Source organism: Solanum tuberosum, unplaced genomic scaffold (assembly GCF_000226075.1).
Source record: "Solanum tuberosum cultivar DM 1-3 516 R44 unplaced genomic scaffold, SolTub_3.0 scf00409, whole genome shotgun sequence".
NCBI lineage: Eukaryota > Viridiplantae > Streptophyta > Magnoliopsida > Solanales > Solanaceae > Solanum > Solanum tuberosum.
Genome location: NW_006239346.1, coordinates 189750 through 253669, shown reverse-complemented (window position 1 = coordinate 253669; position 63920 = coordinate 189750). Strand labels below are relative to the sequence as shown.

Genomic DNA, 63920 nt, shown 5'->3' with positions numbered 1-63920 from the left:
AAATGACAAAACTTTGCGTTTTCATATAACCACATTATGAATGTAATGTTGTGCACTATCTTTTTGCTTAGAGTGTGATTATATCTTTGGTATAACATTTTAGAAGGCAAAAAGGCAACCACCTTCTCAACAAGAATTTTCTGTACTTCTTCTTTATTCTCTACTTTTTAGGCATTTCTTCTTCTCTGCAATTCTTCCAATTACTTGTTTCAGTTCAATTTACATTAAATACTTCCTCCTTACTCCGACGAGTCGTTGAACGCCGATGAAGCCATGTGCAGGTTTTTACATTATTTGTTTTTGTTGTTTCTCAACTATTTTAATGGTTGACTGTTTACAAAATCAGATGATTCTTGTTAAAGGTTAATTCAAATTAATAAATCGTGTATCTCAACTTTAAAAATTGTTGGATACATGTATCTCGCCATTAATGATTCAAGCCGATGAAGAAGATGAAGAGTACAATAACAGAATTAATTAGGTTTATGATTTCGTTATTTTAGGAATATTTGTTAGAGATGATACTCAAGATCCTGTAAATTTGTTGAGTTGTTAATTAGTCAGCAATTAATCCATTAATTAAGGAAATAAGTTATAACCCCTTTAATTTAAATTAATAAATTGTGTATCTCAGCTTTTAAAACGGTTGGATACATGTATCTCGCCATCAGTGATACATGTATCTCGGGGCCAAAATATGGTATAAAAAATAATATTACAAACTATCGGAAATCCTAGTAATTGGGATCTAAAGTAGTGAGATTTATGTAAGATACCGTTTTATTAATCATATTGAACTTGACATCATAGTTTAATCATAATATGCACTATTTTGTATATGAGTTTTCTTTTGGTGATATAAAAAGGCTTAACTATTTATTTCAGATATGACTGTTAAAACTTTTGTTTGATATGTTTTTTAATTTGTATGTTTTTTGGTATAATTTTTTTATATGTTGGTGTTGCTTTGTAAAACAACACCATAAATACAATACTTTGTAATTTAATTTTTTTACCAATGAAATGTTTATCAACATTAATGATTTTTTCATCTATATTGGTCTGGTTATTCATTAATTTGATGATAATAATTGGTAGATAGTTGATGGAATTATGGTGTAAGATAGATTATAGTTGGAACATATAACAAAATCAATTTTACAACGTGTGAATTTTAGTTGGTGTGAAATTTGATTTTTTTTTTAGTGTAAGTTATTCATTGTGGTTAAAAATAATTGTACACCAAACTTAACCCACATTGGACACCACTTAATATACTCAACTTTTAAATATAAAACGATAAAACAATGTTTTAAGTGTAATAGTTTAAAATATGTATGAAATTTGATTACATTTTGGGGTAAGTTATTCGTTATGATTAAAAAAATAGACACCATTATTAATTTTTTTTTAACTAAAATATATAAAGTTGAAGAGAGAAGTAAAAAGAGATTTGTCCAAAAGAATTGAAACGGAATTGAAGAGAGAGAAATCTTTTTTCCAAAAAAATAAGCGAATAAAAAAAGGACGGAATTGAAGAGAGAAAGAGAGAAAAATGGTTATGGTTACATAGTTGGTATATATGTTTGTATGTTAAATGGTTGCAAATTTGTTAAAAATATCATATGATCCTTTAATGTTACTATAAGGTATTTAATGATATAAAAATATAAAATTACCTAATAACATTAAAATATGTTATATTTAAATTAAAACAATATCTAATTATATACCAAATTTAAATATGTTAGTGGACTACTTAATCACACAAGGTCAAGGAAGGTCTTTTAATTTTCAGAGAAAAAAACTTTCTATAAATACCAAATCAAATAGGTTTATCACATTATCCTCGAAAAAATTAAAGTGCTCAGGTTTTCTTTCTTTAACAACAACAACAGACCACATCAAATTGTACGTTTTCTTATATTACAATTCTATGCACCATTTAATTATTTGCTAAGTATTAATTTATATATTAGTAAGAGTTTTGTTTTCTGTGCGATTAAAACTTTTATGATCTAATTTTTATCAGTGTTTAAGTCTTATAGTTATAGCGTTGATGCATCTAAATTAAATAACCTGGTAATCATCGGGTTAATTTCTCTTATAGTTATTATCTCAGAAATCCTACTTCTTAATTATTATTATTTTACAAAAGTGATTTTTTGAGATAAGAATTATTAATTGAATAACATATGAGTAATCAACGGTATAATATTCATCTCATTCGGGAAGGTGGAAGGGATAGAATAAAATATTGTGATATGTTCTTTCGATAGCTATAATTATAAATAAGGTATAGCTTGATACTTTATGAAACGTTACATTATTATGACATCTTACTTGTTTGGATAGTTGTTTAATTTACGCATAGTTTCATAACGTGTATCATATTGGGGAGAGGTGATTAGATCGGATATGTGGCAAATCCAGATTATTGAGGACATGATTTTAGATAGGAGGGTGTAGAGATCGTGTAATAGGGTAGAAGGTTAGTAGACATGGGTTCGAGGGTTTAGCCGTTTTCTTATAGTGTCATAGTTTTGATTCCACCATCACCTGTTGTTGATTGTGTTTTGATTATCACATTATTTTGTGGTTGTTACTGTTTCCTTATTAGTTGTTGTGTTTCTCAATTGTTGTTTTTCCTTTATGTTATACTTGAGTCGAGTTTCCTCGAGAAACAGTCTTCTTACCTCCACGAGGTAGAGGTATTTCACTGGTTATGTTTGTTGTTGTTATTGTTGGGTTTTGATGATTACAATGTTTGATTTTTCTTCAGAAACATATAAAGAGCTCGATTTTTCTACAATGGGGGATGAAATTGATGACATTGAATTTGCGCGACATATGCTGAGATTAAAGAGAGATAACAAGAAAGTCGAAGAGAAAAACAGAGGAATGAAACAAGTAAAGAACAATCAAACATGTAGTAATATGTCAATTTTTCCAGAAAGTATTGTATTTCAATTCCTAATAAGGATTCCAGCGCGATACATTTACAAGAATTTCATGCCTGTTTGCAAATCGTGGAAAGAAATGTTCTCACAGAGATCCTTCGCTGAGCTAAATTTTGCGGAATCAAAAACAGAGTTTCTACTGATACAGGCAGCATCATCAGCAAGGCATATGAAAACAAAGCTGTTAGAGATTGGAAAAGATCTTGAATGTGAATCGTGTGATCTTGGAATCAATCGATTAGGTCAGGTTCAATCTAGTTGTGATGGATTTCTACTGATAAACAACCCCGGGGACTATATGGAGCTACAAGTAATAAATCCAACGACAAAGATTTGCATTAATATTCCAAAATGCCCTTCAGGTTGCCATCATAAAGATTATGGTTGTAGTTCCGCAATTGGATTTGACTCAAGGACGAAGAAGTTTAAAGTGGTGCATGTTGTTACAGATTCCTATGGTTTCGAAACATTCAATTTGAATGGTGCTAATGATGAATCACATTGGAAACGAATTCCTGGTCCGTGGGCAGATGCAGATGATGTATCTGAGAGGCCATTTAATCCACTCAATTTTCGTTGGAAGAATCCAGTGTCAATCAATGGGCGTATTCTGCATTGGTATGTTGATTCAAGTGAGTATATCATTTCAATGCAAGTAAACGAGACGAAATTCAGTAGAACTTATTTACCTAAAGAATTGATTCAAAGGGGAAGATATGAATTGGTGGAGTTGGGTGGATTTCTTTCTATTGTCTATTATGATTCCGATACAAGAATGGATGTCTGGAATTTGGAAGGGGAATGTTGGTCTAAGAAACATAGTATCATGGCAAAGTTGATAAACTACATATCTCCAAAGAATGTGAAATCATCGAGTAAAGACAAGACATCAATGCCAGATATTGGGAGACTTGTTCTAGTTGATGGATTATGTCCAAAGAATGTGAAATCATCAAGTAAATACGAGATATCAATGCCAGATTTTGGGAAATTTGTTCCAGTTGCTGGAGTTAGAAATGGTGAAATGTTGATTCTTAAGCATAAGAACTCGAATTTATATGTGTATGACACGAACACGAGGGTGATGAAGAAAGTTAGCATCAACATGAAGAACATAGGAAATTTTATAGCATATAAAGATAGCCTTTTTACTATTTAGTATGAAGTTTTGCTTATAGACTCATGTTTCTGTTTGAGTTGTTATTTTCCACTGTGGAGTACTTGTTATGTATGGAAAACATATTGAATACATTATAGATAGATAGATAGTTCTATGGAACATGATTCCTAAACAAGCATGTTGGATGCTACCGAAAGTATGCAAACAACATATTCAGTGTAAGGTAAATAAGATATAAGGTAGAATGAATGTACGTAGATCTTATTGCTATTTTTGTGAGATTGAGAGATTATGCTCAAACTACCTAAAGTATGCCATTCCCAATAAGAAGATGTATTTTGAAAGTTGCGGCAACTAATGTTGCCACTAAAAGGTATTATTAGTGGCGACTATAATTTGTATTCGCGGCGACTAATGCTGCCACTAAAAGGTACTATTAGAGGTGACTTTTATAAGTAGTCGCGGCGACTAATGTTGCCACTAAAAGGTATTATTAGTGGCGACTATAATATGTATAGTGGCGACTTTTATATGTTTTCGTGGTGACTAATGTTGCCACTAAAAGGTACTATTAGTGGCGACTATAATGTGTATTCGCGGCGACTAATATTGCCACTAAAAGGAACCATTAGTGGCGACTTAAATAAGTATTCGCGGCGACTAATGTTGCCACGAAAAGGTACTATTAGTGGCGACTTTTATAAGTATTCGCGGCGACGAATGTTGCCACTAAAAGGTACTATTAGTGGCGACTATAATTTGTATTCGCGGCGACTATCGTTGCCACTAAAAGGAACTATTAGTGGCGACTTATATAAGTATTCGCGGCGACGAATGTTGCTACAAAAAGGTACTATTAGTGTCGACTTTTATAAGTATTCGCGGCGACGAATGTTGCCACTAAAAGGTACTATTAGTGGCGACTTAAATAAGTATTCGCGGCGACTAATGTTGCCACTAAAAGATACTATTAGTGGCGACTATAATATGTATTAGTGGCGACTAATGTTGCCACTAAAAGGTACTATTAGTGGCGACTATAATGTGTATTCACGGCGACTACTTTTGCCACTAAAAGGTACTATTAGTGGCGACTATAATGTGTATTCACGGCGACTACTTTTGCCACTAAAAGGTACTATTAGTGGCGACTATAATGTGTATTCACGGCGACTACTTTTGCCACTAAAAGGTACTATTAGTGGCGACTTTTTTATGTATTCGCAGCAACTAATGTTGCTACTAAAAGGTATTAGTGGTGGCGACTATAATGTGTATTCGTGGCGACTAATGTTGCCACTAAAAAGTACTATTAGTGGCGATTTTTATAAGTATTTTTGGCGACTAATGTTGCCACTAAACTATAATGTGTATTCGCGGTGATAAATGTTGCTTTTTAAAGGTACTACTAGTGGCAACTTTTAAAAGTATTCGTGGCAATTAATGTTGCCATTAAAACATACTTATATTGGTGACTTTTATAAGTATTCGCGGCAACTAATGTTGCCACTAGGAGGTACTATTAGTGGCAACTAATAATAAAAAAATGTTTAAATTAATTGAGTTACTTTGTAAGTGAAATATTAATTACTAAATCTATGTTTTGGGTATAAAACAAAGGCATAATATATAAACGTAATTTTTAACTTGATCTCAATCATATCTTTGCCCTCTAACTTTGGATGTGTTTAATTACACACTTAAATTTATATAAAATTAAACAAGTAGACACATATATATATAAAAATTACAATGTCGAATTTGGTAAAAATATTTGGTATATTTCATATTTCTTTAATTTAATATCATAAAGATTCAAAAATTCATTACTTTTTACAATTTCTGATAAAAATTCATTACTTTCTTAAATTATGAACAAACAAATTAAAACGGATGAATAGAAAATCTTCTTTACCCCGTCTCAATAAAGCACTATTTTGGACTAAGAAATGGCAAATAAATCCAAATTCGAAATTCGCAGATCGCATTCACCATGTTCTCAGATCAAAGTCTGTATCACTACAGCCTCCTCTCTCTCTTCCTCATCGGACCACCCACCTTCCTCGCCTGTCAATTCCTCACCGCCCCTTATGGGAAACACCGCCGCTCCGGTTGGGGACCCACCATTTCACCACCTTTAGCTTGGTTTCTAATGGAAAGCCCTACTTTATGGCTCACACTTATCCTCTTCCCCTTCGGCAAAAATTACAACAATCCATTATCACTTATCCTCATTTCTCCTTACCTTTTCCACTACACAAATCGGACAATAATTTACCCCTTAAAACTCTACTTCAACTCAAAGGGTGGGTCGCCGGCGAGTGGCTTTCCGGTGAGTATTGCGTTTATGGCTTTTGTGTTTAATCTGTTGAATGCTTATGTACAAGCTAGATGGGTTTCTCACTATGCTGAGTATGATTCTGATGAGTGGTTTTGGGTCCGATTTGCCGGCGGTATGGTGGTTTTTGCCGGTGGGATGGCGGTGAATGTTTGGGCCGATAAGGTGTTAGTGGGCCTGAAGAGTGAAGGAGGTGGATATAAGATACCGAAAGGTGGGCTTTTTGAATATGTGAGCTGTCCAAATTATTTGGGGGAGATAGTGGAGTGGCTGGGCTGGGCTTTGATGACTGGGTCTTGGGCCGGGTTTGGTTTTTTTCTGTATACTTTTGCTAATTTGGTTCCTAGAGCCAGGTTTAATCATGAATGGTATTTGCAGAAATTTGGAGAAGATTATCCTAGGAAAAGAAAAGCTGTTATTCCATTTTTGTATTGAGTTTTGATTTTGATTATGCAATGTAATGGTTTCTATTAATGGTGGTTACTTATTATTTATGGACTATATGTGATTTCCCTTTAATTAGAGTTAGAGTTCTAAATTTTTATTAAGTCTAATTATTTCGGATAACGCTTGCATTCTAAACCCTCGGTATTAGTGCGGCTGCTTACACAAAGTTAGCTTGATGTAGAATCGTCAGGTCGATTTGAGCAAATCTCACTCACTCTGAGTATAGCTATTGTATAGGGGCTTGCTACTTTGAGTATAGGGGCTTGCTACTAGAGCTATGCTACTTTGAGTCTAGCATAGCTAACGCTATCATGACGCTATGTTGTGCCTACACCAACGTGACATGCAACTACACCGAGGTTATATAGTCATATAGAGGCTCAGGACCACCGCCTTTGCTTCAGAATCTTAGGCGCTTCTCTTTTTAGTAAGAGAAGAATCTAGTGCACTCCTATGTTGCTTCGATCATGAGTGATTCTTCTATCCCCGTGACCCGTACTTTGTAGTAAAGGGAAAACCACTTCCTTGAGCTTATTTCCCAGATACTTCATTGCTTCAAGCATGGATGTGATGAATTGAACAATTGGTGATTTTGGCTCTACTTAAAAAAATAAAATTAACAGATGAATAATGGGACAAATTATACTTGTGGGTTTTAGTTTCCCACACATTAAACATAACCAATGTTTAGGAAAAAGACTAATCTCTTCACATTCATTCGATATTAATCGACGTCTAAGTAAACCTTATAAAATTCATACAAGCTTTTGCATTTTGTGTACTACGAAAAGTACACTGAAGTAGATGAACCATAGAAAAACATTGTTATGGGAGTTTAACATGTACATATTAACTCCAGGACAGTATTTTGCCCATAGTCAATGTTTTTCTCCTTTGATATGTTAAAATATTTGGAAAAAAGAAATGTAGTATATCAAAGATAACATTTATGAGAACTCAAGCAGTAGGTATGTTGCAGCATGTTCTAAACCTTCTCTTCAGACACATAATTTATACAGTATTTCGCTGCTAAACAATGTTTCATTAAAGTAACAGTTCACTCTAACTTAAAACTCTTAAAACAAATGTTAATTATTCTAAAGAAACACAAAACAAAACCCAGAAAAATTGTAGCAGAGCCTAGTCTGAGAAAGGAATTGCAAATTGAGTGCACCGCGAAGAAAAAGGCTCCATCGTCTGCGTGCTGGAGTAGTTTCACAGATTTATCATTTGCAAAAGCTAGTAGCTAACCTGCATCATGGTTGAACTGCAAAGATTCTTAAGAGTTATCCAATCATGTAAAAATAGCGAAACAAATCAAGAAATGAGGAGAAATTGTACAAACTCACATCAGGCAAAGCTACGGTTTGCATCTACATTTACTCCTACTCCTGAATTGGCACCACCGTTATCTGCTAGCAAACTTCCATTGGATCCTTCAAGGGATTCAACGGTTTCCACAACCTCTTCCTTCAGCTTCTCGTGTTTCTGCTTTAACTCTGGAAAACTCATAGCCTGTGCAAGACTTTGCTTTATTTGCTGTTCTAAGGCCTGAATTTTTGCCTTTGACTCAGCATCTGCTGTCTTTCCAGCCTTCGCTACCTCCATCTTTAACAATTCAATCTTGTTTTTCAAATCTGTGGAGTTCACGAGGTCTTCCATAACCGTTGTAATTTCATTGTTAAATTCATCAATTCTTCTCTTGGCATCAGGAAGTAATGCTGGGTTGACGTTCAAGCCTAGAGATTCGAAAACACCAGAAAATTCCGTATCCATTTCATCCTTCAGTTGCACAAGTTTCTCCTTTATCCCCTGGTCTAGATCCATAACTCTCGATACACCGGTACTCTTGATTTCAGCCTTCAATGCATCCATCTTCTCCTTCAAATCTGGGCGGTTCATGACTTCTTTTAACCTCTTATTGATCTCCTCCTTCAATTTGTTTACCTTGCTATTTTTCTCTGAGAGTTTCTGGGCTTTAGACATTTCTTGCAACATCTCAAGCTTATTCGTTAGGCTAGCATGATTTGGAGCAGCAGAAATGTTTCTGTTGAATTCGTCCTTAATCTGGTCAAGCTTTTCCTTCAGAACAGGATGCATTGCCTGGTCATTTGAGTTCCTTGTTTTTGCAAATTCTTCTCGTGCCATGACAAGTTTTTCCTCCAAACCTAAAGCTTTAGCAGCCTCAGAAAATTCAAAATCAATTTCTCTTCTTAATTTTTCTATCATCTCATTCAGGCCTGTGTCTGGAATCTTCCCAGTTGATTCCTTTGCTTTCTGGATCTCTTGCTTCAATTTTTCAACCTCATCCAATAACTCCACATCCGGAATTCCAGGTGGAAGAAGAGGTTCTTCTTTCTTTTTCATGTTGACCTTCCTTTTTGGGTCAATGGGAACTCCCTCCTGGAAGCCACCAAGTTTTCGGAACTTAAGCATCCTGTGCCTTAACAACTCTTGGGTGTCCATTTTCGTAAGTTCCTACAAGGATGGATTGTGTTTTTAGCAACTTAGCTGAAGTACAAGTTCAGGAAATAGAGATTTTGATATACTTACATCCATTGATTCTTCAATTGCAATTTTTATCTGCTGTGAAGTCCAATACGGATCAGCATGTGCACCACCAAGAGGCTCCTGCAACACGAGATAAAGCATTATTTACCACAGACAAAAGTGAATCACTCTCTGTCCCAGATGACATATATTTGCCCAAAATTACCAACTGTCAGGGAATGGGATTCCAAGGCACATAATAAGCAATATGGTAATTCAAAAGAAAAAAAAAGGATTATGACTTTCCCAGGAGATTGCAAGGGTTAGAAATTGAAAGCAACTCGCAGATGACTTTTTCTCTTTGACTTTTAAATTTGATAATTAAATGGAAAAATATATAAATAATGAAGAAGAATGAGAATGATCAAATAGGCAGATACAGCAATGAAGTAATATTACAGGGATGGAACCATCGGCAATTTGAAGTCTGGACAGCTCTTGAGCAGTTATCTTGAGTTTCTCAGCTGCCTGAAATGAAATGAAGCATATACTCAGCAATAATTTTCACAGCTTTTCTTGATTAACACTTCTAATGTTTAACTATAGCAACCTTGGGAGAAGCTTTTGCGGTCTTCCATAAAATTGCTGCACATGCTTCTGGGCTGTGAATTACAAGTGAGATTTGAAATCGGTAAGCATACATTACTATTTACTATGACAGTCAAGAACTGTATACAGAAAAGTGGATCTGACCAGGTAAATCAAAAATAACAAATTTAAAGTACCAAAACAATCTGATTTAAGAATCAAGGGTGGATTACAACAAGCTAAGTTGCGCGAACTCTTCACTTTCGATGCCGCACCCGTGTCGGATTCTCCAAAAATACACTACTTTTAGCGAATTCTACACGCACCCCTTGACATTTTTGAAGAGTCTGAGCAACATAGACAACAAGATATTCACCAACTATATTGCCTTTTTAATAGTCATATTGCCAGAAAGAAGATTGCCCTCCCAGGTTAGTTTTTCCACGGAGCTTATTGATTTTGAAATAGGGTTGTGTCGTCCACCAAAATTAAGAACATGAGGAATACAGATTCAATGGTTCAGCATTACCAGAAACCAACAGAGATTATGTTTTTTAAGTATTGGTTATCTGGTGTTTTATAGATACTAGTTTCACAACGATGGTGTCTAAGCCAACTTTTGCACACCTCGACTATTCCTCTGGGTACCTGCTACTTCCCACCTACCTCACACCAACTTGGGCAGCTGAGAAGCCGAAACTATAAAACTGATAGGATAGTTTCTTGAGAGTTTATGATTATAAAGGACAGGATGATGGCCATTCACCACGTATTTAGTCTACAAGCAGTATACACATCATATAACACTAATTTGTTCATAGTAAAAATCAACAGTTTTAGAGGCACCTGGCAACATAGAAGACGGCATTTTCAAGCATCAACAATTTATTAGCACAACCAATAGCCAGAGCTCCACCAGAACCCCCTTCTCCCATAACAATAGAAATAATTGGTACTTTCAAACCAAACATAGTCCTCAAGTTATGAGCTATGGCTTCTCCCTGCATGCAAGCAATATAAACTATTCAGTTAGCACTAATCGATGAGGAAAAAGCACGCTACAGCACAGTTGTGTACATACTTGGCCTAGTTCCTCTGATTTGAGATCAGCATATGCCCCTGGTGTGTCAATGAAAGTGATGATCGGGAATCCGTGATGATCAGCATAGTACATCATCCGCAGAGCCTTCCTATAACTGTTTAACAAGTATTTTTTTCTTACTATTGTAGGCTCACATACTTAAAAGGGGTGGATCTAACTCCATACAAAAATATTCCAAGCTTAAACATAATGGAACCACACATACCCATGGGGAGTAGGCATCCCAAAGTTACGTTGTATGTTCTCCTTTGTGTTTCGTCCTTTTTGATGACCCATGAACATATAGCTTCTACCATTTATTGTGCCAATTCCAGTGACAATGGCAGGATCGTCATACCCCGCTCTGTCACCATGAAGCTCCACAAACTGCAAGTTTGGGAATTACGATTTTAAATTGTTAGAAATTTCCAACAGTATATTACCTATGGAAAGGAGAACAGACAGAGAGTGCAGTTTTTAAGTTTATTGGTAAGAAATAAAGACAATGAATTTACTTGACCTTCTCAGTAATATTAAAGATATGATCAAGGAAAGTTGGCCTGTTAGGATGCCTTGCAATATTCACTCTTTGTATAGGAGTCAGATGTGTGTATAGATCTTTTAGAGCCTGAAAAGGACAGTAAAATGTCATCATTATCAGCAACATTAATATTGTTAGCTAAGAAAATTTGACCTTCGAGATTACTGCTATAAAACGGTCTCAAATTCATAGCTTTGTACAAAGATCAAAAAGAACAAAAAGGCAAGAGCCCCAAACAGGAATATTTTCTACCCTTTATCCCACCTTCCAACACAAAATCAAACAGTAGGCAGTTTTATCACAAAAACTTGAAATTAAAATTCTTTATTAGAGATCGGAATCTTATTATTTCCCCGTGACCTTCCCAAATTGCTCTTGTTTTCTTCTTAAGCCCCCCTAGCATGCGTTAGAGAAATATGCATCCTTTACAAAGCATTATATTATGATGATACACTTGGAAAGGAATTCATTAAAGGATCAACATTAGTTTCTCCACAAATGGTAATATGTACATGGATTAAGACACTTTTCTGAGCAGTAATGCAACAAAAATTTCTCATTTAAAAAAAAGGAGCAAGGGGCTGTCCAAATGTTGCTATTTCTTTTTCTATGATAATGATTTATTAAAATACTTTTATTCATGTGTAATATTTTTCACAAAATAGCACAGTTCTGCCCAAATTTTCTTAATGTGAGAATGAGATTACTAATACTTTCTTGTGGTATCAATACTGAAATTCAAAAGAATCTGAAAAAGAAGTCCAACAAGAAGATTGCAGAAACCCCTAGAACACACTTAACACTAGTAATATTTTCTTAATTAAAGAAGTACACTAAGCAACCAAAAACCAATTATTTGTTCTTTAATAAGTGGAAGGTCATTTTAGTCATCCAAACCTGTTGGTATTTGTTCTCAAGTGAGATAATTTGATCACTGAAATCCAACCCAGTTTCATTTGCCATCTTTTGAACCTGCATTCGAAAACAGTAACAATTGACAAAATGCTCATTTTTCTATTTTGATATACGAAATAATCTCAAGACAAGAATCATGGCATTAGGTCACAAAACCTACATCAATGATTTTTTTCTGCAGATCCATAAGAGGTTTCTCAAAATCCAATGTCACCGGCTTTTGTCTTTCTTTCAATGGCTTGAAAGGTGATAAGTGACTGAGGACTCCACCCTTGACATTAAGGTCAGGATCCTCTGGCCAGGGGTACTCATGCTTCTTTACCTTTCTAACCTTTGCAGAGATTGTAAAATCTCTCTTCTTAGAACCCAATCGTGCTCTCCCTAAGGCTTTCAATGGCACACCACAAACACCATTTCTTGAGCTACGAAGAAGGTCTGAAGCTGAAGTTTTAGAAGCCAAACTTCCACTGAATGCCACGGGAGGATGTGAAGTTGAAGCCATTCTCCAGTTACTGCAAATAGGTTAACCTAATCAATCTCATTTAAAGAGGGGAAAATTCACAGATTTTTAAATCCATCAATGACATGGTGAAATCAACTAGCTTCAAATCAATGTCCACATTTCAATTAGATACTATTAAGCATACACGAAACTAGCAAACAAAAGCTTCATTTAACATAGTTAGACCTATCACCTAGCTATGAAGAGAAGCATATTCAGAGGCTATGATGCTTGGATTCTCCAAAAATGCACTAATTTTGAAGGATCTGAGACACACCCATCGATATTTTTGAAGAGTCCGAGCACATAGTCTAGAGACTAATCAAAGATTTAATTTTTATGCACCCTTCAACAGTAAACTCTATACAGTTATTAAATCAATCACAAATAGTTACCCCATAGAAGCTAAGAGATTGCAGGAAAAAAAAAAACTAATTATTAACATACACAAATAAACACCAAATTAACAGATACATCAAGGATTAGCATTTTCAAGGTAACTAGTACAGTTCCATAACAGAAAGTTCACTAACATCAACACAAGAATCAACCAATCAACCAGTCAACCGATCAATCAACTATACCTCAATCTAAAACTAGTCGAGGATCCACTTTATGAATCCTCTATATTCATCCTGCTCTATTCAAACACATCTCATCCAATACTGTCATAATAACAACATGACATTCATTGAATATAAGAAATCGCCATAATTTCACCTTTTTCACACCAGAGCACCAGCTACGCTAAGCTCACCTGAGTGATAAAAGAAATTAGGGAAATTCCAATGCATGAACCTTCCGAAGTAGACGCACCAAGCTAACAAGATTAGTGAATTAATTAAATAAAATCGCAGCTAAAATCAATCAACTATACCTCAATCTAAAACTAATCAAGGATCCACTTCACAAATCATCTACCTCCATCCTTACTCCATTCACACGCATTCCATCCAATACTATTAATATCCATTAACACAACGATTCATCACAATTAGTCTAATTTTACACTGAAACCGACTATACTAACCTCACATAGATTCACAAACATTAACAAACCAAAAAATAACAAGTAATTCCATGAACATTACGAAATAAAACACAACGCTAACAATATTAGTAAATTAATTAAACGAAATCACAGGTTTAGAGCTGAAAATCAATCAAACTAAACCAAAAATTAACGATCAAATCCGAGAAAAAAAAACAACAAACCGAGAATGAGAGCTCCAGATTCAAGCAGAAGAGATCTGAGGAATCGATGAGAAGAGAAGATTTAGTAGTATTTTTTAAGGAGAAAAGAGCATCGAGAAGATCGAAAAGAGGCCTTGGGTTTATTCAACAAAAAAATGAGAATAGATAAAAGCTATGTAGAAGAAGCTGTTTATTATGAGTGTTTTGATTTTGAGCTTTCGATACTTCTTATGCGGGAGGACTAAAAATGAGAAAAAAGAAAAAGGGAAAGGGTAAAATGGGTAGAGTGGAGAATAAATAAATAAAAACCTACCAGTGTGCTTGTATGACAGCTTTTCTCAGTTTGGCCGTTATATGTGTTGAACTCAAAGGCTTCTCTGTTGTGTCATAAAGGTTTGTATTTTTGTGCACTTGTATAATATCCAAAAAAAAATCATTCAAAAAAATAAAATATTGGTTACTGAGGACATGACTATAGATAAGTATGGATCGTTTGGTTGAGAGTAAGTTATGTGAAGATTAGTTATCCTGGGATAACTTATCACACCATGTATATGGGATAACTTATTTCATCACTATGGTATAAATGGTGTCATAAGTTATCCCAAACATGGCTACCAAACAAGATATTTCATCACTATTTTGTTATCCCATGACTATTTATTTTTATCACTCACATCAAACGACCCCTTAAAGTATAAAGATTGGGAATTAGGATAGAAAGGTTAGAAGTAGATAGTCGAGTATTATTGCATCTTATGTGGGAGAGGGATAGCCTCCTCACTCAGCTTCTCAGTATTAATAGTCGTGTATTCTCTTATATTCTTTGATGTATATAATTATTATATGTTGTTGTCTTGCTTCATCTCTTGCAGTCATGTTTTTCTTGCAAACCTGCTTCAAAAAAAAATTATTTTGAGTTGAGGGTCTATTGGTATCAATCTATCTTCCCGAAAGGTAGGGATAGATTTGCATACATCACACTTCCTCATATCCTACTTGTGAAATCATAATGAGTATGTGTTGTTGTTTGTTGCTTTTGAGAAACCGATACAAATTGTGACCCCCGATCTCGCAGATATTTCAATTCCAGCGAATGATGACGCCATACATCAATCTAATTAATTCTTAATAAATTAGTATTCGCAATTTGGACCTCTCAGTAGGATTCGAACCCAGATGAAGTTCTGACCATCTATTAGAGAAAAAAGAACGAACGAATCTTCAAGAAACTGCTCGAGTTTTAGCAAAAGTGGCTCTCCGGGATCATATCGATAATTTTGTCAGCAGCCAATTGTTCTCGAATGGAACCATTCAAAGATGTAGAACATAGATGGTTAAAGTTTCTTAGATAAAGTATCTAAAAGAATTGGATTCTATCTCCTCTTTTTTTCTCCTCTTGTTCACCAACAAATAACTATGAAAGTTCAGGTGATTAACCAAGTAAGCTACTAAGATTCTCAACAAGAAACCAACTTATTTTCTTAAAAAACATTTTTCCTCCTACCAAACACACTCAGAATTAATATGTTTAGTCAACAAGTGAGAACTATAATTACACTAATTAAGTACTCTCTTTGTCCCAATTTATGCAACACATTTTGTTTTTTTGAGTCAAACAATTTAAGTTTGACCGAGAATTCGCGCATTAAATCTTCAAATTTGTTTAAATGAAATTTATATATTTGTAAACTACGTAAAAAGTATTATAAGTCACAATAATGGACAATCCAAAATGTTTAGAAGATATATGAAAAATTTACGATCAAAGATATACTTGTTTAATATCAAAATCTGAAATGTCTCACATAAATTGAGACCGAAAGAGGAGTAATTACTTCATGATGGCAGTAAAGTGCAAACAATATAGTAAGTTATATATTCTCTTAAACGTTTTAATCATATATTCATGTCATGATAAAGGCATCAAATTCATATACACGTTCTAACAACAAATTATATTTATCCCTAATTTTTCTCCTATTTGAATTGAACTGATTGATTTTTTAATACTTTATTCCCTCGAGATAATTAAAGCTTAAAATATTGAGAATCACATGTATTTGATCAATTTAGATATGTGCAACCTTTTGAATAACAATTTAAACAAGCTTGCATATTGATATAATCATGCAACAATCTTTTAAACAAATTAATTAAGAAGTACTTTAACCATTAATGCGAACATTTTGTCAAGTAATTTTTACCATCGATGGTTTATCATAATTGAGACAATTGTCATATATATTTTTTTTTGTTGTTGCAATTTGTTTAAATAAACTCTTGAGTTATAGGGACGATGAATTTTTTTCTTTTTCTAACTTTTACACCCTACTTAATTAATGTTCTATTGCAAAGACTTATGACATGTAATATGAAAGTGGAAGTAATAAAATAGCAACAAATTATAAAATTAATTCGAAAATGATCAAATGAAGGCCGTAACTTACCTTTAATGACAATTTAAATTTGCTACTAGTCAAATATGTTTGTTAAGTTTAGGTCCCTGTTAGGTAGGTTTTATTGTTTCTTTATTTATATATACTGTTTGAAAGGCATACAAAATTTTATGAAATAAAGAAGCATGAACTTATAGATATCTCCGGCATGAAGCCATAAAAAATATATATATTTTTAGAAAATGAGTAAATTATTTATTTATTTTTAGTAATCAAAAAGTAAGCAGGAAAATTTATACATAATTTAACAAAATACTATAAAGGTGGAAAGTGCGATGTGAGAGTAGGTTGGACTCGGGAGGGTGGGATAGTCAAAAAATGAGGGTCGAAGATATTGAGTGGATTAACCAACCAAATATTTTAAAAAATTAAAAATTCAATACTCTTATGAGTCTCAACACACCCATAATCTTTTAATTGAAGTTATCATTTCTGATCATTAATATTTGATATTACACATTATTTTTTTTCTGAAATATTTGACATTTTAAAAATAAAATTATCAATTACTTTTCTCCAAATTTACCCTGCTCCAATAATGAAGTGGTAATTGACGGAGACATTAAGAGAGGAATAAAAAATATAATTTAGACAAATATTTTATGATTAAAGCAATTAAATATCTTTTTAATGAATGACGGAGACATGTTTTCTTTCAAGGGGCTCAAATATACCATCAAACTTTGAGAAAATATTCATTTATGTCATATGTTAAAAGTTTGTTCATTTATGTCATTTTCGTTTGAGAAAAGACTCATTCATGTCATTATTTGTTAACTAAAAGGGCATAGATGAGTAAAACTTTTAACGGATAGCATTAATGAGTCTTTTCTCAAACGACAAATTAAGAGAGGAATAAAAAAAAATTAGACAAATATTTTATGATTAAAGCAATTAAATATCTTTTTAATGAATGACATGTTTGTTTTTGGGGAGGTCTCAAATATAACATCGAACTAGAGAAAATGTTCATCTATGTTTCGTTTGAGAAAAGGCTTATTCATGTCATTATTTGTTATAACATAAATGACATAGACGAGCCTAATTTTCAATTTATGATATAAATAAGTCTTTTCTCAGAGTTCGATGATATATTTAATTTTTTTTCATTTCAAAAATTAATTTAATTAATGACGTGGCTGAATCATAATTGATCACGAGTACAAAATGATTTTGCAAAATTGAAAATATTTTTATATTATAAATAATGACATGAATGAGCCTTTTCTCATACGGAAATGACATGAAATACCCATTTTTTTTACGGATGACATAAATAAACTCTTTTTCAAAGTTTTGATTACATATTTGAGGTTTTTTTTTAAAAAAAAAAAGCACCTTTTTAGATTAAACAAATAAAGTGATTTTATAAAATTATTTTTCTTTTCCTTTTTTTTTTTTACAAAAATAATAATTACAGAGATAGGATAAATCATTAGCCTTGAAGTTACACGGCCGTTTTTGGAGTAAGCACTGAACTGCTTTCATGGCGGCCATGCTCTCTAATGGTACTGAGCTGCTACACTTACAGTATTAACCCTAAATTGAACCGTTGATTTGAATTTGAGGTGTAATTTGATTGATTGATAATGATTTTTTTTTAACTTTTTTGGTATAGAAATGGTGCTTGATGAGCTGAGACATGGATTCGCCCAGTTTGAGCTGGTTACTTCTCCAGTTGCTTCAGTTTCTGCTTCCAGTAATAGACCTTATCAAAGAGGAAAACCATTTGCCGTTTTTGCTGGCGCCACCGGTCATCAGTTTTTTGCCAGAATAGGACCTTCACTGTAAATTCCTCCTCCTTTTATTTTTGTTATTTAATAGCTTGAATTCTGTTGGTATTTTTTTTGTTTGTTATTGCTTAGAAAGCTTAATCTTTTAACTGCACTTGTGTGACTAAGTGTTCAGTGAAGTGAGTTGAGAATCGTGAGGTTGCTTAAATTTCTTCATTGTTGCGTTTGCTTGTGAATTTGAGGTCCCAAAGTTAAATCTGATTATGTAGAGTAAACTTTTTCATGCTGTATATAATTGGTTGTGGCCTATACCTTGTGACATAAATGGCTTCAACCTATGTTACATGGACTGTCATACCAATACACTTATTATATATGTGTCTGTATGAGTATCTGCAGTTTTTGCTAATTTTTAGTGTATCTTGAAGAATCCCCATCAAGTATCCGCACTCACATCACACCTGTTGGGCACAGGTACTCAGAGCAAATGAAAGATCTATATATCTTAACCTTTAACAATAAACAGTTGAAGGGCTTGAGGATTACCTAAATTCAGTGCCAATTAAATTCTAAATTTGTTAGAATTTAGTGCTTAGTTTGATCTCACAATTGTGTGCGTTACTTCTCTAATTTTTTATTGTAGAGGTGGAGCTTCGCCAGCCTTGAAGAAAGTAGAACGTTATTCAGTGCAGAAAATAACAGGTGATGGGCGCTGCATGTTTCGTGCTCTGGTATGAAGCATTTTCCTCCCTGTCTAATTTGATGTACTGTTGACTGCATAACTTTATTGCTATAAGTTTATGGTCTTAGAGAGAACACTTTACTTTATTGATTGAAAGGGAGAGGAATGCAAATTCGAGGAAAGATGCAACACTAACAAGAGCAAATATAAAACTAACTGAAGCAGACTAACAACACATGTTACTGACAGTACCTTCTTACTCTGCAGAAGGTCTTTGTGTGCCACACCTTAAAGGACCATTTTTTCGTAGACCATAAAGAAGCAAACTAACCATCTTTTTCCTGGTTTTTGGAACAATAGTCATAATCTAGCATCTCTGTTGAACCAAATACACATAATTAGTGCTAATCAGGAAGAATGCCACAAATTCTTGGTTGCATTCTTCTAGCAGAATCCCCAGAAAACCTGATTTGATTTCTTCAGCGGTGCTGGCATGCAGGAATAAGGAGTTGTCAATGACCCTGAACAGCTTCCACCAGAGTACCGTTGACAAATAAAAATGCTGAAGCATACAGATATGGCTCACTTCTTTTTAAAAGTAATATGTTACATATATTAGTGGTTCTCACTATTTACTTTGTAGTAGTCAGGAGGTATAATCTTTTTTGGTACAGTATGTCATCCGCGTTCGTACTTTTAAAATAAAAACCTATGCAATCTTAACCTTCCATGGGGTCTTTGTTCCTGAAAGTGAGAGAGATAAGGATTTGTGTTGTCAGCTTAACTCATAAACAATAGAAGATTTCCATATGAAAACCATAAATATCTGAACTCAATATCACTTTATCAGGATGACTTGAAAATTAAGAATCCCATCAATCATGAGGGAACTCTGAGAATCTATTTATCTCTTTATCATCAGATTATGGAACGTTCTCTAAATTCTCTCCACATATGGTAAGAAATCTGAAACTAGAAGCACCATGAAGAAAAAATTGGATAAATGTGTGATCTATTTCCATTTTGTACTTCATGCTATTTGTACCTAAAATGTTTATAGCCTTGGAACTTTGAAGCAATAATTTGTTTGTCTGAGGAATTGGTGTTATTTTTAAATCAGGTAAAAGGGATGGCTTTCAACAAAGGTGTGAAACTTCACCCTCGAGATGAAAGAGATGATGCAGGTAATATTGTCCACAAGGTTGTCATCGATCATTTCTGTACTACTCATTAATTATACCGACAAAGGTTAAACCTCATAGTATCTCTCTAACTAGTCAAATTTATGAACTTCCATTTCATTTATGATTTCTTTTTCACTACGAAACTATGGCTTCCACATATTAAATGATCTCAAAAAAAAATCTCCTGATACACTGGGGCAAGTTATCAGTTCTCTTTTGCCTCATTTTGTGTGATTATTTCCCTGAAGTTGATGAAAAATCTGCTTTCCCTTATGTAAAAGACGAATTAAGGATGGCTGTAAAGGAGGCTATTTGTGATGATGAGAAAGAACGTCTTAAATATGAAGAGGCCTTGGTTGCCATTACAGTTGAGGAGTCTTTGAGACGGTGAGACTTTATAAGCATTGAAGAACCTGAAACTTCGTCTCCCAATTTTAGGTACTTTATGATAATACTACTAGTTGGATATGAATACTTTCTCAGTACTTTGATTCATTTTATTAGATATTGCCAACGTATCGGACGGTCTGATTTCTGGGGAGGAGAGTCAGAGCTATTGGTAAGAAAAATTTTAACCTTAATTCTTCTAATCTTGAATATTCAATTGTTTTTTATCTTCATCCTCTATTGCCATGTAACCATCAGTAATCCATGTTTAGTTGCTACATAGGGAAGTTTAATGAGATTCTCAATCATTCTTTCAGGACTATTAGTTGTTTTGGTCTACTCATTCTTTTCATTTCTTCAATTGTATACTGCTTGGCATGTCCACACTAATTTCTTTCTAGTTAATGAGGGAAAAAAGATGGTTTCTGGTAGTGTTTCTATAGGAAGTGCATCGATAATACTCTGTGTCACACATCACAAGTGGGACACTTACATTTAGCTACATTTCCTCACTTATGCTGATAGATCATCTTTCTTTCTTCATCAGGTATTATCGAAGTTGTGTTGCCAGCCAATTATGGTATACATACCAGAACAGGAGGTACTTCCCTTTGCTTCAAAAGATTTACTTCTGAATTAGTCATAACAAGGACTTCTTGCTCGGAAATCAAAGCTTATCTAGCCTATCAATGAACACATTAACAACATCGGCTAAAGTATTTTGGGTATTGTTGTCCAATTATACCTCTTCTCCTTGCCATCAACTAAAGTAGGCTCTGCGAAATCTCATTCCGCTCAGTATACTAAATTCTTATTGCATTAGGACTCTCAAAACAAGCTAACGGTTACCCATCCGCCCCATCATCTTCTTTTGCACACTAGACTATCATTGCAGTTTCTCCTTCAATCAATCTACTAATTCTCTGAAAGAAATTAACAAGGTAGCAAAAGCCAATGAAATTTTACCAATTCAACTTTGGAAGCTTCTGTTGGCAATAGTGAGTGAGATATGTCGGTATGCATTTATTAAGATTGAATATAAAGGCATTCGATCTTCCCAGGCTAATAAGCCGAACTTCCCTTAGCTTCTGCTCCTTTAAAAGAAAAATTATTAACTCTTGAACAGCATGAAGCAGAGAGAAACAAAGTGGAAGATATCATCCTGAATAACATTTAATGGATGACGAATGCTTGAAAGAAACACAAAGTAAAAGTTCCTTTTAGTTTGAATAGAAAAAAGTGACTGAAGATATCTCATATCTTCAATTCATTTTGGTGTGTACATTGCCACTTTATCCTGTCATGAGTTAGTGGTCCAGGATCTAGGTTCATCTCTAGTTTGCACTCCTGTGCTGTTGTTGGTAGGGATTGGCTACATTTTATCTATGGTGTTTGCTTCCGACTTGTAAAATCCTATATATAGGTACTGCATTTGCAGTAAGTCCTGACATAATGTGGAAAAGAGGTTGAAAATGTCATTTTCACCTTGAAGACATGCTACCTAGTTGATCGATCAAGGCCTAGACCGTAAGACTACAATTGCATAATGGTTGAAAGTTATCAAACCTTTGTTTTCTTAGCTAGTAAGTACTATCTAAGCTCTTAAAAAGTACTTCCAAACCTCTCTCTTGTTTGTTCGTCAATAATGTTTGATTGAATGTTTTCTTATGAATTTTGGCGATGAAACTGCAGCATGGAGGAAGGGGCTCTGGTTTCATTCCAATTGCAGAATATGGAGCTGAGTTCCGTAAAGGTTCAAAAAACAGAAAGGCCAGGAAGGTTGTGAGGCTCCTTTATAGTGGGAGGAACCATTATGACCTACTTGTATAGCAACTTTCCTCACTTTTCAACAGAATTTTAGCACTGTAATCTTTTCAAATTTTTGTAGCAAATGTGGTGTACACAATATTGTTAATCTGATGTATTTCCTTAGCTTCAAAATTAGTAGTAAATTTTTAAAAGAAAACTGATATTTAGATTGCTCATGTAGGAGATAGAATTTATGTTCTCAAGTGTTAATTTTGTGCAATTTTTTTTTCAATTCAAGTGTGTAATTTTTCCTGAGAAGCCAATTATGTTCCACAATGTAGTCCTAAAGGGTTTGAGATTGTTATTTAGGGGGATTGTGAGACACAAGTGTTACGTTATCACTTGTGTGAACCTCTTTTTATTCTAAGTGAATTTTGTGTGTTATTTCTCTCGATATTTTGTACTCTCTTTTAAATAGTGAATTGTTCATATGCTCTTGTGGATTATTTGATTGAACCGCGTTAAATATTTGTGTCTCTTTTGATATATTTCTCATTTGTGTTCTTATTTATGGATTTTCGTGGTTTATTTTGCGAAATTCCACGTGATACTTGATTATTCAGTATGTATCTAATGTTGTTTCCTTTCTTCTATACAATTAGTAAAATTGTTGGCATAAAACCAAAACTTAATTAAGATCCATAAACTTCTCCACAAAATTCATGTATATTTATTTTAGTGTTCACTCTTCTAACTTTTTGATGTTCAAAGCTATATATTTATATCTTTTAAGAATTAATTTTGTCAAATATCTCTTTAATGGACAAATAAGAACAGATAATTCGGAAAAATCGGGTTAAAGTTTGAAAATTGAAATCGTTGAAAAAATAAATTATACTGAGAAGGAAAAATCAAAACCAACATGCTAGATAAATATATCAATTAGTGTGAGAGAAAATTAATATGTTGACTTCAACATAATTTTTAGTGACATTTTAATACTCTTTTTGTTCACGTTTACTTGTCATTGGACTTGACACACCCATTAATACATATTATTTATCATAATTATGTTTTACCATATTGTTAAAAGAATTACAATAAATTTGAAAAACTTTGTTATTTCCTTCTATTAATTATTTGAACTTCTAATTAACAAATGATTTCATTATTTCTTTGTATGGTAACATTAAAAATACAATAAATCTTCTTTCCTAAGTTTTAACGCATTGAGAAAAATACTAATGCATTAAATATTATTTAAAGTTTTTTTAGTTAATAGAAAATTTTCATAAGGTTTGCGTTTATTCCATCAAGGCATCAATTCAAACTTTACTTGTGAGATTGCATTGAGGATGTTGTTACTTTTTATTATGTAATGACACAAAAATGTATAAAAATTCTCTTTAAATTTATTTTATTTTAATATGTTAAGTTACAATTAATTTTTAGTTACCGAAAAAATCTTTTATAACCATCAGAAATTATTGTTTGTGTCAAAAAATTGCAATTATTATTTAGACATTTTGATTATTTCCTTGTATTCACGTATCGACCATTTCAATCAATAAAAAGGTTATTTATTTCATGTATGGTCATGCCTTGAGGAATTTAGTAAAATCTCTTGTACACATTTCTAGGTTTTATTTTAGTTTTTTTCAGATTTTTAACAGCAAACTTTTCTTATATTTTAGGACTTTAAATTAAATAAGTTAAATATTTAGATCTATCAATAAAGTTTTTTGACAACAAATATCGATGTAGTGTGTTAAAACAAATTGCTAAGATTTTCTTTAACTTAAAATAACATTTGGCAATATAAATAAGAATTATTGAGATATCTAATGTGAAGCTAAAAGTTGTCTCTTACAAGAATGTTTTGTAATTATAGGTAGGAAAACCAAGAAAGTTAGGGTCGATTGGTCTTTCAACACTTCTCTTTTGCTTCTTTCACCATATTTCTAGAAGATGATTCATATGTGTTAAAATCTTTTTCATCTGAATTTGGTATATATAGAAGACAAGACGCATGCGGGCAATGAAATTTTTTTTGACACATATGAATCATCTCCTAGAAATATGTCAGAACATTTGCAAGAAGAAAATATTAAAGATAAAAGTACATTTGGAATCACAATGATTCTTAATATAATAAATTATAGATTTGAAATACGATTAACTTTATAAACTTTTATGTCACATCTAATTACACTTGTAACATCTTGGGATTGAAGAACTACTCGTCAAATTAGGATTAAATAGTATTACAGATCATGATTCAAAAACATACATTAATATATATTGATTTTAACTTTTATATATAAAAAATTATACATTTTTTAGCTTACCTGAAATGTTTCTTATAAACCTTGATAACAATTAAATTAGTAATTGAAAAAAAAAAGTTATTTGTCACCATAGCAATAAGTCAAAAACGTTTCATAGGTAGTTTCTGATAGACTTTATACTCAAATAAAACATATTAACCAAAAAATATATTCTATATTATATATTACAAATGAATTTAGTATATTATTGTAAACAAATTAGAACAATTAATGTATAATCACGTAAGCTTTATGTACCCTAAAAAGAATTACTAGTAGATTTGACTAGCTAGGGTGAGCAAAAATCAAATCGACCAATAAATCAAATAAAAAAAATATTAATTTATTGTTATTGGTTTAGTTGTTAATGAGTATTTAATGATTTTATAAAAAAATATATCAAACGCGATTAGTGGATATTGCTACTGTCACTGCATAACAAGGAAAGGATTGGGGATTCAGTTAGTTCGGTTTTCGTTTTTAAATATTGGGTTATTGGATAAACGGATAACTCATTAAGACTATAGTAAGTTACTACTTTACCCCTACATAAAATAGTGAATATTAATATTAGTACCTTATTCGGAGTATTACCTTTACCCTTTAGACTTTAATTCACATTATCTTCATGATTCTTTTATTTGTGTTGCATTTTTATAGTTTTTTTCATGTTAGTTACTATTATTTCTATTTTATAAGCATTACGTAAAGTCACATTATTGTTTGTTGGAGAGATCATATATTTGTTTTATAAACATTTTCTTATTGGTTAAACAGAAATCGAACTCTTCAATAAATCAAAAACCGATAAACCAAATCGATATGACTAACATATTTAAAAATCAAAAATCGATAAATCAAATTGATAATACATAAAACCAAATCAAATCGATGGATGCACACCCCGACCAACTATTTATCTAAAGATTCCTAAAAGTTATCATCTTATATGTTAATATAAATTAAATTCATTTATATTTATTAAGAAAGTTAGATCTACTTTATTTTAGAACTTCTTTTCTTGAACACAAATTATTCCATTCAATGCCCAAATCATTTACCACCAAATTTCTAGTTGAAAAAAGAGAGTAGGAGTACTAGGAAGACTATAAAATTTATACTAGTTGAAAAAAATTACTATTACAAAGGCAGAACAAAACAGCATCAGCAGCCCACATGACACTGCTTAGCTGTGAGATACAGAGGGGAATGTCTTTGTCTTCCCAGTTTTCTTCTATTTTTTTTATCCCTTTTACTTCTCCAAAGGCAAACACTTCTTGAACTAGCCAGCCCCCACTTTCTACTTTTCTTTTATTTCTTTTGGGGTTGAAAAAACAGTGCAGAAAATAATGTCATGAGTATGTTTTCATGCTTTTAGGCTGGAAAAGATTGATTCTTGGTGCCACAAATACCATATCTCAATATTTATCCATTTTGGTATCAGATTAAGAAGGAAAAGACTGATTCTTTGTGAAGAAGTTTACACAAATTTTGACTAAAGTTACCAAAGATTGATTCTTTGTGAAGAAGTTGTTTTCATTTGAGCTCTTGGAGTTGGAGTTTTCTTGTTTTTTATTAATTGTTGAAAAATGGATTCATCTGATAAATTGTTTAATAGGCAGAGAAGTCTTCATCAGATCCTTGGAGGAGGTTTTGGTAAGTCCACCTAATGCAAGTCCTTGATCATGTCAGCTCTTGTTTGATGAAGAATTTAGGTTCAGAATTTGGTTTATCTGGAATTTGATTTTACATGTTTATCACAAATGCAAATGAGTTCTTGACATGGGATTGATGAAATTTTTGTTGAAATTGGTATTTGTGATAAAAAAAAAACTGTTCTTTTAATTGAAGGAGTTTGTTGGTTATATTTTGTGTTTGATCCAGTTGTAGTTTGTTTGAAACAGTTGCTGATGTTGTTCTATGGAGGCGAAAAGATGTGACAGTGGGAATTCTTGTAGTAACATTGTTTGCTTGGGTGGTGTTTGAGATCTCTGGTTATACACTTCTATCATTAGTCTCAAGTGTTCTCTTTCTGCTGTTTGCCATTTTGTTTCTATGGGCTAAATCAGCTGCAATTCTTAACAGGTAAATGACAATCTTATGCAAATGCTTCTATGATATGGTTTTTCGTGTTTTGCTGTCTGTGGTTTGATGAGAATTGCACAAAGTGAATGATCTCAAATATCTCAGTTGTGATATACAATTTTGATGAGCATTGTTTACTTGGTTTAATGTATGTAGTACAGTTGTAGCATTGGTATTAGTAATTTAATAGAAAATATGGGGTACTCAAACTTCCGCGATTTTGGTTAAGAGTCTCATGTAGCTCTAAAAGTATGTCAATTCCTATGAGAGGGGTTAGTTCCTGCCATATTGACAGGTTATTATTTGGAAAAGGTAATTCAATAGATATTCGTTTGCTTCATATGGGGTCCGCATCTGCTTTATAGATGCTTGATTTCTTGAATGAGGAAAGGAAGCAAGTTATTGACATGTAGCAAATCAAAATGATTTTACATTGTCTAAAATTTAGGAAGACTTTCATCTTTTTGTGCTCCCCTGGGGGATGGGTAGAGGGGAGGAGGCTGAGATGCGAGCTATTTCCAAATGCTAAATGAAATGAAGCGTGTCAGTCAAGTAGCATAAACACTTCTAGTAATGCTCCTTTGACCATTGTTGCTGTTTCCTTTCTTGTTATCTGTTGGTTATCTCTGACAACTTTTCTTGACATTTATTAATCTGCTCATTAAATCAGCATTGTGTGTGTGCCCGTGTGGTGGTGGTGGTGAGGGGGAGGTCCTGCCATCAGAGCTTTCTGGATTTCTCTCTTTTTCAGATGAAGAGTGTCCGGACTCTGGACCTACTTTGCTTTTCTGCATTTTTCGTCTCTTCCAACAGTATAATAGTTGTCTCTGGGACATTGTTATCATCTCTTTTACTCCAAGAAGGCAGGGAAGCATACAGCAACTCTCAAGGACACTAGGCAGTGCAGGAGCAAATGTTGCACTCCCAAGTCATTTCTCATACACATAGCACCTATTGTAATTTACAAGTCTCCTTTTTAAAATCATACTGTGTTAAGCACTAGAACCCTTCCCAAACATGCTACATTTGTGGGAACTCTATTTTCCAACAGTTTCAAGGCCAATGGGGTGCGAAGAATTTGTAGTTTCTTATTACTGTATAGTAGAACAGCTTTCTTGAAAAAAATCAGCTGATAGTTCAATATTTTATAAGCTACTATAGATGTTGGTAATGTTGCTTGGACAAGGACTTCTATTATTGATCTTTGATGGAAAGCTTGGAGAACAAGCAAATAAATCACATAAAAAACAAAACACTAGGTGCTTTCCTTACATCTGTCCAAGCCTTGTGGATGGAGTTACCCGGTACCTGTATTGGGACGAGGTAGCAGGTACCCGTGAGAGTGGTCAAGGTGAGCACAAGCTAGCCTATACACCAAGGGTAAAAAGAAAAAAAGACACAAAAAACAAGGATGGGGATTGAAAAATGTCTTTCAAGAAAGTCATCTATTTGCCAGTTCATTGAGATTACTTTCTAACTATGATGTTTTGTAGATTTCTTCATTATTTAACTATGTTATCTTGAGACCTTTTAGTGCCATTCAGAATGGTAGTTCATGATATTATTATCAACTTATCTAGTAATGAACCTTCTTGAACTATAGTCATTGGTTTTTTTGTGATTGAACCTTATCCAAAATAATTGTAACAGACCAGCTCCACCTCTGCCGCATTTGTATCTCTCTGAAGAAATGGTAAATGAAGCAGCATATTTCATCCGCAATCACGTCAACATGATACTGTCAGTTTCTGAGGATATTGCCCTTGGTAAGGACACAAATATGTATGTTAAGGTCTCCGCGGGGCTGATGCTGGTATCAGTCGTTGGGGGCTTGACAGATTTCCTCACATTGGGCTACACTAGTATGTTACTCCCATTATTCCTAATTCTGGAAACAAAGCGTTCTCTTGACAACAGAAACTGACTTTCATGTTCTTTATCTTTGCAGGCCTTGTGATTGTTCTTACAGTTCCTGCACTCTATGAGAAGTATGAAGACCAAGTTGATGCATATGTGTTAATGGCATACAGGAAATTGTGGCAGTTGTACCATAAATTTGATGCAGTGTGTGTTAACAAGGTTCCAATATTAAGTTTGGAAAAGAAGAAATTAAGCTAAACCATTTTCTCTGTTTTGTGTTAAAGTTTTCTCTTTCAACTTTTTTTTTAAAGAAGGGATTGGGGTAAGGTTGTTTTGGGGTTTGTGGTTTCAATAACCTTTGCCATATATCTTGTTTTCTTTCCATTCTTCTCTTTCTCGACGGAAGTGAATGGCGAGCAAGTGTTCCGAGGGGCACCAAGATATGAGAGATTGTAATTTGCACATATATCGTGTACATCCATGTATTGAATTGGAACCAAGACAAAAGAAGTAAATCTTGCAAAGAAGATCATGCTTCTTTTTTACTCTTAAATGGATACGGAAGACTAGTTTGGGATTGAAGTGTTGTAGATCGATTGGTTCTGTACATCCATTTTCTTGCAGAGCCAACTGTTGTAAGTTGGTGTTGACCAAGTTGTAAGCTTGCAACATGATTTGCCTAATAGATATGTATAATTGAACTATACTAATAAATCATTCAGCAATTATTGTTAATTGTTGTTTGCATATATACTATGCCTGGATGCTTCAAGAAAATAGTTCAAATATGTAATTTCTGGCCTCAATTTAGAAGCTGCAAATCTTGAATGTAATTTCTCAAAGCAGAAGAGATCCATGCTACTGTTTGAACAAGAAGCTGGGTAAATGTCAGCGAAACCAGCGTTTCAGCTTTAACAAAATAATGTTGGTAGTTTAGAAAGAAAAATACACTGCAGGCAACAACAAAATGGTCACTGTTCTTTCAAAAGAAAAGATGGTGAAATAACAAGAACACAACTAGTCCTGGTTGCTTCTGAAATTATCACGTTTCTCATGTTGCCAACCATAGCCCTGTCCATCATGACTTGTATCACCAGAATAGTGTCTGCCCCCTCTCTGGAGTTGTGACCTGTGATGAGGTAAAGGTGGGGGTGGTGGGAGGGAAATAGGTTGCGACATCAGTATACCCTTGCTATCTCTGGTGTCCATGGAATTACTACTCTGTCCACCTTCCAATCCTCTGTTGGCTGACAGCGGAAGTGGCAGGTTTGACTGCCCAGCCGACTGCCCCATATTCCATGGTCGAGGGTAATTTTCTGGAAAATTCATCTTTCCTGCAGCACCAGGTGGAAAACCTAGCAAAGAGCCTTGTTCTGATCTCCTTTCAGGAGTTGAGTCTGGCCTAGGCATCTCAAATGAAGCAACACCATAAAATGGTTGGGCTCCATCAGATGCAAGCTGAGGATAACCAAATTGATGAGACAAACCTGGATTCAAACTCATAGGCACCGCAAAGCCATGAGGTTGGGGCATGTGCACTGGAAATGAACCCTGTGCATCAAAACCTTGCTGAGGTAACCAGTTCTGCATGCCAGGCCTTTCAAAACCTGGAGGAGGATTACTATCAGACTGTTGCTCTAGTGGCTGATTTTGGATTGAACCAGTGAAAGGTGGCTTTTGTTGCATAAAAGGCCTAGGAAGCTGTTGGTCTCTAGTTTGAGAATGATGAGCTTTGTCTTCACGATCATGTGCCTGGGAACCTGAACCAGGGGAAAATATGGGCCTAGGTGGTGCTTGCACTGTAGATTCAGATGCTGTAGGTTTTCTTGCACTAGCAGATTCTGAAATGTTTCCATCTTTCTCTGCATGAAGGAGATCACTGTGAGTCTCATGAATATGAGATTCAAATTCAGTCTTCTTCAAAAAGGACTTGAGACAATGCGGAGCTGCACAGATGTAGACCCCTTCCAACATCTTAATCGTTTGAATCTTCTGAATGCGTTCATCACAGCTGAATAAAAGAAAATGTAACTCAGATTCCGTACTCATTAGATCAGTGAAACAGGTATGGAACAGGTAAAGCAAAACTAACCAACCTAGTTTACTCACAAACAATTAAGTAGCAATACAGTTGAATAAGGATGTGTGACAATTCTCTAGATGATGTTTATCATGACAATCTTAAATGCTCTTGATGAGATTCCAAAATTTCTAGTCAGAGTTAAAATCAACCATCTGTCATAACAAGGGGTGATGAAGCTCTTCATAGGAGCAATATCTCTCTAACTTGAAAGATAATTTCTAATAAAATGGTATTTCAAAAACTAGCCCAAGCTGATATAGGATTAGACTAAAAAACTAAGATGTCTACTTGACAAAAAAAGGAAAATTCAGGTCTAACAACAGAGATATGATACTGAAGCATGACCTGACAAAATATCAATGTGAAATTCAGGTTTAAGTAGAACAGCCAAGACCTAAAACATACACCTTATAGTACCCCAATGCTGCTACCAGCAGCATATCCTCTATAAATCACTATATTGTTTGCAATCCTTTTGACTTGCCATCTTTAAATGTGAGAATGTCCAAAATAATATTTGATACAGAGTTGATAGTTTTATACCCTAAAGCAATGATATTATCACGCTTAAAAGTGGAGAAACAGGATATATGCTTACAGGTAGCAGAGAGAGTCGCTCCTGGCACAATCTAAACAGAAGATATGTTCACATGGACTCTGCAAAAAGAAGATAGTAAAGATCATTTTAACTCGAAATGTAGTTGAGAGAAGTATAAAAGTGATAGTGTGTTCCAACAGTTCATAAAATTGATAATGTCATCCAACATGAGTCATACACCAGCTTTCAAAAGCATAACCCAGTTAGTGTATGACATACAGCCATTTTGTAGTAACAAGAAAAAGTTCTGCCAGACTTGCCACATTACACACAAGATAATAGGAAAAGCATTAACCAGTTAGTGTATGAAACTGGACAAGTTATTCAATAAATGCATTATCTTTAAAACAAACAAAAGTTCTGGAGTATGTGACATACATAAAACATAGGAAATAGTTGTTATCTGGAAAGAAAAATGGGTAATGGGAAGGGACTTTAATGTATAGATTTCAAAAGTGAAAGATACTTTTGTATAAGGAGACCCACGGCTATGCAAGGCTTCTGAAATATAATGCAGGATCTGGGCATCGGAGGGGCTATCTACACTTGGTCCAAGGAAGAAGATTTTTAACCCAAGTTTCTTGCATAGACAAATTTCTGATCTCACCAGCATGGAATGAACAACTCGAAGTTGTTAATCAACTGGTTCTTCCTAGAGTCATCTCCAGTCATAGACCAAATATTCTTGAAAGTAGTGAGTTTGATCCTAATCCTTCTTACTCTTTTTTTTTTTTGAGAATTGGAACATTGTATTCTTCAGCTTTAAGGATATGCTGGGGACCTTTAGAAAATCAGAGAAGAACAAAAAGCATAATACTTACAAGGATCCTACGAATTCTAAAAGTTGATCTGAATCCTCTAATCCTATCTCTTTACACCAAAAATATATAGATACAATGCAATTCCATTTAACCTTGTGAATGGAATTGAATATATCTTCAAAATTCCTACTATTCCTCACCTTCCACACTGTCCACCAAATGCAATGTGGAATTAAATTCCACCAGATCTTCTGTCTCTTGCTACCTCCTCTCCTGATCCAACAACTAAGTAAAACAACTGTATGTTCTGGCATAGTCCATTTCACTTCTGAAAAGTTGAGAAACATGGACCATATTTGTGCTGTGAAAGTACAATGTAAGAATAGGTGACTATTAGTTTCCCCTATCTTCCCACATAAAGAGCACCAAGGAAGTATGATCTTCTTTTCCTCCTCAAGACTTCATGTGTCAAGCATGCCTTTCTAATGACAAATCAAGTAAAGCACTTAACTTTTGTTGGTACTGCAGTCCTCCAGATCCTAATCCTTCTTACTTACTACGACATATCCGGTGTAATCCCACAAGTGGGGTTTAATCCTTCTTACTTCAAGTTTGAAAACAAGCGCTACAAATTGAAGGTTTTCTAGACATGGTTAAAGGGTGGTGGCAGACTACAATATCACTGGCAATCCACCCTTCATTTATTCATAGGACTGATAATGCAGGCTTTATCATAATCTAGAAGTTTAAGACTCTTAAAAAAAAATATGAACAAGCTAAAACAGGGTAGCACAGAGAAGCATGGCCTTAGATGAACTTTCAACCTAGAACAAATTGCTAACACAGAGCCCAATCCCAAGACTGATAAATAAGATGGTGACATCAAAACTGGACTTCAGTAGCTGGCCAAGATTGAAGAAGACTACTGAAGACAGAAGTCGAGATATCTATGGCCTAAGGACATGGATTGGAACACCAAGTACTTTCAAAGAATTGCAAATTCTCATAGAAGGAGCAATTGCATTGACAAACTGAAGATAGAGAGCGTAATTACAGAGGGTAAAGATAGGACAAAAGTGAAAATCCTTGACTTTTATCAGAAATCGCACACTGAAAGAGAGAACAAGAGGCCACTAACATGGTTTGATAATTTGGCCACCAACAAAAATCAGGATAACATAGACCTTGAAAGTGCATTTGAGGAAGAGGTCTAGAAAAACATTACCCCATGGACCCCTGACAAAGCCCCAGGAACTTGAAAGTGCAACTTGGTAGTGTATATAAGATAGTTGCAAAACACCTAGCAGAGATAATGAAAAGGTGATAGACAAACTAGTCTCAGGACATACTGCTACCTTTGTCACAAAAAAAGAAGACTAGTCTCAGGACACCAAAGTGCTTTCTTTCAAGTCAAACAGATCATTGATGCAACACTGATTGCAAATGAATTGCTTGACTAGAAACAAAGACAAAAACTCTTGGACTTCTATGCAAACTTGACGTGCTAAAGGGCTTCTGATAAAGTTAATTGATCCTATTTGTTGAGTATGCAAAATAAAATGGGCTTTGGAGAACGATGGGTTATATGGATTAGATTTTGCACCGCAGTCAAATACTTGGTGATTCTTCTCACCAAAAAGGGCACAAGGCAGGCTCTAAACTTTTCTTTTCATTTTGGCTAAGGAGGGGCTCAGCATAGTACTGAATAATCCAGAGAACTTCAGCAGATTAAAGGATTTGAAGTTGGATTTAACTCTGGTGGAACTGTGGAGGTGTCATACCTACTTTATGTTGATGATGCTCTCATCTTTTGTGGTGCTGAGAGATCACATATTTTATTTCTCAACCTTAACACTGTCTATATATGAAGCTCTCTCTGGATTACAGATTAATATGCTCAAAAGCACATTATGTCAATGATGTTCCAAAATTGAAGGAACTGGCAGGAATTCTCTGTTGCAACGCTGGTCATTTACCAACAACTTACCAGGGGATGCCCCATTAGGGACCAAATTCAAATCTTTAGAGACATAAAGTAGAGTCATTGAGAAGTTCAAGGAAAAAATGGCAACTTGGCAACTGCAATACTTATCAATGAGAGGAAAACTCACTGTGATCAACCGTGTATTAGATAGTATTCCTACTCATCTGATGTCACTCATTCCAATACCAAGAATGGTGGTGTGATAATTTGACATAATCAGGAGATCATTCTTTTGCAAAAAAACAGTAAGGGGCACAAATTTCAGTTAATAAAATGGGTAACTGCCAAGATGCCAAAACAGGTAGGACACTTGGGGATCAAAGATCCGACAACTTACAACAAATGCATGTTAATGAAGTGGCTATGCAGATATGGACAAAGTGATTATGCTCTTCAGAAGCAAGTAGTCAGAGCAAATCATGGCTCACTAGATAACTGGTGTATTAAATTATCTATGGCTTCTCATGGTATTGGATTATGGAAGTACATCAGGAACATATGGGATGATTTCTCTTAGAATATCACATAAAACATGGGTTTCAGGAAAATCATATCAAAATTTGGAAAGACCCATGGCTCCCTAGATCACCTCTGATGCTGGATTTCCAAATTTATTTCAAATTGCCTCAAATGTTGAATCCTCCATTGCACAGGACAGACTTAATGCCGTATGGGATCTACAGATTAGAAGGAACTAAAGGAACTGATGATTTTGTTACAAATACTGCAGTCCTTCACTTTCCCTAACCACACAAATGATAGTATAAGTTGGGGCAACACAAACGGGGTATTCACAGTGAAGGTAGGATACAAATCTTCACTAACTCAGATTGGGAATGTTGAACAGTGGCTTTTTCATATGCGATACTTTTAAAACTACCCCCGAACTCAAATGTTTTTCCTTGGGAAGCAATCTATGAAGAAGCCTGACACAGGAGAGCATTAGCCGGATGAACATTCAGATAGTGAATAGATGTTACATATACCATCAATGTCTGGAGACCAACAAACACCTCTTCCTACACTGCCAAGTAGCGGCTGACATTTGGAATATTTTCCTCTAATTTTGGATTTTCTTGAGTTACGACATACAATTTAGGCATATGAGAGCCGGAGATTTTGGCAAGTTGATGAACAAAAACATCGGAAAGATCTGGTGGATGATACCAACACTGTATATTGTGGTGTATATGGTCAAAAAGGAATCAACGGTGTATCAATTCCCATGCACTCTGTAAAAGCTAGTTGTATTTTAAACATATTCCATAAAAGCTAGGAGTACCTCTTGGATTTTGTCAGCTCCCTATCCTTCTAGTCTAAATCTCTGTGTTAATTTCCTAGTACATTTGATTTCTGCATCTACCAGACATCATTAATGAATTCTTGTTACTTCATCTATTAAATTTTTTAAAAAAAAAATTATGTAGCAGCAGCCAGAAGGTAGCCTAGTTCTGACCTCTCATTAGTTGGTGGAAACAATCATTATTGAGCAGTAATAGTAGGAAAATGAACATGATTGATTAAAAAATATGTTGCCTCTAATAACAACAACGGAGCAGGACTCTTCAAAATTGTCATCTTAGGGAAAAAGTTAAACATTGAACATTCTATAATCACCAGACGTCCATCAATAGCAATTAGGAAGTCCAACAGACAAAAATAATAGGGCAAAAGTTAAAGGGTTGAAGATTGTATTGTATACTGACCAGACGTCCATAAACAGCAATCGGAAAGTCACAGCGGATACAAATATGTACCCGTTTACCAGGCGGGCGCAGGGACCTCTGGCCAACAGTTTTGACAAGAGATGCAGGATTTACTGAACCAAGGCTCTTGGCTACAGGAAGATCAGCTAAAACAAGATGATCAGGACAAGCAACTCTAGCAGTTTCAGGAGGTATCCCCTTAACAACTCCACCACTCTCATTTGCTCTCTTGTTAAGCAGGATCCGAAGCATCTTTTCCGATTAACTCTGTTTCTCCACCCTACTTCAGGCGGCTCTAGGGTTAAGCCCCAAATGACATAAACTACCATCTATTTATATAAATTATTAGTAATAAAATTAATATAATCTTTTTTTCATGTTTCTTGCGATTTTACTTTCTAATCTCAACTCAGATTCTTTAACTAGGCATTTTTTTGTCACATTTGGCAATTGAATAATACACTTTCTGTTTTGATGTTTTTGTCATTGTTGTCTTTTCTTAAAAAAAAAATTAGCTTTTGGCCTGCTCAGGCTGATTATTAATTGACGAAATGAAAAATAATTTGTCCAATCGGACAAAGTTGGCTGACCCAAAAACAACCAAATGAAAATAGAAAGCAAATCTCTATCTATCTATCTATCTATCTATCTATCTATCTATCTATCTATCTATCTATCTATCTATCTATCTATCAATCTATATTATAAAAGCATGAACGTTCCACGTTAAATGTTGAACGATGAAACTATACCTAAAATATTAATCGGCTTTTATGTCCTTACATATTTATTAATGAAACAAGTTAGAGGTGGATGTAGTTTTAATTCTTTTTTATTTACACTACGCATAAGCTGTGTGTTAAATGGTTGAGATATTTTTAGGGGATTACCGGAGAAGAGAGGTGTTCGTCCCTTTGTTCTTCTGTGCTGAAACTTGAAAATTGCAGTGAAGGAAAATCAAAAACCCCTTTGCAGTTATTTACGGACACGTGCCTTCATGCTTCACTGTCTTGATTTTGATATGCTAGATTTTAGGATTCATGTTAAAAAGGTTTAGGCCTATATATATGTACACTACAACATAGAGGATTTTTCATAAATATTGGTACTTTAGTGCCTAACCACCAAACATAATGGTCGTTTCACTAATAATCAAACGTAGCATCACTTTTGAAGCTTGTTGTATCACTGATACATCTTTCTGAAATTCATGTTGTATCACTGATATATTTTTGCGTTGTAGCACTGATACAACTTTTTGAAACTCGTGTTGTATCAATGACACGACAATTTTGTTGTATTCTACATCTTCTATACAAAGCTATTTACACCAAAAAAGTAAAGATACTTAACAATTCCATTTTACTTTGCGAATGGAATTAGATCTATCTTCAAAACATCTTCCAATTCTCTCCTTCCACCACTTCTTTTGAGTCTTGCTACCCCCCCCCCCCCCCCCTTGATCCAGTAACTAAAAAGGTCAGAAGTGTGTTCTCGCATAGTCCAGCTGAAGCCTGTGATGTTGAGCAAAAGCTCCCAGATCTGTGTAGTGAATTTGCAGTGTAGAAATAAGTGTTTGTTTGTTTCCCCTGTCAAATTGCATAGGAAACATCTAGGGACTAGTTGCATTCCTTTCTTTTGTAGGACTTCTTGAGTTAAGCAGGCTCTTTTGATGACTAACCAAGTGAAGCATTTCACTTTGGTGGGGATCAGTCCTCTCCAAATACTCTTCCACTGATTATGGTAGCCTCCAACCCCAACTTCTATTCATATCAACTATATCTTAATTTCGTTGAATATATTGAATTTACGGCAGGTCCACTGTCTCACATACAACATTTGTTTGGAGGTGTTAACAAGGCACATACAACATTTGTTTGGAGGTGTTAACAAGGCACTCAATTTTGTTGGATACACTTTCTCAATTTAGTTGGATACACTGATATAAGTTCAAAAAAAAAATCCAATGCTTGTTGCCTCTATAACAACAAACACTCCGATGCAACACTGATTGCAACTTGGTAGTGTATATAAGATAGATGTAAAACACCTAGCAAAGATACTGAAAAAGGTAATTGACAAACTAATCTCAGGACATCAAAGTGCTTTCATTCAAGTCAGAAAGATCATTGATGCAACACTGACTGAAAATGAAGTGCTTGACTAGAAACAAAGGACAAAAACTCTTGGACTTCTATGCAAACTTGACGTGTAAAAGGGATTTTGATAAAGTTAATTGATCCTATTTGTTGAGTGTGCAAAATACAATGGGCTTTGAAGAAAGATGGGTTATATTGATTAGATTTTGCATCACCACAGTCAAATACTCGGTGATTGTGAACAGGAGACGTGGGATTCTTCTCACATCGGGAATTCATGGGATGATTTCTCTGAGAATATCACATACAAGATGGGTTTCAGGAAAATCATATCAAAATTTGGGAAGACCCATGGCTCCCTGGATCAAATTTATTTCAAATTGCCTCAAATGTTGATTCCTCCCCTACACATAACAGACATAATCTCGTATGGGATCTACAGTTTAGAAGGAACCAATGGAACTGTTGATTTTGTTACAAATACTCACTTTCACTAACCACACAAATGATAGTATAAGTTGGGGAAACACAAAAGGGGTTATTCCCAATGAAGGCAGGCTACAAATTTTCACTAACTCAGATTAGGAGTGTTGAGCAATGGCTTTGGAAACTCATACAAGATTTTTTTTTTAATTTTGTTTTATTAAGGTTCATATGGGATAATTATAAAATTACCTCAAACTCAAATTTTTTCCTTGGACAGCAATCTATGAAGCCTGCCACAGGATAACGTTAGCAGGAGGAACACTCAGATAGCGAACAGATGCTACAGCCAACATGTACCATCAATGTCTAGAGACTAACAAACACCTCTTCCTAGGGTAAAAGTTAACGCTTGAACATTCTATAAACACCAGACATCCACAAATAACAATTAGAAAAAAACAACGGACACAAAAATCAGATGGTATTAACTACTGACCAAACGTCCACAATTAGAAAATCACAGCTGACACAAAAATTAGGGCAGAAGTTTAAGAGTCGGAGATACTATTCTACACTAACCAGACGTCCATAAACAGCAATTGGAAAGTCACAGCAGACACAAAAATGTACTCGTTCAGCAAGCTGTCGCCGGGACCTCCGACCAACAGTTTTGGGCAGAGATGCAGGATTTACTGTACCAAGGCTCTTGGCTACAGGAAGCTCAGCTATGACAAGATGATCAGGACAAGCAACTGTAACAGTTTCAGGAGGCAACCAGTTAGCAACTCCACCACTCTCATTTGCTGGCTTGCTAAGACGGATCTGAAGCATCTTTTTCCGACTAACTCTGCTTCTCCACCTACTTCAGGCGGTTATAGGGTTAAACGCACAAAATAGTTATGCCGCAAATAATTGAAACAACACTCTATTTATATGGCAATAAAATATAATCGATTTTTATGTCCTTAATTATTTTATTAATAAAATAAATTAGAGATGGATGTAATCGTAATTCTTATTTTATTTACATTGCGTATTAGCTGTGTGTTAAATGACTGAAATATTTTTTGGAGATTATTGAAGAAGAGAGGTGTTCGTCCCGTTATTCTTCTATACTGAAACTTGAAGTTATTTACAGACATAGGCCTTGATGTTTCACTATCTTATAATTTTGATACGCTTGATTCTAGAATTCATGTTAAAAAGGATTAGGCCAATATATATACTACAAAATAGAGAAATTTTCATAAATATTGGTACTTTAGTGCCTAATTACCAAACACAATGATTGTTTGACTAATTATCAAATGTAGCATCGGTTTTGAAATATGTTGCATCATTGATACGATTTTCTGAAATTCATGTTGTATCACTGATATAACTTGCGTTGTATCACTGATACAACTTTCGTGTATACAACTTCCTGAAACTCATGTTGTATCAGGTGACACAATAATTATGTTGTATTTATTCGTCTATATCTACACGTTCAACTTAATTGCATCAACAATATCTTAATTTTACTGAATACATTGATTTTAGGACAAATTGGCAAATTACAAAAGGGCAACAAAAATATATTACCCAGAACTGCAACAGCAAAAGCAAAGTACCAAGATTGAAAATATTCTAGTAACCACCATCATTTGATCCGAACAAAAAGGTTTACCTTCTCTCTTACACAATGAATACTAATTTGACACCAAAACTGCAGAATTTAGAAATTGCTTCTCAACACACGACTAAAACATGTTTTACATAAACAAGTTGGGCTTAGTTGCCTTGTATGTGGTCTTGAGTTTCCTACTCGGTGGCCTGATTTTCTTGAACACCAAGGGGAACTTGATCTTGGAGTCGTGGAACTGTTTAGTGCTCTCCCTCTTGCAGAGCTTAGCTGGAATGGTGGCCGTCTTTATGATCTGGATGCAGTGATGGCGAACTCTGTGACGAGAAGCCATCTCAGTGTACATCTGCTCCACAGCACCATTCAATGTGGTGTCACGGTACTCCTTGTACATGTTATGGTATCCCGTTCTACTTTGGTAACGGAGCCAAATACCATAGTTCTTGATTTTTGTTGGGTACTTCTCAAAGATCTAAAAGGTTGAACAATACACAATCTTAATGAGGAGGTTCAATACAACATTTACAGTTAAAGGAGACCAGAAACTTAAACCCACAGTTCATAGAAACAGGAAAAGATATTTCATGAAAATGACTAGAAATCTGTAAATGTTAGGGAAATCATGTATCCAATCCAAACCATATAAGGTCATACCAAATGGTGCAAGAGGATTGGAGAAAGGAATCTATTTATTTACAAGAATAAGCACAAGTATAAGGATAACTGAGAAGCTGCGGTGAATGAATCCTTCTTAGCTAAGGAATGTTTGTTGGACACCCACCCATTGTCCAGTTCCGACTAGCGCTCCTCGTTGTCTTTGTTTGCACGGTCTCATAACTACCTGTGGACTTTAAACTAACACGGAAACCAAACTCTTGAACATAGTAAATCAAGACTGTCCACCAATAGACTCCCTTTGAACCACTTTACTTGTCATATTTTTTGTTTACACAACCCTTGAGACACTATGTGTTAATCTTTAATTAAGGGTATGAATATTATCAGACCCTTATTTATAACCTTTAATTAATCATTAAAAGTTAATCTTTCTTCGATAAATATTCTATTTTTAATCAATCTCCAATAAATAAAAAGAAAGTTAATCTAAACAATCACAATATTGGAGTATCCATTTGTGCTCTTCACTTAGGTTTAACGTTATTAGTCAATGTTTTATTATTTCCAAGAATAATTATTATTAAGAATAAAATGGGAAGAATTTACTCAATTATATCTTCATTTTCTAAAAGAAAAGGAACTATTTTGGACCATCCATTTTCAATAAGGACAACAAGTAATGTGGTCCTGGGGAAGAAAAAAATAAAATAAAGAACTAGGGATATGATGTATAGATCTTGTACCAACAGGCATATTTTCATGATAAAACAATGAAGCCTCAGAGTTTGGGTCAACTATAGGAATCCCCCACTCTCCATTTTGCTCCATTTGAAGCCGTATTATTCCAACATTCCAATAACCAGCACTCTAGTATTTCTATGCACTTGAGTAATTCTGATCACCAAAGTTTAGACAGATGGGAAATAATCACCAAAAATCTCTTCTTATTTCTCCTTTTTGTACAATATGGGGAATCTACCGTTAAGCTAGAACTTAGACTTCCCTCCTAACTTATTAGTTATTACACCCCTCACACAGACTTGGATCATGATCGTGATCCATGTTCACCACCCCCACCGCCCAAAAAGAAACATGATCAAACCTAAATGCAAACTCATATACGCTCTGTTAATGAAAGTTAATGAATGAAAGAGGAATATGATCACAAACTATAGTTGTTGTATGGGATGCTCATTTGAAACCTTTGTCTTATCAATGCGAGAAAGACAGAAGTTCGGACTGCAATCCCGATTAGTAACTTCTATTACTAATAGAGATCCCGATTAGCTATTACCCCCTCCGGACCACTTTACTTGTCGACCTTACTAAAAATAGATGGTCCAAAAATAATTGTCATTTAAGAAAATCAAGATATAATTGAGTATAACCTTCCCATATTAACCTTAGTAATAACTATTTTGAAAGTAATAAACATTGATTAATTAGCATAGGCAACCTACGTGTAGAGATATACGTACTCCAATATTATATTTGCTTAGATAATCTCTCTTTTTGTTTATTGATTAGAGATTAAAGAGAAAATATTGAAGAGAGACTAACATTTTAAATGATTAATGATAATACATAAGAATATGATAATCAAAACACATAGTTCATAAAGGACATGCAAACAAAAAATGTGACAAGTAAAGTGGTCCAGAGGGAGTCTATACTGGCTAACACACTGTTAGGGTCACCTCTCTAAGTTAGACCAGTTGAACTCCTCATAAGTACCGATCTGACCAATGATGGGTTGCACATCTACACCTCGAGCATCTGGATATTTCAATCTATGCAAAACTGTATTTAGAATGGTTACTCACCCTAAACAACTCATTTTCTATAAAGTCAAATCCAGACAAAGTCCTACATAAAAGTCAACTCATATAGATGCTCTCTTAATTTCAGACATAAGAACATGAATCGCCAAATTTTGAGGTCACTATGGTGTCTCAGATTTTAAAAAAAGTGAGGTTGGAAGTTGCATATTTTAGCTAGAACTATTGGTTCCCTAACTTAATTTGTAGCTAAATCTGCTGAGATACATATAAAAGGCACTTTCAGGTAGCAACTAATTTTTAGTTCTTTTGGGCAATTTTAAGCAAAGATCTTCATCTAAAGCATTAAATTTCTAAGAGGCTTCATAAGGTGAATGATTCTCTACCACTTTGTAATTATCACACTCAATTTCATCCATTAAATCATTTGACTGAGATGTAAAAGTGTTAATCCTATGGAATTTTAAAATATCAAATTGAATCAGTAAATGACATCAAAATTAGAAATTAATATTAGATTTTGTTTTACCCACTTCAAGGGTTTTCCCAAAAGATATCTTTCAACACATTTGGGTGTTGATGGCCACGGGTTAACTTCAACTTTGACCAGATTTGGACTTCTCGGAAAATGACTTGTGTAAGGCAATTAACCATTCTAAATCTGTTTTTGAATAGAATGAGATATTCAGGAGTCCCAAGGGCATAGTTTTGATCATTGTGAGCTGGATAGAACTACGTTACCAAGTGGGGGATCTTAACTCTTGAGTCACTTCTTTAAGAACAGCAACAAAAGTTATGATGCTTTCATGATTTGTAATCATGGAGGTCTTTTCATGGGAGCTTCCAGCAGAACTTGAAAGAGTTGGAAGCAGAAGTATATAGTCCATTACATGAGGGGAGGAGTTGAATGCAGGCACACTGATGCAAAGTGCTTGAATTATAGGCATTAATTGGACAGGATATGAATGTGCGTGTTTATGCACAAAACATTGCAAATAGCAACTAAATTCAGCACATATATATTAGGGATAGGAAAGTGATAGGAAATTCAAAATGGAATCTCAAAAGTCCAAGCCAGCTGAAGTTGAATGGATATTGAAAATGCAAATCTCAAAAGTAGTCAAAACCCATTTCAAAATAAGCAATGTACAAACAGACTAATCACAGGCACATAAAGGCCATATAACACTTTCACAGAGGCAACCCTCATACATCACATATAACATTGCACTGGGTTACCCAAAAGAATGAATCAATTAGAACTCCAACACTTAAAACCTGAACAAAACAAACCAAATACGGGGCAAGGCACCAAAGTTGCTATCTTTAAACTAATAATCACAACATTTCTAACACACACAATCCAAAAATCCACATAGAGAAATGTATCTCATCATACCTCATTAATAGCCAGCATCTGCCCGTTGCTCTTCTTCACCTTCTTAAGTTTCCTCAGAAAATACCTTTTATTCGAACAAACCACAATTAGCCTAACCATTAACCAGCATAAATACATCAAGTAGATCGATAGGAAACGAGATGTAAATACCAGAACTTGGACTTAGCACGAACTTCATTGGTAGCCCACAGCTTCATACGATAAATCTTGGGATGCTCATCTGATTCAGATGGCAAAGCTCTCCCAACAACCTGATACTGATGGAACTGCAATGACAACAATAAAACACCATTGTTTATTCAAATCTTTGAGAGAATCAGATAAAAATACAAAATTTTGGAAACCCATTAAAGAAAAGAAAACCCTTTACCTTGTAATTCACCATTTTTGCACAGCTATTCCCTCTGCGACGCTTCTGAATACGAAAGGGAAGAAGAGCGAAGAGAAAGAAAGGTTTTAAGTTAAAAGGGCCTCCACAAAAACCCTAGTTTCAAAGGGCTACTAATTTGGGCTTTAAAAGGAGTGGACTTAGTCTTTAATGAACCGGCCCATCAAATTAATATTGAGAGAAAATTTCATAACTAGCCGCATTTTGATGCGTGTATATATAGAGTCCCGAGCCAAAAGAATAAAAAAATTGTGTAAAATTTTCAAAAGGGAAATAAAAATTGATGATCAAACCATAAGGGTAACATTTGGATGAAAGGATGGATGTCGTTAAATTGTAGGTTGGAAGGCACACGCTGACATGAGCCTTACAATTACAACATAAAAAAACGTTTAAAAAATAGTAATATTTTCTTTTCCGTTATTTATACAATCGTTTTGTTGTTGTATTTTCTTGTTTATTCAAACCGTTAAGAACCGATAATGTTATAACAAAAAAAATCAAAACTATTATCAATTAAATATTGAACCCATTAAATTTAAATTGATCATAATCAATCTCTCGTGGCACACACTTATTTGTAGATGTACGTACGCACATATATAGTTCTGTAATTTTATAAAATATACATATTACACTGATGACATATTTATATATATTATTAATAATTGAATTTAAAAAGCCATGAATCTTAGTATCGGGCTTATTTATATGTATTTATATATATTCTTTACTATTCATTCAATCGTTTTGTTATTGTATTTTCGTGTTTTTTTTTCTTTCTATTTTTATTATTTATATGTAAATAAAAATGTAAGTGATGCGGTCAAGTTAAATAGTTTTCTTATATATATAGTTTGATAATATTGAAGACAAAATATAGGTACATGAAAAAAAATAATATAAAAGACAAAACTTCTAATGTTTTGAGTTGCTTGGATGGCAAGCACCCCTCACTTCCAACCCGAAAGTTGTGAGTTGGAGTCACCAAGGGAGCAAAAGGGGTGGGAGCTCCTAGGAAAGGATTAAAAAAAAAAAAATTGCCTTCAATCCTACCTTTTGAGGAAGAGGCTGCTAAGGAAGGTCTTTTAATCATAATGCCTCTATGGACGGGCGGCATGCTCCATTCTTAGTATTGCACAGTCGCCCCTGCATGAGTAGATGCGTGGAGGCAAGCGAATAAAAGTAGTCTTTCTCTGCAGCAAGCATATTCAAGTACCGAACAGTTCGAGGAGTAGGCTTACTGATGCTGAACTCTATTCCTTAGGTTCGAAGGTTCATAAGTTCGTAGGAGGAGCCTTATGTCGTATGCCCTTCTTTCTAAAAAGTGGAGTTTTGACAGACTCTTTGTGCCTATGTGTGAAAACGAGTATGTGAACAGAACATCTTTCAATCATCGAGAAGAAATAAGTCATGGGGCCGGCAAATGAAACTAAGAGTTGCTCAAGGCACCACGAGCCCTTGGCACAACGATCAGGTCAAACAAAGTGATATTATTTTTAATTCATTTTTGAAGCCCTGGGTACCAAGCAATCCGTTTAGATCTATTTTAGTCGATGAAAATTTTGGTTTTGCACAAAATACACATCAAAATGAATTTGAAAAACTCACCATTTTGTGTTTGGGAGATTAATATTTTCAAGATAAGTAATACACTCTTTAAATAATTATTGAAATATTTAATTTATATTAAATTATGTGTCAATAATTTTACATCTTATTGGAGAATGACATCTCTCAAAGTCAAAATGATATATATATATTATGTTAAACAAATTTATCTTGTGATTAAAAAAAAAACAAAGTGAGGAGGAAAATGTTTTTTCACAAAAAAGAAAGGAAAATCACTATATAAATTTTATGTTAAATTTTTTTTAGAATGAATTAATTACTCTAAAACTAATCCCCAAATTTAATTATTTCTCATCCCTCTTAAGCCCTTAAAAAAAATTAAAATTTGTATACTAAAATTGCAAATATATCCAAATTAAGGGTTACTTTTATAGTATTATCAAACTTAAACTGAAGAAGCATTTTGACTATTTTAGCTCTGCAACTTCCCTGATTTCAGCTCCAAAATTCTTCACTCTTCATTCTTCAATCTCTCGTAAATCCTCTGGAAAAAACCCCTAATTGTTAGGGTTTTAGTAAAACTCTTCAAATTCTCGTCAAAATTCACTTCATTGTTTCATTTTTGAAGTTTCAGCGAATCAAAATTGCGAAAGTTGTGATTCAAATCGACGATCTAGATGAAAACTAGGGTTTTTTTACTCTGTTTTCTCATCCTTTCGTCGAATTTCTCTCATTTGCAATCGGAGGAAACGAAGACTAACAAATTCCGAGAACGAGAAGCTACAGATGATTCCAGTGCTTATCCAAATATGTAATGTTTCGATTCACTCCAATCTCTTCTGTGTTTACTTGCAATGATGTGGGAAATTAGTTGTTTTGACTTAATTTTTCTGTAATGCTAATTCCTGGTTTTAATTTTAGCTGCATTTGTGTTCTTTAGTGTTTAATGAGTATTTGTTGTGTGTATTAGCGTGAATTTTGATCAATCTCCTATTTTGTGTAGCTATATTTGGAGTTTAGTCAATCTCATTCAATCTCTTTTATATTCAATTATACGCACCATGGAAAATTGTATGCTGATTTAATGTTGTTGTAAGAGAGATCTTTGTTTTCAACTCTTGCTTACTTGTTGTTTTATACTCTCCCTATTTCAATTTATACGACATAGGTTGACTGGCTACAAAGTTTAAGACAAAAGGGAATATTTTTGAAACTTGTGGTTGGAACAATTGTGTCGTTATAAAGCTTTTGAAACTGCTGGTTTTAAATATGCCATAACATTGTTGTGGTTATAAAAGCTTCTTATTAAGGGTAAAATGAAAAGTTCAAGTTAAATTGTTTCTGAATTTAGAAATGTGTCATTCATTTTGGAATAGATTGATACGGAATTGTGCCATTCTTTTTGGAATGGAGGGAGTAGTAATTATTGGAAATTTCTCTACTTATTTTTCGTGATTTTTCTTTTGTCAGTTTCATACTCTGTTTAGCGATATTTGCAGTAGTTGATGATAGACTAAGAAAGCAGTAAGAGCTCTTGAGGATAAATTAATAAAGTTGAGACTGTATGTTTGACGAAGGGAAAAGGGTAAAAAATGTCCTCCTTCCATCTATTGGATAAAATTTGACCCTCTTCCACCTATTGGATAAAAAATATCCTTAATGTAGTAGAAGTGGCTCAAAAATGCCTCCTTCCAAGTTCCACCTATTGGATGAAAAGTATCCTTAAATTTTAACTAAATATGTGGCCTTCATTAAATACGTGCCCATGGCCTTCACTAGTTCTCACAATGAGATTCATTTAGTTGATAATCATACTATCATCAACTCCCATGGTCCCATGAAAAATGGAAGCTTATGGCTGGCTCTCAAGTACTGAAATAATTGTGATATATGCAATATATAAACTTTTTGTAAATACTAAGCTTGATTTAAGCAGCCCTGCAATGCTCAAATTTTTTGAAAGAAATGACATCGCAATATATGCTAGTTCAAATTTTATGGGACCAATAAATAAGTCCACGTATTTAATTAAATTTCATATAATTGTGTCGTAATTGAAGGGTCAGTTTTAAGCCTGAAAATAACTTTAGGGGCAAGCTTGTTCCAATAGGTGGAGGGAGAGTATTTTTGAGCCATTTCTAAGATATTAAAGGCATTTTCACCCTATAAGTGGAAGGAGGAGATTTTAGAGCCATTTCTAGTAATTTAGGGACATTTTTTTATCCTTTTCCGTTTGAGGAATATGCTCTCATTCTTAGTTTCTTTTTTGGTTGACCTATGAAGTTCCAGTTTGTATGGAAATTCTTCCCTTTTCTGTTTTTTATTTGACATCATGAGAGAAATGGTTAAAAAGTGCTTCAACTTTTCTGCTTATCAACAAGACAATTAAAAAATTGTTGAGTTTTTTAAAATGTATTCTGCAGAGATGAGGATGAATTGCTGAATACACAATGCCCCCAGCATTTGGAGCTAAGATGGCAGACAGAAGTTAGTTCTAGTGTGTATGCCTCGCCCTTGATAGCTGACATTAACAGGTAACATGATACAAGCTTCTGATTTTTGTTCTGTAATTTATTTTGTTTGACATGTTCTGTATTTGTTTCTTGGATTGTGATTCTTTAGTGGTAAGGGTTCTGCATTAACTTACTGTCACAAACTAGTTTAATCAATTGAACTGTGATGAAAGAGAAAAAAGAAAGTTAATCATATTGATTTTCTCTGTTCTGGTGGCTGGAATTTATAAGAGAGATAACCAGTGAATTTACATGGTAAATGAGTGTGTCTTCAAGCACAGTCCCCTCTCATCAAAGAGACAAATAAAAGCAAAATGTACCATTATACCAGTTCTACCAAATTTGACGAGTATGAGTTTTTGAAGTTTAACAATATCATTGCAATGTTTTCTTAATCTATTCCTTTTGGCTCATTTATTCATCCTAACAATATTTTCAATTTCTTTGTTAGTGATGGGAAGCTTGAGGTTGTAGTTCCCTCGTTTGTTCATTACTTGGAAGTTCTGGAAGGTTCTGATGGAGATAAACTGCCAGGTATAATTTGTGGGAGGTTGGTAGTGAGAGTAAATTCAAGAACTTCTATGAAAATTTAAATGAAAACTATTTGGTTAGCCACAGAAGACAGGAAACATCCCGTACCTGGTGCATAGTCACCCAAACTAGCTTATAAATTGGATCTGAATTCAAATTTGGCATATCGAAGGACAAAATAATGCCTTATATGAATATTTTTCTAGAAGAATACTCATGAAATGTGAGAATTATGTAAAATGGGGATGATATTTCTGTTAATTATATTACTTCACCTTATCAGGATGGCCAGCTTTTCATCAATCTACCATTCATTCCAGTCCTTTACTGTATGACATTGACAAGGATGGAGTGAGGGAGATAGGTTTGGCCACCTACAATGGTGAGGTGCTCTTTTTCAGGTAATGCTACAGCATCTTTCTTTATATTGTCTTCTTTTAGTAATCAGATATTTTCTTTATTCAACATGACATGGTTAGCATCTAAATAGGGTGTCAGGATACTTGATGTCTGATAAACTTGAGATTCCTCGGTTGAAGGTAAAAAAGAATTGGTATGTGGGTTTGAATTCAGTCCCTGTGGACCGTTCTCATCCGGATGTCCACGATGACCAACTAATCCAGGAGCATCTGATGGAATCTGTAGTTCGTAAGTATTTCCCTTTTTTACGTGCAAGTCAAATGCATCTTTACCTCCATGAGGTAGTGGTAAGGTCTGTGTAGATTCTACCTCCCTAGACCTCACTTAGTGGGACTTCACTAGGTATGTTGTTGTTACGTGCAAGTCAAAATGGGCATAGAAATTCTTGGATTTTTCCATTGATGTATCTTTCTTTCCTCTTCTAATGCCTGTTTGTTTTCCTTACATATACAAAACTGAACCAGAATAGGATCGCAGTGATCTTTTCTTTTCCAAGTGTGCTATGACACTTGTTAGAAGTCTGAAGCAGCAGCAATTGAACTTCATTCATTAATTTTATAAGTTAATAGTGCTGGAATCAAAATTTACTGCCTCTTAAACTATAAATTATCCAGTATGAATTCTTTCTTCTAGTATGTATTATGGTTTGTCACTTGTATTTTGGTACCTTGGGTAACATTTCATCTATAATTGGGCATCTTATCATGTTTTATGGACTTAAAACTTGTAGCAAGAGCCTGCGCTCTCTGTTTATATGTTTTGTCTTATTTCAGTGTTTTCCAGTGGGATTTAGCCTGGATTCAGCCTTCAGTATCTATTTAGATTTAACAAGCTACTATGGAATGACTAGTTTCTTGAAGTGATCATATCTTTGTGTTTCAGGAGATACTCATGCATGTCATTTAATTAACATTTCCCGTCCTATGATAATCCCTTTGGCCTCTTGAAGTGGAAAGCCATGGGTTTGACCTGCATCAACTTTTACTATATCCTATGACATATCATAGATGTGAAAATTTTCTTTTAGGTCATAATGCATCTAGTCACAGTGGCAACCATTCAGACTCTATAGCATCGGCTGTTCACAATGAGACACATTCTGTTCTGGAAGAAGTCCACCATGATGCATCTAGTCACAGTGGCAACCATAATGCATCTAGTCACAGTGGCAACCATTCAGACTCTATAGCATCGGCTGTTCACAATGAGACACATTCTGTTCTGGAAGAAGTCCACCATGATGCATCTAGTCACAGTGGCAACCATAATGCATCTAGTCACAGTGGCAACCATTCAGACTCTATAGCATCGGCTGTTCACAATGAGACACATTCTGTTCTGGAAGAAGTCCACCATGATGCATCTAGTCACAGTGGCAACCATAATGCATCTAGTCACAGTGGCAACCATTCAGACTCTATAGCATCGGCTGTTCACAATGAGACACATTCTGTTCTGGAAGAAGTCCACCATGATGCATCTAGTCACAGTGGCAACCATAATGCATCTAGTCACAGTGGCAACCATTCAGACTCTACAGCATCGGCTGTTCACAATGAGACACATTCTGTTGTGGAAGAAGTCCACCATGATGCATTTAATGCTTCAATATCTTTGCCATCAGAAGTTTCACATGACAACTCTTCTAACATGGCTAACTTAAACAATAGTATTCTGAGTTCTGAAAATGAGAAAATTAGGAATTTGGAAAATGGAACCAATACCGGAAGAAGGCTTCTTGAAGATGACGTGTCAAAAAGAGCTGAGGAAGATGTTCAAGCTGCAACTGTGGAAAATGAAGAAGGTCTAGAAGCGGATGCTGATTCATCTTTTGAGTTATTTCGTGACAGTGATGAGTTGGCAGATGAGTATAATTACGATTATGATGATTACGTTGATGAGCACTCGTGGGATGATGAAGAATTTCAGGAGCCAGAGCATGAGAAAGTAGAGGATTATGTGGATGTTGATGCTCATGTTTTGTGTACGCCTGTAAGTCTTTTACAAGGTTATAAGATAGATATTTATTATGATCCTGATGGTTTTATACTTTTAAGGGTCATTTCATTTGTATCAGGTCATAGCAGACATTGACAATGATGGGGTGTCAGAGATGATTGTTGCAGTTTCCTATTTCTTTGACCATGAGTAAGTTCTCTCTTATGAGGTGCTGTTTTTGTTCGTAATGCTGTCTTGTTTCGCTCTGCTGACTGTGTCACTGCTGATTGCTTCATTTATTGTGTCATTAGAAAGTTACTATTTTTTCCTGGTGCAGTGCGTGCTTAGGAACACTGCAAAATATGTTTTTTTAATTGTCACTTGCAAAACATGTTAGTTTTGGGGAAAGCGGTTCTTATCTATAATCTGATAGTTGCTAGGCTTGTTGAACATGCTGGAATTAGGTTGTTACTAATCTTGAATCAGCTCTGCATTGGATAGGTTGATTTCAAAGCACAGGTCAGCTCTGACAATTAGTGCAATTAGTAGAGTCTAAGATCTTTTGAGTGGCTCCTATTCGTGTCTCAGCCACTACTTCTTGATGTCTCTCATCTTTGCTAATTGAGGACGCTTAAATTTCTTATGGAACACATGTGCTTTGAAGTAACTCATGTCAATGTCAGCCCCTTTGTTTGCTTCATTTAGGTGTCTACTAGCATTGGCAACAACTATTGCAAGTTTAGTCTAGTGCATATGTCACTGCCGATTGATCTTTAATCAACAGGTACTACCAAAATTCGGAGCATTTGAAGGAGCTTGGAGACATTGAAATTGGAAAATATGTATCTGGTGGTATTGTTGTTTTTAATCTAGATACCAAGCAAGTTAAATGGACTCTACAGCTGGACCTAAGTACTGACTCAGAGAACTTCCGTCCCTACATCCACTCTGCCCCTACGGTAGTTGATTTGGATGGTGATGGAAATTTGGACATTCTAGTTGGGACCTCTTATGGAATGTTTTATGTCTTGGATCACAAGGGTAATCGGTTTTCATTTGTTTTATCTTCTTGTCATGTTGCTATATACTTTTTAAGCATCTTTAAACTTTCAAATTTCTATGATCCACCTGAAAAGTAAATACCCCTTTTATGCCATGATATTTTTATTTTGTGCCATTTTCTTCTAAAGCTTGCATGTGCCCTTTCCCTGCTAGCTTTCCTTTTAGATTGATTAAGCCCATGAGTTTGAGGTAGTTCCTGGTTGAAACCAATAGGTATTGATTGGTGCAACTGTATCCTATTGACTTGGGTTGTAGACATGTCTATCTTGTAGAGGAATAAGCAAGAGCATCCTTTTGTAGTCTGATCTGTATATATTATTGTGCATCATAGCCTTTACCATTTCAAAGCAAAAATATTATTGTGCATCATCATAATGTTTTGAAGGCTTAAAGATTTACTGTGTCAGGGAAAGTGAGGGATAAGTTTCCTCTCGCAATGGCTGACATCCAAGGAGCAGTAATTGCAGCTGATATAAATGATGATGGCAAGATTGAACTAGTTACTACAGATTCACATGGCAATGTTGCTGCATGGACTGCACAGGGCAAAGAAATTTGGGAAAATCATCTTAAAAGCCTTGTTCCTCAGGTACACTATGGTTTCCTGTCTCCTTAAATTTAGGCAGAGTGTGATATGAATTGCAAAACTTTTAAAACCCCAGGGACCTGCCGTTGGTGATGTGGATGGGGATGGCCATACCGATATCGTTGTTCCAACAGTTTCAGGGAATATTTATGTTCTGAGTGGCAAGGATGGCTCCATTATACGCCCATATCCTTACAGGACTCATGGTAGAGTGATGAATCAAGTTCTTCTTGTTGACTTGACCAAACATGGGCAGAAGAAAAAAGGGCTTACAATCGTTACTACATCATTTGATGGTTACTTGTACCTCATAGATGGACCTACATCATGTGCTGATGTTGTAGATATTGGTGAAACATCGTAAGATATATCCTTAGATTCTCTATTTCTTTTTTCGTCTGTACTCTTTTAAAAGGATAAGATCTTTCAAAAAAACATATTTGGACATCTTCTTTTCTCTGCTCTTGTTCACAGATACAGCATGGTCTTGGCTGACAATGTTGATGGTGGAGATGACCTCGATCTTATTGTGACTACCATGAATGGCAATGTCTTCTGTTTCTCGACACCTTCTCCACATCATCCCCTCAAGGTACTCAACAAGATCATCCTTTTTGGCTTTTGCTTGGTTAAGATCTTTGATCAGTAGTATCTGCATGATATCAACTGCAGTCATGGAGATCACCTAACCAAGGGAGAAATAATGCTGCATATCGATTAGATCGTGAGGGAGTCTATGTTACTCCATCATCAAGAGCTTTCCGTGATGAAGAAGGCAAAAGCTTTTGGATTGAAATAGAAATTTTTGATAAATACAGATATCCATCTGGGTCTCAAGCTCCATATAATGTCACGGTAAAAGAGCTTTACCTTCTAGTCAAGTTTGCCTTGTATTAATAATTAATCTCTCTCACTGCTTACTAGTGAGTAATGGTCCTCTTTTTATTTCTCAATTACTACACAGGTGAGTTTGTTAGTACCTGGCAATTACCAAGGTGATAGAACTATTAAGCAAAATAAGATATTTAATCAACCTGGAAAACATCGGCTTATGCTCCCAACTGTTTCTGTGAGAACTGCTGGTACAGTGTTGGTGGAGATGGTTGACAAGAATGGGCTATATTTCTCTGATGATTTCTCCTTGACATTCCATTTTCATTATTATAAGCTGTTAAAATGGCTTCTCGTTCTTCCTATGCTGGGGATGTTTGGTGTGCTTGTCATTCTTCGTCCGCAGGAGGCCATGCCATTACCATCATTTACGCGAAACACCAACCTCTGATGTTGCACAAATAAAATACAACACATCTTCATCGGGTTATAGAAATGAGGCATCTTCTCCAGCTGGAACTTTGAGCTGACAACGGCCTTTGTGGCCAGCGGGAATGTTCAGCAATTCAACTGTGACTAGTACGTTGAACTGTATAGGAAAAAGGGACAATTGCTTTTGATCCTACCTGAATATGAATTGTGAGCATACAAGTCGGTTTGTGACATTATTGTACCCCCTTCCCCAGGTGTAACTTACTTATAATTGTTAGACACATTCGAGTAAACAATGACTATTTATGGAACCACAAGTTTGTTCCAAGGCGGTTAACTTTCATTTCCCTCAGAAGTTTTGTACTCTTACTTTAGTACTGTATGATGACAATAGAGCTAAGTTCGACCATCTTATTGAACCACATTGTTCTTCTGTCAGATTGTTTATCGTGTGTGTTTGAGTTCACCATTCATGCTTTTGCCAGTAAAGTTGATCTTATTATTGTAATTACTTGCCTCATTACAATTGAAGAGACCATAATCGATAAGCTGGAACTGACCGTAGATTTCTTGAACTGTTTATGTTACATCACAAATTTCGTTAATTCATCATTTTCCCTTCATTACAGTTGAGATTTCAATAGACGGTACCAACATTTTCTAATCAAGACATGGGATTATACGATCTTGCGTTAAGATGAAACATAAATTTCAATTCTAATTTAACCTCTTATTTTATTTAAAATGGGATTTTGACCTTGAGAATGCAAAAAGAAGTGCCAATGGAGAATGTAAGATAAATATTGGTTGATTTACATGCATCTTTACAAACAAACTCTCTATCCAACATGCCTTTCTTGATTGATCTGATCAGATACCTACGAAAAACAACTATGTGTGGAACAGTTCTTCAAGGACAATGCTCCTGCCTCGGAAAATGATCTTATCATTGCTTTCTTCTGGCAAACTAGATCACAATGAGTTAAATTGAATCAAGAAGCTCGTAATGGATGGGTTTGAGTTGTCAGTTGAGCAGCCGACCCAATCATGAAGCTATAATGAGGAGTATTTTACAATAAAACAAGTATTTTGAGCAGATATTGGGACATGGATCGAGACTGGGAACTGAACTCTATGAGATAGAATCCCCTGAACTATCAGCTCTTCGACTCCCCTTTATCTAGTGGCTTACCCTCCACACAAGCTCCAACTGACAAAGGGAAAAGACTCACCCACGACAAGGTTTTACATGTAGGCTACAATGGATATATTGGAATATCTCACCAGCGTTAAACATATATGGGTTCTTCAGAGTGGGCCGGTGAGCCAGGAGTGCCATAACAAGCAAATTATGTTACCACAAAATGTAGAATTGGAGTGACTGAACTAATAACCTGTAAGCTGCCTAGTGTTCTAGTGTCTACCCTAATAGGTTATCCTGCATAACCAACCTACTTTGGCAAAAAGACTACAACACTTTGAAGTGAATGCGAAAACCTTTCTAAGAATTGAACATGGAGTCCATGTACTTGCACTAGTAGCTTTCCCCATGTAAAAGGGCAAGGCATACACAATATTTGAGACATTAACTTTGGGCCATGTTCAATAACGTACTCCAAGGGACGACTAAGAATGAATATCTAATACTTCCTACTAAACAAACTGTTAAAAGTAGAATTTCAAAAATCAAATGGAAGAACAAAGGTAAAACAACTCTTCAGCTGAGTTTGGCCATCATGACTCAAAAGCTATTTCCAATTCTAACTCATTAAAGATATAACAGAAGATTTTACAGAACCATTGAGGTTGGAATCAAGTAAAGGGAGTAAGTGAAAACTGCCATACTGTGGTTGAGCCACCTTCGCCCAAGGATGGTAAATTGAATCCCCTCTTGACAATTGAGTTCTAAACAAAATCAAATCACATACTCTTTTAATAATAACAGTGTCCGGGGAAACTTGTGTTCGTCTTGACTATTCCACCAAGTACCTTCTACCTCCCACCAGGTAACTTTGCCCAGCAAAGCTTAGGCAAATGGGAAGGAACACTTTTAACTTTATTATGACTTGGCTGGGATTTGAACCTCGACCTTGTGAGTAAGAAGAGCTACACTCCCTTACTTGGTAGCATCAAATAATTCTAGTCATACATAACATGTGCTTATATTAGATTTGTATCATCCAGGAACAAAACTAGTATAGCAAAAAACACGCTCCATTGGCAAAGTTGACAACCAACAGTAGATTTATATACATGTCTAGAGAATCCAGTATCAGTCTGTAAAGCTGAACAGAAAGAAAAAGCATTTGTTGATGCAGTTACAAGTATATCCATCAGAACAAAGACAAGAGAGCTTAGAAGAACATTAATAGACCTGTAAAACAGGCCTTTTGCCAAGCCTTTTGATTTCTCTATCCATTTGACCAGTGAGCATTAAACCAAACATCTTGAAATCACATAACAAAGACCAAAAAGGGTGTCCAAATGTTGCAGGAACATTCCCTTCAACAAAAAAATGACTATACCAAGCCAAGCCATACCCAAGAATTGGCACAAGTATCACAAACCACTTATTAAACAGCACTGTGTAAACCAAGCATAAGATACTGCAAAGTGTACCAACAAAATGCCAACGCCTTGTTGCTGGTTTTGAGTGATGATTCATGTAGTAAGGCCAAAACTCCTCCATGCTTCTGAAATTCATAGCTCCCCACAACTGCAAACTTAATCAAACAGACAAAAAATTGGAATTCTTGATTAAAAATCAGATCTTGGAACCAATCATCAATAATACAGAAATATTTTATCAAGAAAAACAGTTCAAGAAACCCCAAAAATGCTTAGTTGAATCAATTTTCTTGGGGGGTTTGGCTCTAAGGTCAATACCTTGGAGTTCACAATCAAAAACCCAGAAATCTAATCAACAAATTAAGGTTTTGGGTATGACAAAAACACAAACTTTAGCAGCAAGATCCAATAAAAATTGGTGTGGTTGACCAAGTATGTGATTTTTTTTATTTTTTTTTAAAAAGATGTAAAATTGTGGGCCTTGCTAGGTAATGCTATTTGTTTGGGAAATTAAAGAAATAAAAAAGGAAAAGGTGGGTTTGAAGTTATCATCTTCAAAATAGTAATTTTTGTAAAATGGTCTTTCTTTTTATCAGAGATGTGTGATGGCAAAAGAATATATGAGATTTCAGAAATATGTTGATTGGTCCCATTTTTATCTTGTTTTTTCCATGTTGACCATTGTAATTTTGTCCTATTGTTAGTTTGTTACTTGTTGGATAACTTAAAAAAACTAGTTTGCTACTTGATGACTTTGGGGATTGGTAATTGAATATCACTAGGCCCTTTGCTACCCAAAGAAAAAAGGATTAAAAGAAAGACATAATACATAAACACGATCTTTAACTTGACTTCAACGGACAATTATGATCTTTAACTTTGGGTGTGCATAAATAAACACTTCAACTTGTATAAAATTGAACAAATAGACGCATTCGTCCTACATGACACCCTACATGGCAATTTTGTGTCCAACATGATTAATCGTGTGTATTATGTCATGTAGGACACGTGTGACTACTTGTCAATTTTATGTAAATAATCAAATGGAAATAATCAGACAAAAGCTTACAACAAAAATCTCATTAACTAGGGTTCATGTGGTAATTTAAGCATGAACAACTACTTAAGAATCGAAACACATAAAATACCATAGTCACAATAGTTAAGAAATCAGAACTCAGAGTAAGAAACACAAATCAAATTCAGAATTCATGGAACTTTGGGTAGAACCCTAGATTTATCTTTTTACTGACTGAATTTAAATGTAGGGCGTGAATACGAACTTAGTCCAACACTATGAATAGCTTTGCATATATGATTATAAAGCTATTGGGTTTGGAAACTTCATTTTCTTGAGCCTAAGGAAGAACACTAGCTTTCTTTGAGGAAATCTTTGATCTTGGAATCTTGGTGCTTGATCTTGAGAAAAGAAACCCTTTTATGGAGTTCTTAGAGTGGAAGAACTTGGGCAAACCTTGGATGGAAGAATTCTCTTTGTATTTTAAATTTTTGACATGGAAGTTTTAGGGTTCTTGATGGAGAAGAGGAACCCTAGGTGAGATTTGAGAAAAAAATTTGGAGACTTGAGTGTTTAGGTTGATGATAATGAAAGGACAACCAGTTAGTTGAATGATATACTCCTTTAAAACGCCCAAAAAAGACTTAAATTGAGGCTAAAAAGCTCGGAAAAGGACCAAAGTAACCTTGGAACACGTGCATGAAGTTTCTGTAACCATGGAACATTCCATCATCCGTAGTGTCGGCCATGAAACAACGACTGCATGACAAGGATTCACTGAAACGGGCATAAATTTTTTACTCCCAACTCTAATTAATGTAAACTTGATGGAGTTGGAAAGAAACTCATAAACCTTTAGTTTGATAGGTTATGGGCGACCTAACTCTTCATATTTTAAGAGATATGATCGTTTGAAGTTGACCCAACTAAAATTTTATATTGAAACTCAATCTGTAAGGAAGCTTTCAACTCAACTTTGTGATAGATGGTTCTTATTACTTTAATTGAACTCCAAATCTATTCTCATCCTAAAGAATTGACCTTAACACGTAAGCACAACTTAAGAATCACCCGATAAGACCTTATACGCATATGAAGAATGGTTCAAGTCTTAGCATAGAATTTTTTGAGGTGTACAGTTTTTCTTTGGGAAAACTACACAAATTAGACCCATTGGGCGAAGTATTTATCCAAATTGGACCCACAGTTCAAACTAATTACCCGATTTCCCCCTTATTCTATTCACTGAATCACTACTTCTTCATCCCTGATACCATCAGAGTATGATACAACTATAGCAAGTTACTTTCCCTTTATTCTAAATTATCAATTAATGTTATTAAATAGGATTATCTGTAATTACCTTTTGAATGACTTGATTGTGTAAGTAGTTCTTTTACCTAAGTTCATAGAACTTAAACTCATTTAAATTTAGTGGTCTGTAGTGTGTAGGAATTATAGTAGAACAATTATGATTCCAATAAGTATGTCCTGCGTCTCATATTAGTTGATCATTTTTCTTTTTGACACGTATATTAAGAAATCATAAATAAGAAGATAATTTTACTAATTTACGACTTAAAAAAAAATCTTGAGAATTTTACAAACAATTATGAACACTTTAAAAAAAAATTAATTAATGCTTTCTTAATTTAGCAAAGTAGACAATTACTATAGACAACTATTTTTAGTAAGATGATCAATTGCTATGTGACGGTGGGAGTAATAACTAGATGCTTACAAGGAATAAAAAGAAAAAAAAAAGTAAGCTATTCATCTTTCCTTCATTACAGAAAAAGATAAAATAGTAAAACTACACTGAAAAATAAATTAACATATTGTTCACTCACATCCCCAAGACTTGAGTGAAAAGAAAAAATGGAATATTTGTAAAAAGATGTACTTTGTGGTCCTTCCTACAATCTCTTAATGAATTTATAAGCCATGATGGAGAATATATTATATTAGAGTATAATATAATAAGTTGCACACACTCTTCACTTTCGATGCCGCACATACACTTTTGGCTAATTCGACACACACCCTTGACATTTTTGAAGAGTCTTGAGCAACATAGATAATATATAGTCTAAAAGACTCTCTCTCCAGTGGCATAAACATTCCAAAAGATGGCTGTAACAAAGTAGAGGCAAGCAGTGAGAGTTAAGAATGCTTGAAATGATCCAAGCCATTGTACAAAGAACCCTGTTCCAATTGTGCTGATTATAGCTGCCAGTGTTCCTGCTGAATTAGATATCCCTGTTTCACAAATAGAAAAATTGTTAGCTGCACATAGAGGTCGTCCGTATTACATATACAACGTTTATTTTATGGTATAACATCAATAAAACTAATACAACGTTTGGTTACTGGTATATGGAATGTAGTACTGGAAACTTAACGTTGTGTTCTAATTTGGGTTTAACTTCTAAAGGAAATTATGTATATTATCAATACGTAGATAAGAGTATTTAAAGATGAAAATGTTCTTAAATTACATGACAATCCATGTATAATTATTCACCGCTCTCCTCCCAGTACTTTCTGTCTCTCCTTCATATTTTGCAACTGAGTTTCTTTACTTTGATTGTCTTTACTATTTCTACTGTCAGTACTTTCCTTTCTTTCTTCGAATTTTCATCATAGCTTTTGACTCGTGCATTTCTTTTGAATATGTTTTTTCTTGAGCTGAGGAAACAACCTCTCTACCCCACAAAAGAAGGGGTAAGGTCTGCATACACCCACCCCTCCCCAGACCCCATGTGTGGGAATATACTGGATATGTTATTGTTGTTGTTTGTATTATTATTCACCGCATAAATAATTCCTGCATTATAATCCCCTTACTACTAGATTGTCAATGGAACAATCTCTTAGAGTCGTAGAAGTAAGATTAGTTAGTACAAATACATACCATGTAGAAATCCTGCATACTGAGGTGCAATATCCTGTCCAAACAGAAAACGCAAGCTAAGTAAATTGACTTTCAAAGTAAAGCATCAATATTGGCTTGTGAGGTTATAGAAGTGTATTCAATTGAGTTATGTTGCCTTACTTGCATATTAAGTAGAAAACCAGCTTGGCTGAAAGCGCTGAAGCTCAGGGCTATGGTTATCAGCACTGATGCAACCTCGGGCGTTTTGGCAAAATTCAAGCAGAGTAAAGCCACCCCGGGTCCAATGAAACCAATAGACTGCAATGTTTAAAACAAGACGTGAGAATTTCATTAAAAGTTCAACACAACATGAATAGTAGTCTAAGATTTTGGATTAGCAGTACCCTTCGAATAGCAGAAAAGAAATGTGGATTATCAATGTAATTTTCATATCTATAAATGATAATTGAGGAGAAGAAGTGGGAGGAGATGAAGAACTACTCATGTGTTGTATAAATGTAATAGATGACTTGCTGTTCATGACTGTTTTCTCAAAGAAGGTGTAATTCTTGCAAAAATCACCATATCATTATAGGTAGTTATTTCGTGATCTCTATAGACAATGTAAACTACAATTTTAGTATAATATCACCTGAAAAAGTTGATTCCCCTTGCCCTTTAGCCCAATAAAAAAGGAAAAAGAATCCTGTTTCGAGAAGTCAATACGTTACCTGCATGACTTTCCTGACAAAGGTCAATGAGTACCCTGCTTTGATTAGGAAATCTGATGCAGCTCCGGCAGCATAGCCTGAGATTGCCATTGTACCCCAAGGCACTGCACTGAACCAAGCTGCTTGCTTCAAATTCACATTGAAAACCTAGCAACAGCGGAAACAATTTCATTCAAACAGATATCAGGAAGACTTTCAAGGTTTTTCTAATAATTGGCTCTCAGTCTAAAACACTTGGTATATTTGCAACCACACCACAAGTTGAAGAATGTAACTTAGAACATATTATATAGAGGGAACTTCTTTTAATCTTCTTAGCAAGATGAACTCATGCAAGATCTTCTGTGTTGCCAAAGGCAAAAAGGCAGATTAAACAAGGGAATCATGACTCACCGTTTTGAAATAAACAGGCATCCAGGACAGAAGAACAAAATATCCCTGCAACAAGTTAAAGAGTTTTAAAGGTCATTATACAATCTTCAAAGTTCAACATTTTATCACCAAAAGTAACGACATTTATGTTCTAATATCAATAAAGAACCAAGTCATAGAAAGAGGGGGTACCCAATTATTAGTGACATTAGCGAAGATAATAGCCCAAGTGGGCATTTTTGACAATAGCAGACGCAGTGGTGGAAGTTCTCCTTTTTTTAAAGAAGAAGAATCTGATTTCCCTGCTTGGATTAACCTCAACTCTGCTTTAGTGATAGAATTGCTTTCTTGTGGATCATTTGTTACCCGGCTAATCCATGTTGTAAGCCAGAGAAGTCCAAGAGATGCGAAAAGGATGAACGGACCAGATATTCCAACTGAGGTCATAAATAATGGGGTTAGCACCAAACCCACAACATTTCCAAGATGGAAACCACCCATGGATATTCCAACAGCAGTTGCCCGTTCATGGCATGGAAACCACCTGCATAATTGGAGGCACATACAAACTCAGCTACTGTTGAAATTGCAAGAAAAAATTCTTTCAGTAACATAATCATAGGTTTCCGCAATTTTGGCGTTTCAAGCTATAGTCAGCATTTTCAGTATTTATGAGTATTCTCAATTTGCCACAAGTCAAAAATGAGGCGACTTCAAAAAAATACTGAAGTTGCTAGGTGTTTATGCTACAATGAGAAATTCAAATTACCTGGACAAAAGAGTGTTCATGGAAGGCAAAGCTACTCCTTCAGCAAGACCAAAGAAAGCACGAATGGCCAAGAGACTGATTGTGGAGTGATTTGCTGCCCATGGAGTAAGGAGAGTAGCCAGAGACCAAAGAGCTGCACCCCAAGCAATCACTTTCTTTCCTCCATATTTATCAACTAACGCTCCTCCAATCACCGAGGAAAATATGTAACCCCAGAGGAAAGATGACTAGCAAAGCGACAATTATTTCATCATCAGCATTATAGACATAAAAATATATTCAATAAATGCAATGCCTTGTTATAACTCTTTATCTATAATCTTGGCATTTCTAGCTATGTATGAACGATGGGAAGCTCAACCATATTACTCTATACTGAAGCAGCAGCAGCTGACTAGGTTTTAAATTGATACTCTAACGGCAAGACCGTTACATATCCAACTGACATTACATGCTGCATCAACCTAAATCACTAATAAATTTTGTTTGGAGCATAAATATTCCTATTTCAAAGATGTGTAATAACAGAAACCTCAAGCATGAACCATAACTATACTTGGAATAATTATGATGTGTCCAGAATTATTCTTCGCAATCATCTGCCCGTCTACAGTGCTACAACTAGAGTTTACAGGTCTGATCAATATTACATTAGCATCCAAAACTTAATGCCTTAATTATACTAAAGGAATTTTTTGTAAGCTAATAAGATAGACTGTTTTTCTTCCTTTTCTCTTGTTTTTTTCTTGAAATTCTTAAGACTAAATCGATAATCAAAAAATATTTCACTGGTCAGATTGTATAAATTTGACTATAAGATCAACTTAGGACAATCAATTTAAAATAGAGTAAGTCAAACTTTTTTGTGCCTACTTGTCTTGTATACTCCACCCAAAAAGAAAAATAAGTTAAAAGTTTCATTTCCAAAGCTACCAGTAGAAAAAAAGGGTTCCCTCAAAGAAATGATTAATAAAACATTTTAGTAATATGTATAAATTAAATGAGTAATAAACCTACTACAAAAGGAGAGATAGTGCTGAAAATGAAGAAGGTTTGTTGGTGGCTTTCACTTTCAATTGTTGTTAGATATGTATCTTCTACCAACTAATCTTAGAAGCAGGAAAATGACTTGTCCTTAAGGTGAGGAGGTTGTGACTTAAGGGTCAATAAAGTGAATAAATTTTCATTTAGAGCTAAAAACAAAAAAAACATTAGTACGTGATTTCTTCCGATTTACCTAAACTTGGTAGGTCAAAGTTACGCGGAGCTGTGCTGGTAAAAGATAACAAGTTTATAGTGAAATAGTCATGCAGATTAGTCTAAATAGCTAATTGTTTAAAGAAATAACAGGAAAGTGACATCCCTTTTTGGGAGCAAGGAAAATGCTTTTAAGTTTTAGTAAAGCCAACAAAGGGACCCAAACAGCAACTAAACTCTTAGAAATACAACAAAAAGGCCAGGATAGAGGTCCCACCCAGATCAGAATCCATCCCCAGTTTGTGGTTGAATGTGAATTTCCTAGCAGACAAAGCTTGATGACTCAGATATACATTCTTCTTTAGAGTTCATCTCATTTAAAAGTCTCACCGCCTA

The 63920-nt window shown here is 34.8% G+C and overlaps 9 protein-coding genes across 12 annotated transcripts in view; 4 read left to right on the top strand and 5 right to left on the bottom strand.

The window, feature by feature from the left end:
- Positions 1-5980: 5980 nt before the first annotated feature.
- LOC102583495 (steroid 5-alpha-reductase DET2) lies at positions 5981-6940 on the top strand. The gene has a single exon (XM_006363009.2). The coding sequence runs from the start codon at positions 6074-6076 to the stop codon at positions 6851-6853; it is 780 nt and encodes a 259-aa protein (XP_006363071.1). The 5' UTR covers positions 5981-6073; the 3' UTR covers positions 6854-6940.
- Positions 6941-7780: 840 nt separating this feature from the next.
- On the bottom strand, positions 7781-14397 carry LOC102583167 (acetyl-coenzyme A carboxylase carboxyl transferase subunit alpha, chloroplastic). Of its 2 annotated transcripts, none has more exons than XM_015303284.1 (12): positions 14198-14397; positions 12641-12992; positions 12463-12537; positions 11545-11652; positions 11251-11411; positions 11025-11139; positions 10790-10944; positions 9966-10017; positions 9815-9883; positions 9419-9496; positions 8215-9343; positions 7781-8116 (listed from the first exon to the last, which is right to left on the bottom strand). In XM_015303284.1, the coding sequence occupies exons 2-11, from the start codon at positions 12980-12982 to the stop codon at positions 8216-8218; spliced, it is 2283 nt and encodes a 760-aa protein (XP_015158770.1). In that variant the 5' UTR covers positions 12983-12992; positions 14198-14397; the 3' UTR covers positions 7781-8116; position 8215. The 2 variants fall into 2 exon arrangements, with proteins under 2 accessions (XP_015158770.1, XP_006363070.1); XM_006363008.2 differs by having other exon boundaries at positions 7781-8132; positions 14198-14396.
- A 3648-nt stretch (positions 14398-18045) lies between these two features.
- LOC102582831 (OTU domain-containing protein At3g57810) lies at positions 18046-22633 on the top strand. The gene is made up of 8 exons (XM_006363007.2): positions 18046-18143; positions 18254-18422; positions 19012-19099; positions 20171-20234; positions 20516-20621; positions 20739-20793; positions 21169-21222; positions 22314-22633. The coding sequence occupies exons 1-8, from the start codon at positions 18122-18124 to the stop codon at positions 22449-22451; spliced, it is 696 nt and encodes a 231-aa protein (XP_006363069.1). The 5' UTR covers positions 18046-18121; the 3' UTR covers positions 22452-22633.
- Positions 22634-25831: 3198 nt separating this feature from the next.
- Positions 25832-29224, top strand: LOC102582482 (reticulon-like protein B12). 2 transcript variants are annotated; one of them, XM_015303283.1, is made up of 4 exons: positions 25832-26353; positions 26602-26782; positions 28433-28548; positions 28731-29224. In XM_015303283.1, exons 1-4 carry the CDS (start codon positions 26287-26289, stop codon positions 28898-28900), a joined length of 534 nt encoding a protein of 177 aa, XP_015158769.1. In that variant the 5' UTR covers positions 25832-26286; the 3' UTR covers positions 28901-29224. The 2 variants fall into 2 exon arrangements, with proteins under 2 accessions (XP_015158769.1, XP_006363068.1); XM_006363006.2 differs by having other exon boundaries at positions 25835-26353; positions 28433-28644.
- A 282-nt stretch (positions 29225-29506) lies between these two features.
- Positions 29507-39218, bottom strand: LOC102582158 (E3 ubiquitin-protein ligase Hakai-like). The gene is made up of 3 exons (XM_006363005.2): positions 38879-39218; positions 31324-31382; positions 29507-30653 (listed from the first exon to the last, which is right to left on the bottom strand). The coding sequence occupies exons 1-3, from the start codon at positions 39128-39130 to the stop codon at positions 29660-29662; spliced, it is 1305 nt and encodes a 434-aa protein (XP_006363067.1). The 5' UTR covers positions 39131-39218; the 3' UTR covers positions 29507-29659.
- A 593-nt stretch (positions 39219-39811) lies between these two features.
- LOC102581830 (60S ribosomal protein L18a-like) lies at positions 39812-44199 on the bottom strand. Its single transcript, XM_006363004.2, has 4 exons — positions 44089-44199; positions 43869-43984; positions 43719-43782; positions 39812-40395 (listed from the first exon to the last, which is right to left on the bottom strand). Exons 1-4 carry the CDS (start codon positions 44101-44103, stop codon positions 40054-40056), a joined length of 537 nt encoding a protein of 178 aa, XP_006363066.1. The 5' UTR covers positions 44104-44199; the 3' UTR covers positions 39812-40053.
- Positions 44200-46129: 1930 nt separating this feature from the next.
- LOC102581499 (protein DEFECTIVE IN EXINE FORMATION 1) lies at positions 46130-54429 on the top strand. The gene is made up of 13 exons (XM_006363003.2): positions 46130-46489; positions 48102-48212; positions 48643-48725; positions 49006-49123; positions 49213-49370; positions 50170-51134; positions 51220-51290; positions 51865-52121; positions 52550-52731; positions 52805-53088; positions 53203-53320; positions 53401-53583; positions 53693-54429. The coding sequence occupies exons 1-13, from the start codon at positions 46356-46358 to the stop codon at positions 54008-54010; spliced, it is 2982 nt and encodes a 993-aa protein (XP_006363065.1). The 5' UTR covers positions 46130-46355; the 3' UTR covers positions 54011-54429.
- Positions 54430-56187: 1758 nt separating this feature from the next.
- LOC102580932 (uncharacterized) lies at positions 56188-57150 on the bottom strand. 2 transcript variants are annotated; one of them, XM_006363002.2, is made up of 2 exons: positions 56878-57150; positions 56188-56707 (listed from the first exon to the last, which is right to left on the bottom strand). In XM_006363002.2, the coding sequence occupies exon 2, from the start codon at positions 56693-56695 to the stop codon at positions 56357-56359; it is 339 nt and encodes a 112-aa protein (XP_006363064.1). In that variant the 5' UTR covers positions 56696-56707; positions 56878-57150; the 3' UTR covers positions 56188-56356. The 2 variants fall into 2 exon arrangements, with proteins under 2 accessions (XP_006363064.1, XP_006363063.1); XM_006363001.2 differs by having other exon boundaries at positions 56188-56714; positions 56878-57149.
- A 2062-nt stretch (positions 57151-59212) lies between these two features.
- Positions 59213-63920, bottom strand: part of LOC102580589 (probable anion transporter 3, chloroplastic) — a 6121-nt gene continuing 1413 nt past the window's right edge. The window contains exons 2-8 of the mRNA XM_006363000.2: positions 62328-62554; positions 61751-62102; positions 61580-61624; positions 61187-61333; positions 60636-60773; positions 60495-60528; positions 59213-59839 (exon numbers count right to left, since the gene is read on the bottom strand). Coding sequence (XP_006363062.1) covers positions 59670-59839; positions 60495-60528; positions 60636-60773; positions 61187-61333; positions 61580-61624; positions 61751-62102; positions 62328-62554 — 1113 coding nt within the window. The 3' untranslated portion in view covers positions 59213-59669. The remainder of the gene's footprint in view (positions 59840-60494; positions 60529-60635; positions 60774-61186; positions 61334-61579; positions 61625-61750; positions 62103-62327; positions 62555-63920) is intronic.

What these genes read in the sequence shown, in the direction of transcription:
- LOC102583495 (XM_006363009.2), top strand. Translation starts at nt 6,074, where the DNA reads ATGTTCTCAGATCAAAGTCTGTATCACTACAGCCTCCTCTCTCTCTTC.
- LOC102582482 (XM_006363006.2), top strand. Translation starts at nt 26,287, where the DNA reads ATGGATTCATCTGATAAATTGTTTAATAGGCAGAGAAGTCTTCATCAG. An exon ending in TCAGCTGCAATTCTTAACAG is followed by an intron (nt 26,783 to 28,432) that starts GTAAATGACAAT and finishes TAATTGTAACAG; the next exon opens with ACCAGCTCCACCTCTGCCGC. An exon ending in CCTCACATTGGGCTACACTA is followed by an intron (nt 28,645 to 28,730) that starts GTATGTTACTCC and finishes TTATCTTTGCAG; the next exon opens with GCCTTGTGATTGTTCTTACA.
- LOC102580932 (XM_006363002.2), bottom strand. Translation starts at nt 56,695, where the DNA reads ATGAATTTCAGAAGCATGGAGGAGTTTTGGCCTTACTACATGAATCAT.
- LOC102582831 (XM_006363007.2), top strand. Translation starts at nt 18,122, where the DNA reads ATGGCGGCCATGCTCTCTAATG. An exon ending in GCTGCATGTTTCGTGCTCTG is followed by an intron (nt 19,100 to 20,170) that starts GTATGAAGCATT and finishes TTTTTAAATCAG; the next exon opens with GTAAAAGGGATGGCTTTCAA. An exon ending in GTTGAGGAGTCTTTGAGACG is followed by an intron (nt 20,622 to 20,738) that starts GTGAGACTTTAT and finishes TCATTTTATTAG; the next exon opens with ATATTGCCAACGTATCGGAC.
- LOC102581499 (XM_006363003.2), top strand. Translation starts at nt 46,356, where the DNA reads ATGAAAACTAGGGTTTTTTTACTCTGTTTTCTCATCCTTTCGTCGAAT. An exon ending in TCCAGTGCTTATCCAAATAT is followed by an intron (nt 46,490 to 48,101) that starts GTAATGTTTCGA and finishes TGTATTCTGCAG; the next exon opens with AGATGAGGATGAATTGCTGA. An exon ending in GTAGATATTGGTGAAACATC is followed by an intron (nt 53,089 to 53,202) that starts GTAAGATATATC and finishes TCTTGTTCACAG; the next exon opens with ATACAGCATGGTCTTGGCTG.
- LOC102581830 (XM_006363004.2), bottom strand. An exon ending in CGTGCTAAGTCCAAGTTCTG is followed by an intron (nt 43,783 to 43,868) that starts GTATTTACATCT and finishes TTCGAATAAAAG; the next exon opens with GTATTTTCTGAGGAAACTTA. An exon ending in AGATGCTGGCTATTAATGAG is followed by an intron (nt 40,396 to 43,718) that starts GTATGATGAGAT and finishes TCAACCTTTTAG; the next exon opens with ATCTTTGAGAAGTACCCAAC.
- LOC102582158 (XM_006363005.2), bottom strand. Translation starts at nt 39,130, where the DNA reads ATGCTTCAGATCCGTCTTAGCAAGCCAGCAAATGAGAGTGGTGGAGTT. An exon ending in TTGCTGTTTATGGACGTCTG is followed by an intron (nt 31,383 to 38,878) that starts GTTAGTGTAGAA and finishes TTCTTTTTGCAG; the next exon opens with AGTCCATGTGAACATATCTT. An exon ending in AGCGACTCTCTCTGCTACCT is followed by an intron (nt 30,654 to 31,323) that starts GTAAGCATATAT and finishes TCTTTTATTCAG; the next exon opens with CTGTGATGAACGCATTCAGA.
- LOC102583167 (XM_015303284.1), bottom strand. Translation starts at nt 12,982, where the DNA reads ATGGCTTCAACTTCACATCCTCCCGTGGCATTCAGTGGAAGTTTGGCT. An exon ending in TGCAGAAAAAAATCATTGAT is followed by an intron (nt 12,538 to 12,640) that starts GTAGGTTTTGTG and finishes TTTCGAATGCAG; the next exon opens with GTTCAAAAGATGGCAAATGA. An exon ending in TCTTTAATATTACTGAGAAG is followed by an intron (nt 11,412 to 11,544) that starts GTCAAGTAAATT and finishes CCAAACTTGCAG; the next exon opens with TTTGTGGAGCTTCATGGTGA.